Source organism: Panicum virgatum, chromosome 5K (assembly GCF_016808335.1).
Source record: "Panicum virgatum strain AP13 chromosome 5K, P.virgatum_v5, whole genome shotgun sequence".
Classification (NCBI taxonomy): Eukaryota; Viridiplantae; Streptophyta; class Magnoliopsida; order Poales; family Poaceae; genus Panicum; species Panicum virgatum.
The window spans coordinates 41,061,653-41,127,819 of record NC_053140.1 but is presented as its reverse complement, the minus strand read 5'-3'; the positions used below and the strand labels follow the sequence as shown (position 1 = coordinate 41,127,819).

The following is a 66,167-nucleotide window of genomic DNA, read 5'->3' as shown; positions in this document are numbered from 1 at the left end:
AAAAATGCCAAGGGCCTTTCCAGGCCGGTAGATATGGTAAATCGAATCTCCTCAGAAAGCCCGGACTGCGGTTGGTAGATGCCGCAGCCAACTTGGTGATGGAAAATGTTCTCGCGCCCCATCGGCGCCCAGGGCACAAGTACCTGCTCTGCCTAATTCTACGTCTTCTGGGGACAGGGGAGAAAGGCGCCCGCGATCGGGAATCTCATCGGCAGGGAATCCTCGCAAGGGAAAAGGTGCGGCGTGCGTGCGTGCATGTGTGCACTAGGGATCGGAATCCCTCCCTGGAGCTGGCGACCTGAAAGGCACCTGACGTCGGGAGCTACAGCCCTGAGCCTATAATGTTGTGTGAAACGACTCGGGTTTTCGAAAGAAGAACCCGAATCCCTGTATCGTCGTGATAGTTTCTGGATCAGTAGCTATCACATACAGAACTCATTTCAGGCAGTAAATCAGTTCATACTCACTTAAAACAGGGTCAAACATGGATTTAATTATTTCAAGATCCATAGGATCTGCGGTACGAATTTATTACAAGCCCATTGGGCTAAATGGAACAAACAGAAAACGGAAGCGGTAGTTGGTCTTCAGGCCATCATTCATCTCGAACTTCAACTCCACAGACAGCACTTGAGCGTAGCACAGACTTCTAAGTCTTCAATCGTATCATCCGTCGTTGTTGGTGTCGAACTCCTGATCGGATCCTGCATCTTGCCAAACTATCCCCAAGGACGGGATAGGTTCACGTCACCATCCGTATGCAAGTTTTAAGTGGATGCAAAGGTACAAAAAGTAGCCAAGAATAGGCTGAGGTTTCCTATGCAAGCACAAGTATATAAATATCTACACATATCCATAATCATGTCTCTCACCCATTCCAGGTCGGTGCAGGAGCTCCCTCTCCCTGCACCTCAGCTGACTCCATAGGGGGAAGTGGACTAGAGAGAGGTAGAAAGCTGGGTTTACTACTCTAAATTAAGTAACAGAAGAGTAGGAATGTACATGACCAAGTACGCGGCTATACGTATAGTTTTCACCCTGCAGGGATTGTACACATGTACCCACTCACCACGAATCCAGCCAGGAGCGACCTGACTATCTCCGAAGCACCGGCCTACCGAAGTACACCGAAGAGCAAGACTAACCGCTACGGCACCATCCTGTCCCCCCAGATTGGGATACAACCCCTTTGTGGTTGGGGCGCCCTGGAGTTGTGTGGCTCTCCCCTTGCCATCCGAAGTTCCACCAAACGCCCATGCTCCTCCCGCATCGGGCCTCCCCCGCACTACCCTACTCCTGACAGGTCTGGTGACGCGCATAGCTAGCTCGGTCCGGATCCACCATTACAGTGGGTAAGTGGCGTGTACGAAAAGTCCTACAAATCTCAGATACCACATAAGGCGTGGGGGAGAAGAAGAACATAGGAGCGTCCGCGTGCGGCTGACAGGCGGGGCCAAGGCGTCGGCGAGCATGGTGAATTCGATGAGGGCGTGGCGAGCTGGGCTGCTGCGCGAGCGCGTGAAGGCTGGGCCGGGGGCGCGTGCATGGGCCGGCGGAGCGGCTGTGCGGCTAACAGGCCGGGGCAGGGTTAGCAAGCTGAGCGGGGTGAGTGCGGGCGGACCGGGCTAGGCAGGCCGGGTAGGCGTGCGGGCCGTGCAGGCCAAAAGCAGGCCGGGCTAGGTGGGGTTTGGGCTGGTGTGAGAAGGGATGTTAGCAGGCCACGGGCTGAGCGGGTGCGGCAGGCCGGGCTAGGGAGCTAGGTGGGTTTGGGCTGGTTTAAAGGGTTAGGCCTGTTAGTAGTTAGAGGGGTTAGAGATTGGTTAGCCTTAAGAATTAATTTGAATGGTCACTTTCAAATTAATTCCCACACAAGTTCATTCAAGAAGAAAATAAATCCAACTTGATTTCAAATAAACAAGGTAGATCCAATAACTCCAAATAAAATCCAAATGATTCATACTAACAGTATTGTCCTTATATTTATTTGGTTTTAAATTCTAGGAATTTTGAGATAGAGAAGAAGTCATTCTTAGATTATTCTAGCTATTATCACTTCCACACAAATTTTTTAAAAACTCGTATTTTCGGAATATATAACATTCCGTAAAAATTACGGGATGTTACACTGTGATTAGCTCACACGACGTGGCTTTAGCATGCTGTCTTTTGCCAGAATCACACAAGTTGATGTAGTAGAATCTGTTTAAAGCAGATTCTCCTTTCGCCTAATCCAGGGTGATCGTGGTGCCTGGTGGAGACCAGATCTTGAAACGGAGAGAAGTTTTGTGGGCTGCAGGAATTTCAAAGAAAATTATTTCGTAATCTAGAAAAACACCCTATTTCCAAGCTAGAATTTATTTGCAGAATCTGCTTTCTTTTTTTTAAAAAAAAAGAAGAGAAACACGTCATCCTAACCCTCTAGATCAAAGTATCAGGTGACTGAAAAACTGCAACCAGAGGCCCCTTTCCCATCCGGCGACTTGTCAAACAATCCCCGCTCCTAGATTGAGGAAAACCACATGCATGCACGATGATGCAAGTGAAATCCAGAACATATGCCGCCGCCGGCCAGAGGCCACCGTCACTGATCCCTGCCTCTAAATTGTATCCACCATTTTTTCTATAAACAGAACTGGGCAGATTGGCCTTAACGCAGCTAATCATGTCTCCTGGTGATTGTTTGCTCTTCGTTTCACGTGTCGATGTCGGCCATGGGTTTCATGAGCACGCAAAGGCCTGACCGTGCCAGCTACGGTAACTTCGAATGTTTGATCACTAATTAGGAGTATTAAATATGGGTTACCGTCAAAACCCATTCCATAACCCTCGGGTGTAATTTTGAGACGAATCTTTTAAGCCTAATTGGACCATAATTAGATAATATCGTATTAAAATAAATAACCTCTAATAATAGATTAATTAGACTTAATAGATTCGTCTCATGATTTCCCGTCCATCTGTGTAATTAGTTTTATAATTAGATTATATTTAGCCCTTCTAATCTTCAGTTAAAAATTACTACAGTGAATTTCGTCCAAATTTTTACAGGATGTCAGATGTCACCGCTTTCAGATGTCAGATCCTCTCAATCTGTGGGCGAAAACATTAGGTTCAGGTATTACTATCCCTCCGTTGGCAGGGGAGAAAGATGCAAACAAGATTCTTTGTGTGTGTGTTTTTTTTCAAATATAAAGGTTGGTTTTGGGTTCTTTTTTATCTTAAGAAATTAAAGCAAAGGTTGGTTTTGAGTTCAAGATGTAGGCTTGAGATGCAGTGCTGAGTTTTATTTTTTTTAATTATCCCTATGTAATGGTTTGGTTGTTTACTTGAAAAGCATCATTCTTTTAGTTTTCTTTAAAATAAAATATCCAATGATCTAGCCATAATCAAATCTTCTATGGCATGTCACTCTCAAGTGCAAAGGACATGGCTTGAGGACTGATGCACACGTGCACAGAAATATTAAAGTAACAAAATCAACGGATGCACATGTACACTCATCAAATGAATAAAAATGGGCCATTAGTGAGAGATGTAATGTAATTTCTAGTTCTTCTGTCATCTTTTCTCTCTTTGGGCTTAGATCCCGCAACATTTTTTTTTACATATCCATTCTTTTTAATATATAAAAAATAGGTTAGGGACTCCCTACCGATCCCTAAAAAAGAATAGATGGAATTTGAACTGGTGTCCTAATCCTCTATTGATGCGTGATGCACTCATACATCTTGCGCGCGATAGCCCAATGCTGCAGCAGTTAGAATCTTAGTGTCCGTTAAGCAAGGCGGAGAGCCAAGAGGACATCACGGCCATGCGTGCACATGCGGGACAAGAGGGGTCGATTGATCTGCCAAGTCTGCATGCCTAAGGTTGTGTGTTTAGTTCCGTTTTTCAAAAAATTTGGAAACAGAATCTTGGCATTTAGAAATACTAAATGAAGTCTATTTATAAAATTTTTTGCATGGATGGGTTCTAAATCGAGAGACGAATCTAACAAGCCTAATTAATCCATCATTAGAGATTATTTACTGTAGCACGACGTTGTCCAATCATGGCCTAATTAGGCTTAAAAGATTCGTCTCGAAATTACACCCGGGGGTTATGGAATGAGTTTTATCAGTTATCCACACTTAAGACTTCTAATTAGTGATCAAACGTTTGAAATAACTGTAGCGCTGGAAATTTTTTAGAATTTTAAAGGGAACTAAACACGGCCTAAGTACTAGCTCCAGCACCGAATTTTAACCAACTTTGCAATGCTCAGTTGACATAGCTATATGTATATATTATTCTGAAAAACAGCAGCTGCAAGGGAGCTGTTTCACTGACACACGGGACAGTTTGTGACTGGGCCCACGTGTTAGGAACGAGTCCCTGCAGTAATTGCAGAGAAGACTCCTATATTCTTCTGGGTCTAGATGTAAAAATATTGTTTGATATGAAAATAAAGATCCATTTCTCTGAAAAGACGTAAATAGCATGCTATTTCTATTTTTTTTAAAAAAATTGTAATTGAGCTTACTATATCAGATCCCGAAAAGCTGTGCCTTTTGCGTCCTTATATTCTTGAGTAAATAAATTCTGCACCTCCAAATAATGACATTCTATATTATTAAATCAATCTGGTGCATATTCGCAAAAAAAAACAATCTGGTGCAGATTACAGCAGCCTCAACTTGCAGGCTAATGCAAGAATCCGTAGCTGAACTCTTTCCCTGGAGCTACAACACTAGGATTCTACTGCTGCGAGGAGCTTGGCGTTACTTGGAAGAATCTAGGAAAGGAAAAGAACAGTAATACTTTCCGGGAACGCAAGACTGCTAATCTACAGTAGTGCTAACGCTCTGATAAAGAACCAATTCTTCCGCAACCAAGCTACATTAATTATGAGGGCAACTGGCATTCACTTTAAGCATCAGCACTAGTCTTGGAATAACTAGGCACCAAAGAGCAAAACAATAGTAGGCCTGGACATGCAGCGATTAGTGACTGAGAATAGTCTAGAAGTATGAAGTAATGAGATGTGTGTGGAACTGCAAGTTTCGAAAAATACTCGAAAAAAATTAGGTAAAAATTTGAAGATTTTCAGTAGCATCACTATTGGCTGCGTAATTTACCTACCCATTAATATTGAATTTGATTTGAAATAGCGAAAGAACCTGTAATCTGGTTAGAGTCATGGTAGCCCCTTATGTTTTGTTTTGGGTTCGACTCCCCGCGGAAGTAAATACTCTAGAATTTAACAGTATTGTGCTTTTAGTGGTAGGTGAAGTTCCCGTCGAGAACGAGACGACTATTGAGACTTTGTCAATCTCGAGGATTTGTCGGCTCAATCTTCGAAGATGCTTATAGAGATAGAATTTGCATACGTACGTTCACAGTGGTGAGTGTGTGTGTGCGTGTCTGAGTTGAACCGTGTAATCTTAAAAAGCGGGACTGATTTCCAGTGGGCACTAGCAAATTTAACATGATAGACAGTGGGCACTGATTGCCGCATGGAGGCGAATATATATCTTTGTTAAATATCATCAACGATTGCATACAATTTCTTTAGCAAATGTAAAAGGCTAAAAGCAATTCTAATAGTAATCTCCTCTGATATACTTCTTCAGCTGTTTTACTTCCTGGTGCTGTTGGTCCACGATTGCTCTAACAACATCACCAACAGAAATCATGCCAACTACCTTCTCATCGAAAACAGGAACATGTCTGATATGCTTGTCTGTTAACAGGAGGGGGAAACACAACAATTAGATCCTAGGTTTTCCTGTAACGTACAAATTTGATACAATCGACTTTCTTTACGAAATAATTGAATGATTCGTTACCTGTCATTACCTCCATCGCACGTAAGATATTGGTTCTACTGGACACTGTAATTAGTTTGTCCTGGAATATAGTAAAGGAAATGATGAGGACTGGGAGATATGATATGATAGTGTTCAAATAGAATAATTTTCCACTTTTCAAGTCCTTTCACCTCTTCAGTCATGATATCTTCAACTCTTGTTTCTTCTGAAGGTCGCCCTGGCAAGAGGATCTTCCTGGCAAAATCTATAGGAAAATAGTTTTTTAGCATTTATTGGAGAAAATATAAACTTTTATTGCATTATTTGTTCTGAATTTTTTTTATGTATTTATACTGGATATAGTGGCTATGCCAACATTGTGCATTCGTATTTTCTATATGCACATATATGAAAATTCAGTGTTTTTCTTTTGTATCAACATGTTTTTTTTTCGAACAGACTGCTTCAGTTAAGGCTACTTATTGTGGCCATCAATATTTTCGTTGTCTTGATACTGCCATTCTGTAACTCAGTAACTGTGTTATTGTTTTCTTTGCTTTCAGAGAAAGATCAGTTTGATGTTTAGCTCTCATAAATAAACGCAATTCGGCATCACAAGAAAACATAATTTAGCCAGATTATTTGAATTCTAGTTGCCCAGCTCTCAATAGATGCTTTTAATTAGCTTACCCCTCTCGGTTACAATTCCTGCAAGCTGCGTCATGTCCCCTGACTTGAGCACCACTAGAGCACCAACATTATGGGCTGTCATCTACAATTTTACGGACAGTTCTTAATCAGTTTGCCGTAGTCTCACATATGAGAAATAAAGAAACAAATCATCTGTTGTACACTTGTACTCAAGAACATAGATGCTTACGTGCTTCACAGCTTCATGTACCAAATTGCTGGCGTCGCACCAGTAGACTGCTCCAGCTTCAGCCTCCCCTTTTGCCTTGAGGATCTCGCTGACCGTGATGTTCTCGAGCCCAATGTGAGGTATGATCACAGTTGGCGACTCGCTTTGTATGCGCGAGATAAGGGTGGCCCAGGAGAAGATCCCCTTGTTCATGTGTTGCTGGACTGCTTGCCGTAGTTGCCTTCCATGGAGGCGCAGAGCCTTTGTGATTCCTTGCATATTTGATCTGCTGGAGAGACGTGATGGTTGATGGGTGATGATCAGAGTTTGATTGATTATAAACCTGACATCTACGCCAGGTCTGATTTTCCACCGCGAGTACATGGGCAAGAAGAAACAAGCTGGGACTTCACGTACCTTGATGGAGCAAATGATTCAGAGTCCTGCTGTTGTGTTTCTGCCGATCCTAGCTTGATTGGGTGAGTTCTCCGCGGCTGGAGCTTAAGAACCGTGTACAGAGATGGGGCCGCCTTTTATCATCTTATGATGCAAGTTTCTCCCTTTGCCGGTACACAAGAATTGGTGCCTGCCTTTGCCATTTCGAAGGAAGCAAGGAATCTCGGGTGATTACTAATTCAGACGGATAGAATGTCGATTCTTTCGCTCCAGAGGCAAGCCCAACTTTGCGTTAGAGTTGGTTGCTTCCTGTGGTTAATTTCCGTGAACACGAGGAAGCTAGGATTGTAGGAAGATTTATCATCCATTTTTTTTGTCAGCTTTGTCTGTTGGTTCAGTGTGTGATCACTGATTAATTTGTCTTTCAGCTGGTTGTTTTCTCGCCTAAAATTTGAAGAATTGTAAGAAGTTACTTTTAGGTAGTCTTTGTAAGAACTTTAGACAGCTGGTAAAAATTAAAAGACTACAGGAAGGAAAATGACGCGATTATCTACTCGTTAGTAATGACGAAAGGCCATTAGCAGACTTTTGGGCCATTAGCCTAACAGTCTTTGGGCCTACATGAGGAGTTAGAAGAAGCATCCAGTAGGCCCAAAACTCCGAGATCCGAAAATCGGAAACAGACTCTGGGTTCTGCGCTGTCAGAGCATCTCCAACAATTTCCAATTGTTGTTCCCAATATTGCTCGGTTGGCTAGACTGATTAGACTTGACTGGGAGCTCCGCCTTAAAGGCATGTTTCATTATACATGGATTTATTTCGATTCAAAAATAATTGAAACAATAAGAAACTCATGATAGATATAATAAGATATCGGATTATATATCGGGTTGGTGTCGTGGTGCTGCAAACCACGGCCGGGTGGCGGAAGGCACCCGCCCTAGCCCAGAGGGTGTGTACTCAGGGGGTAGCTAGTCTTAGATCGATCTCACTCAAGAACACGAGGAACACAGCAGGATTTAGAGTGGTTCGGGCCGCCGGAGCGTAATACCCTACGTCCACTGTGTGTTGTATTGCCTTCCCACGAGAGTGAGAAGGTGCGAGAGTTTGAGTTCGTCTGGAGATCCTGAGGATCTGTCTCGAGATTGTGTGTTCTAGCGGGCGTGCTCTCCCTTTTATATGTCCAAGGGGAGCACGTACACTGAGCGGGGCCCCGACATGTGGACCCGGCGATGTATTATAAACTACACTTTGGCCTTCAATGCCTCAGATCCGGAGGTCTTGTCGTCGGCTTCCGTGCGTAGCTTCTGACCAGGGATGGTCTTGAGCTGTCCTGTCAGAGTAGAGTCTAGCCTCTGCAGCCGCGCGTCGAGGTCATGATGAAGCGCCGAACTACTGACTCAGTCCACTGTAGCAGTGTGCACTGTTGCTCCAGTCAGTAGCTGGTCATCATGACTCGTCGCGCATGCGCACGGCGCTGAGTCTTTAATGCTTGTCTTGGTAAATGACGAGCCGCGTCGGTAATTGGCGATCCATAGTGTGGACTGACAAAAGCTGCCCCGTGCCCAGAGGCAGCAGAGCCCACCTCAACCACTCGCACTTAATGCGGGTGGGTGAGGGAGCTTCCAGCGGAAGGCTTGCGCCCGCGCCCGCGTGACACGTGGCGACTCCGGACCCCTCCCGAGCAGCTAGCTGAGCCGAGAGCTCACGGGGGTCCGGATAGGCACGTGGAGGTCCAGGACCCACCTGCGGGAGTCCGGATGGCACGTGGAGGTCCCGGATCCACCTGCGGGGGTCCGGATGGCACGTGGAGGTCCAGGACCCACCTGCGGGGGTCCGGGTCCGCGGCCACAGGTACTGAGTATTTCCACCTCTAGGACACGTGGTAACACCGGACCCGTCCCCCGAGCGGGAAGCGGGTCCGGGACCGTTGGTCCGGTGAGATGGAGTCGGACCCCAGGGGTCCGGCTGCTCAGCTCCTTAGGGCGTAGTTACGGATAACTACGCGAGTCTTGGCACAGTAGGAGTGGGTACCCCAGTTGCAGGGTACCGACAGAGGCAACCGGGCCCGCCTCGGGAGAGGCAACGAACCCGCAGGTGTGGCCACTACTGTGAGCAACTTGGCTGCTTCTGGCGCCCAGCGGTGCGCGCCGCAAGGGTCTTGCCCCGCGTCGTCCATCCTTTGGGTCACCTGCTGCATCATCACGTTTGGACCTGCACATGACTCAAGGTAGATGCTTAGTAGCGTGCCCACGGGTCCCAAATCCTGTTGGCTGCAATCCTTTGAGATAGACAGCTAGGTTCAGTGAACGGAGCTCAAGGGGCCGGCCTTTAGGTTAAGAGTAAGTCCGGACCTCCAGGTTCCCAGTCCTAGGTACTACGGCACTCATTCACAGGAGGTGGTGCGTGCAGGCTTAGGGTACGGAACCAGGCTAAGCGGCTACACGGCTCCGGACCTCCCCGGAGAATGAGTGCGCTTCCCTGAACCTACAGGTTCCCAGGAGTCCGAACCCCTCTCTTCCATGAGGGGTCTCGAGCTAAGTCACTAACTAGCCAACTCAATTCGGACCACAATCACCGCACAAGAGTAAGAAGCCACGTGGGGGTTAGCGCAAACAGAATGCGTAGATCGAAATTGGAATGTAACATCCTTAGAGGCAAACTGAGAATAAACTTTTCCTTTATAACTAGATGTACATGAAATGTGCGATGTAAGCCAGAACACGGGTTTATGAGGCCGGAGCTATCCGGACCTACGGGCCCCCAGTCTTAGGTACTACGGTACTCACCCTAGGGAGGTAGAGCATGCAGGCTTAGGGTACGGAACCAGGCTAAGCGGCTACACGGCTCCGGACCTCCCCGGAGGGTGAATACGCTTCCCTGAACCTGGTTCGCAGAGGTCCGGACCCCTCCACGGGGGAGGCTCACCGGACTGGACCACACGGAAGTACTACATAGTTACAAAGGAAAAGGTTTTATTCCCTGCTGGGCCTCTAAGAGTAGGACTTACAGAGATGTAGAGTCGGGGGTACGACCGGAGTCGGCTTTCCGCCGGAGAGAGCCACTAGAGCCGGCTTTCCGCCGGAGCGGGCTTGGTGCGACCGGAGTCGGCTTTCCGCCGGAGCGGCTTGGTGCGACCGGAGTCGGCTTTTCCGCCGGAGCGGGCTTGGTGCGACCGGAGTCGGCTTTCCACCGGAGCGGGCTTCCTCACATGAGTGAGGTATGCTGCGAGCTGGGATTTGTCGCTCCGCCGCTCGCAGCTTGTGAGGGGGCCCTTGACGGGCGCCCTGACTCTTGCCGACGTGCAGCGCGCGCCGCTGCCGACGGTGGCTGCTCCACGGGCACGGTTGCACCTGGCGCAGGAAGGCGAGAGGCGTGTGGTGCGGATGACGCCACACCCTCCGTCATCTCCAAATGTCGTCGTGGTGGGAGTGCTCAACCACCCGAGCCATGGAGATGGGCAAGAGATGAGCTAAAACTAGCTAACACTCCCCCTACCTGGCGCGCCAAATGTCGTGGTGCTGCAAACCACGGCCGGGTGGCGGAAGGCACCCGCCCTAGCCCAGAGGGTGTGTACTCAGGGGGTAGCTAGTCTTAGATCGATCTCACTCAAGAACATGAGGAACACAGTAGGATTTAGAGTGGTTCGGGCCGCCGGAGCGTAATACCCTACGTCCACTGTGTGTTGTATTGCCTTCCCACAAGAGTGAGAAGGTGCGAGAGCTTGAGTTCGTCTGGAGATCCTGAGGATCTGTCTCGAGATTGTGTGTTCTAGCGGGCGTGCTCTCCCTTTTATATGTCCAAGGGGAGCACGTACACTGAGCAGGGCCCCGACATGTGGACCCGGCGATGTATTATAAACTACACTTTGGCCTTCAATGCCTCAGATCCGGAGGTCTTGTCGTCGGCTTCCGTGCGTAGCTTCTGACCAGGGATGGTCTTGAGCTGTCCTGTCAGAGTAGAGTCTAGCCTCTGCAGCCGCGCGTCGAGGTCATGATGAAGCGCCGAACTACTGACTCAGTCCACTGTAGCAGTGTGCACTGTTGCTCCAGTCAGTAGCTGGTCATCATGACTCGTCGCGCATGCGCACGGCGCTGAGTCTTTAATACTTGTCTTGGTAAATGACGAGCCGCGTCGGTAATTGGCGATCCATAGTGTGGACTGACAAAAGCTGCCCCGTGCCCAGAGGCAGCAGAGCCCACCTCAACCACTCGCACTTAATGCGGGTGGGTGAGGGAGCTTCCAGCGGAAGGCTTGCGCCCGCGCCCGCGTGACACGTGGCGACTCCGGACCCCTCCCGAGCAGCTAGCTGAGCCGAGAGCTCACGGGGGTCCGGATAGGCACGTGGAGGTCCAGGACCCACCTGCGGGAGTCCGGATGGCACGTGGAGGTCCCGGACCCACCTGCGGGGGTCCGGATGGCACGTGGAGGTCCCGGACCCACCTGCGGGGGTCCGGGTCCGCGGCCACAGGTACTGAGTATTTCCACCTCTAGGACACGTGGTGACACCGGACCCGTCCCCGAGCGGGAAGCGGGTCCGGGACCGTTGGTCCGGTGAGATGGAGTCGGACCCCAGGGGTCCGGCTGCTCAGCTCCTTAGGGCGTAGTTACGGATAACTACGCGAGTCTTGGCACAGTAGGAGTGGGTACCCCAGTTGCAGGGTACCGACAGTTGGAAATTAATTGAAAAAACAGACTCACAATTATACAACAAGGGTTCGAGATTGATTCCACATCTCTCGACTCATAGATTGATTCCTGGTCTCTTATTATACATATCATGAGTAAATTTTATTGCAATTAGTTTGTAGCCCAGAATAAATCCCAACCTTTTATTATACCTAGCATGAGTCTCCTATTGTTCTTATCATTCTCTAACCAAACAAGAACTTAGCTTTTTATGGCATGCCTGAGCTGCACCTGCACTCCACTGGCACATTCCACAATGCATCTTATAGTAACCTCTAGATACACGAGAAACATTCATATGCTTCGGCCCTAAAACGACATTCTACAGTTCCTAACCAAACTAAGCAACACTGGACACACACCGCAAAAGCATGTCGACCGGAAGAGTCGTCGATGGAAAAAGAGAAAAAAAAACAAATTCAACGAAAATTCGAAGTTACGTGCTTCTGATGGTTAACGCTGCGCTGACCACAACACCACAAAGCAGTGTGTCTGAAGCTTTTCACACGCGGACTAGCCCGACGCCACAAGCCAAGTTCTCTTACGTACTAGTTTAACCGGGCAATCCCTTTGCTCCAAGTAAAGCTACCACAAACACTTTATTGGACGCCGGCCGGCCCGGTTCCCATGCATCGTTTACCTCATTACCTGTACGTTGTATGCAGCATGGCCAATGCAAGCCGGCCAGAAACAACAAATAATGCTGATGCACCGATTGACTTAGGTTTACATATATACATATATGTAGCCAGCGGTTGACTTAGATTTACATATAAATATATACATATATACTCCGTCCTCGCTCTTGCACCGATTGGCGGGAAAGCGACCCCGCATGCCTTCAGCTGGAATCGTCGTCGTCCGGGGCTCGGGAGCGAGAGCACGCTGTTAAATCGCGTCGACTCGCCGGCCGGCAGGGCCCCGGCAACAGCAGCGCTGCTGGCTCTCGTCGTCTGCGGCTTCTGCGCCGAGCGAGACCTCCGGCTCCGAGGACGACGCGGCGGCCGGCCGGGGATATGCCGGGCCCGCGGCGCCGGCAGCTCATTCTCACGGTTGATCAGTCCGGCCGAGGCGACCACCGGAGGGTCCAGGACGCGGTCGATGCTGCACCCGCGAACAGCTCCGCCGGCAGCGTCGTCGTCATCCGGATCAAGCCCGGGCTGTACAGGCAAGTAGTAGTAGTAGTATATAGTGAAGGATGGTCACTCTCTGTGCGCGTGCTCATTTCAGCTAGCTAGCTCCCCATGTTCACCTAAGCAGAGAGAAGGTGGTGCTGGACAAGCCCTGCGTAACTCTCGTCGGCACGAGCGCCAGCTCCACCGTCATCACCTGGAACGAGGCCTGGGTCGCCGCCGACAGCCCGACCGTGTCCGTGCTGGCCCCCGACTTCATCGCGAAGCGCCTAACGTTCCAGGTGCGCGTATGCATGCATGGATTGAACCGATGCTACGTTCCTGAACTTTTAGCAGCGGCCACTAGTATATGTCTGATTTTTGACATTTGTCTCGATTGCTATTGGGCCCTTTAGTCCACGGCTAGCTGGGTAGCCAGAGGGACATTTAGTTCTATAGTTGGAGTCACTAACCGGGACTAATGCATGACGGCTCTGTTTGGAACACCGGGACAACAGGTGTTTTCCAACCGGAACAAATCAAAATTTTTGTACTAGTAATAGTAAGAACATCATCCTAACGTTGTTGCAGAACACATTTGGGACAAGTGGGCCGGCGGTTGCCATGAGGGTCGCCGAGGACAGGGCCGCATTCTACGGTTGCAGGTTTGTGTCATTCCAGGACACGCTTCTAGACGACACGGGGCGTCATTACTATCGAGGCTGCTATATCGAAGGTGGCACTGATTTTATATTCGGAAATGCCAGGGCTTTGTTCGATGTACGTATTTGTTGGGTATTAAATTAAAATTTTCTTTACAAGATATGTCATTGTGTCAGCATCAGCCTGGTAATGAAAATGGGCCCAAAAGTCAGCCACAATAAATTTATGGAAGGGGGCAAATGCGCCCCCCCCCCCCCCCCCCCGTGTGAAATAGAGTTGTAAGTCCAACATGTTTGTTGCCCAAATGCAGAAGTGCCACCTCCACTCCACCTCGCTGGTCGGCGGTGCGTTCACGGCACATAAGCGGTCGGCGGAGTCTGAAGACACGGGATTTAGTTTCGTCGGGTGCAAACTGACGGGCGTCGGGAAGAGCACATCCATCCTCGGGCGGCCATGGGGTCCCTACTCTCGGGTCGTGTTCGCTCTCAGCTACATGTCCAGCACGGTGAGGCCGGAGGGCTGGGATGGCTGGAGTGAAGACCCTGCCAAACAGAGGTGTGCCCGCGCATACGCGGGAGCCGAGACCACTTGTCCATATCCCTATCGCCCTCTATGCACATTGTAATTTTATTTTGCATATATATGCTCGCTGACTGTTTGGTCTAATATTATTCTATACATTCGTGTAGGACAGCGTTCTACGGGCAGTACCAGTGCTACGGAGAAGGGTCCTGGACGGAGGGGAGAGTTGCGTGGTCTCGCGACCTGTCACAGGCTGAAGCTGCACCGTTAATCACCAAAGTTTGGGTTGACGGACAAGAGTGGCTTCAGTAGAAAACACTACTGGACGTAGTCATAATATGCTAAATGCCATTGATTTTGTAGCTTTATATGTTTTGTGGCCGGTTAAATGTGTGGTTCAGTTCTCTTAGGTTACGGCATCTGATGAATTACTAAATCAGTTTACGCTTTGCATGTCACCATCATTGTGATGGAAATTAAACCATGTTCCACGATCCATCTATTTGTACTACTCCATATTTAGTTTTTTTTATTTTTTGCTATCTAGTGTCTATAGATACATAGCAAAAACTAAGTATTTATATTTGCTAAAACAATCTACAATTTGAAATGGAGGAACCTATTCAGTTTGTGCCTTAGTGACTTAGTGGGCGCCGGTGAAGAGACTTGTTTCTTTTGATATCTGTCTCGCTTTTCTCTCTCTCCTTGAAGCCAATCCATTACTGGCAATGGTGAGATCTTGCTATCTTGGGTGTAAGCTACACGTTCACTAGCCGTTATATGGCGATGTGTTTGCCTCGGCACCTCATAATAAACTGTTAAACGGCCTTTTTCAGTTTTCACTGTCCGACGAATCGTCTCCCCGTCTAAGTGACTCAAAGATGCATATCACTCACTTCTCGTCTCACCTCATAAACCAGCATGTTCGCACCTGTGTGTTACCGTTCTTCATAGGAAAGCGCATGTCTTACTTGTTACGCATTCCACGCCCCAAAATGGGGGAGAAAATGTTTGTTAGATTGTCTTTAAATGCACTTGCAACCAAGCAAAACTTCAGTGTAATCGACGCATTGGAATGGTGGTTTCAAGTCAAGTGCAAAAACGTTGCATTTGTCCCTTTCAGATTAAGATTTTGCCACGAGTGAAGAAGATGTGCAGACTAAGATTTTTCAGATCCCAGCAAGCAGTCACCAGGCAGTCATGCATGCATAGTTGATACTTGGTACCAAGAACACGCTTTGCCCCCGGTAAAGGCGAACAAGCACGTCTATGTTTCCTGCTTTAAGCCAAAGGGGACACAGGTATGCAGCCTAAGATCGATCAGTTAGCTAGGGCGCTAGGCCCAAGAACATACCCTGGTTAAAGAAAGATGAGCAGATGTTGTTTCATGGACACAGTTATCTAGACTAAGAACTAGGTGACTATGCCAGATGAGTTTCATGGTGATGAAACTCTCCTCATATCCTATGAAACTTCATCTTTCTCTCTCCTTGTCATGTCAGCAAAATTGATGATATTTAGGGCCTGTTTGGTATGGCTCTGGAGCTGAACTCCAACTCCAAACAAATTTGTTGCCAAACAGCCCAACTCCAAAACTTCATGGAGCTCCAAAACTATAGAGCTGCAGTTTATTTTTTCTTGGAGTTTTGGAGTACCTCTTTTGCAGCTCCAGAAACCTCCATTGTGGACCTAGACATCGAGTTAGGATGAAATTACCCACCTTTACCACTGGTTACACACGTACTGGTTCGATTTGTTTTTCCCCGACACCCTTCCGCCTCCCTGCAGCTTCTTCCGTCCTATCGCCGAGACCTCCGCCGGTGCTCGCTACAGTGCGCGGTGTGCCACCCCACTGCCGGGAGCAGGGCCTCCTCCCCCTCTTCTTCCCCTCCAGCGACGCATCCGGGGCGCCTTAACCCTACACGCCGGACTACAGATCTGACGGCACCCCCCTCCCTGCAGGTCCTCATCGGCCACCTCTCCGATCCCTTGCCGCTGCCGTCGCCTCTCCTGCGCCGTCGCCGCGTACTGCCGTACTGCACCAAAGTCGACCCCTCGCTCCGCTCCGTGCCCTTGCGCGGCCGGAGGCCCGAGCTCCGCCGACTCTCCAAGACCCGCGCGACCGTCCTCCCCCACTGCCAGCACGGCCTCCTTCCGACACGGCCCGCGCAGTCGCCTTCCCCCGCCGCCAGACCTGCCCCAGCTCCCTCACGCCCTCCCTCCCCTGCTAGTGCTGCCCGCCAGCCCTCCCTCCCCTGCTAGTGTCGCCCTGTGTTCCAAGGAGGAAGAAGATGGGGATCGAGAGAGGATGACATGTGGGGTCATGAGTTAGGGGCAAAAGGACAATTCACCCTCAACATCCTCTTTTCTGGAGCTAGGGGCACCTTCCATGCCAAACACCCCATCCAACCAGCTCCAACTCCACCCAGAGCTAGCTCCAGTTGGAGTTTTAGAGTAGAGCTGCTCCAGGTAGATTTGGAGTCATACCAAACAGGCCCTTAATATCATGAAATCCTCCATAAAACCTCATTGAGGCTAGTCTAACAAACTCTGCAACAAAGTTTACACACGTACCGTTTTCTATTCTCAAGAAACTTTTAATATCGCCACGATAGTTATTTAGATAGAGTAGCTAATATCAATATGGCGTGGCTTGGAAAGTGCGAGATTCATGGGCCAAATGGTCCGTCAAAGCCCATCTCAAATGAAGCCCGTATTGGGTACAGGCTTAATGATGACGGGCCCGGAGCAAATCCGTTGATGCTCAGCCCAAGAAAAATTTTGTATCGATACTAATCGGTTACACCAGCGTCATCTTCTGAAGTCTGATTAGAGTAACTCCAGTAGTGCTGCTAAATTTAAGTGAGCAAATGTCTATTTAGAAGCTCACTTTTAAACTTTACTCGCCCAAATATGGGCCTCCACTCCAGCAGGCTGAGTAAATTGGGCTTCCAACAGTTGGCAGCCCAAATAGAAGGCCACCAAATTAGGGGAGTGGGGGGAGAAATTTGGAAGGCCTACCAAAATGACAGCTCATTTACTCTTCCTGCTGGAGATTGATTTTTGATGTCCACCGACTAAATTTTTATATAGCGGCCTATTTGTTATCTCTGCTGGAGTGGCTCTTAGAGCCTGCTGGAAGGCTGGAACAGTGGAACCGGAGCACGAATCATTTTTTTTTCCAAAGAATATCCCATCGAAAAGTTATGCGCGAAGAGTTTGCGCTTTGTTTTGTACGTTGGCCTCACATGCGTGCACTGGCAGGCAGAAGAATCCCTCGTCTCTCTCTCCAGAGTCCACCGGGACTTTTGCCCGGCGGCCAGCAAGTCAGATCGCCGGCGGGAGAACCTTGTAGCCATTTGGAGGGCACTATCTAGCTGTGCTGCGTGACAAGGAGTAGTGGGGTGCGCCTCTTTGGTATCTCGGCTGCCGCTTTCGGTGGATCCAAGTATCCAACCCAAATAAAGCGTCTTTGCACCCAGCCAATGCAAAAGGCAAGCCGAGGATGAAGAAGACCGAAGAAAAGGACAGAGATGGCGGCAGGTTCGGGCCGCTATATTTTTCCCTACAAATGATTGCTCCAGCCCCTCTCGAGGGTTTGGTGGCTCTCTCTGAGTCTTGGATTGTTTTGGCAGACCACGTGCGCGCATAAACACACTCCTTTATTTTGTGGCCTGTGTCTGTGGGTTGGACCTGTACCATACCAGCAGCACGTAATCAGGTTAAACTAACACACTCGTAGCCTGCTATATACGACTTGCTGCTTTGAAGCATGTGCGTCTTGGAAGAACAATCACTCTGTTCACTGCATTCAGCCAACAATATTTTTCTCTCATATCAAACCAGCACCAGCCAGCCAGCAGTACTTTTTTCTCATAACAAATCAACACTAGCCACCAGCCACAGCACAGCGAACAGAGTGAAGGAGTTTTGGGACGCATGCCGTAGGCCGACTGACCAACCGGAAAGAGACAATCATGGCACCGGAAAGAGACAATCATTGCCATGCCATGCCATGCATGATCATCATCGATGCAGCAGCACACGTAACTAATAAAAAGGTAGCAGGTCTACGTATAAATAAACCATCATCCATTCTGCTGGCTGGCTGCGCTGAAGGTTTGAGAGAGATGCTGCCTGTGCATATATAATGATCGAGCTGCTGGCCTGGCTTGGCTGGCTGGTAATTAGACTTGCATTGATTAATAATGGGCAGCCTGGCTACTCAACGGCTCAATAACGTACATGAAACGAAGACGACGAACGTGCACGAGGAGGACCGTAGCCAGCACGACGTCTGGACGCGTGCGAATTGAGGTGCGATCCACGTAGGCGGCATGCACGTACGTACGCCGCGCACCATGCATGTGTGCCGGCCGCGTCGCGCGTGGCGGGGGCTTGTCTTTTGCGAGGACGACGAGAGATGGACGCGCTGCCGGCCCGGAAAGACCATCCAAATCTCACGGGCGCGCGCTCTGCGGAGTACCGACGACGGGCCGGCCGCGTTGTCCGGTCTCTGTGTCTGTGTGCATCCCGATCGATCCGACGAAATTTTCTCGTCCTTGCAACACGTACGCAGTGCGCTGGCATTATTGGGATCCCGCTGCCCGCCGACCACATACAGCTCCGACACCCCGTCGATCGTCCCGGTAGTACTCCGGCACCTGCTCGCCGCGGTCATGCGTATTATTCCCTTTCCCGAGCGCTGCCAGCGCAGGTGCCATTCTGCCAGCTTCGCCCCACAGGTTGCTCTACGGAGCGGTTGATGCCAGAGCCCAGGGGCATGGTTTTAGGGTATTTTTGGTTGGGCTTTTGGCTGTGGCTTTTGCCTCCAAAAGCCAAAAACTCAACCAAAGGATAAAAAGTTACAGATGCTTTTATCCAAAAACAGTTTTCATCCCAGTATAAAATCAAAAGCACTTTACCCCCTACTTTCACTGGCTTTTGAGTCAAAAAATTATCCACATGCCACTGGTTACAACATAACGGTTTGCGTTCTTTTTTTTTCATCGCCGGCTCCTCCCTCTTGCTAACCCCTCCACCTGCACGCTGGCATCGCCGCGAGCTCATCCCACCCCCCGCCGCGAGCTCCCCTCGCCGCCGCCGCTAGCTCGCCCCTCCGCGGGTCTTTTCGCCGCAGCCGCGAGCGCCCCCACCACGAGCTCACCTCGCCCCCGCCGCTAGCTCGCCCCGCCACGGCCCCAAGGTCACACGGCCGCTCACCGCCGTGAGATCATCCACCGCCGCCAGCTCCGGTACGTGAGAGAGAGTGTCGGGTACCACAATTAGGGACACCCTAATTGGGGTACTAAGACCGCTTTTAAAAACACAAACACCTGATAAGACGGTTAAGCCCATGAAGGCCCACGGCCTGTTTCTCATTCAGAGGAAAGGAAAGGACTCAAAGAAGCCCAGCGTACGGCCCATTCACATCCCCCTCGAACCCGCGGAACGATCTCCGCCTCGCTCGAGGGTCCCTCTCAGGCCCGCTGGGCAGTCTCCGCCTCGCTCGAGGGTAGCGGATCTACCCTCGAACAGGTGACCCATCTCCGCCTCGCTCGAGGATAGCGGATCTACCCTCGAGCAGGTGTCCGATCTCCGCCTCGCTTGAGGGTAGCGGATCTACCCTCGAGCAGGTGACTCATCTCCGCCTCGCTCGAGGCCACCCCTCGGCGCAAGGGACAAACAGTCCCGCCGCCCAACCGCTCGCCGTACGAAGGCATTAAAAGCCAGCCACTCCACCACGACTCAAAGGACGGGCGGTGTCAGGCCGCCACTCCCACAGTAGATGTGACCGGGGGCCCATCTGCTGACTCTGGTCACCACTCCGCCATCCCGGACGCTGTAGCAGCGCCTTGGGACCTGCGGCGCGGGACAAGACAGGCTCGGTACTGCTCCCGTCGACCATCCGGACCGGCCTCCCACTAGGGAAGGGGTCCGGCGACATCACGTGTCTGACCGCGGGGCGCTCAGCTCACACGGACAGAGCCCCGGACCTCCCCCATTTAGGAGTCCGGGTCTTCCACATGTCCTCTGGACCTTCTGGTGCGCACACCCGCACTCCGACCAGGGGGTCCGGGGCCGTCGCGCGCCACCACTACTGCGGGCACATGCAGGACCCTAATTCGTAGGGCCCACCGAAGGCCACCACGCCAAGTACCGTGCACCAGCAATGACTACGCCGCCTGCGGGGGGTGGCAGGACGACCACCGCAATCTTCACAGGACCAAGGACGATATCTAGGATGACTGCGACACGCGCCGCCTTCCCACAGTGTCCGACCACTGAACCCCCCGCGATTTAGGGGGAAACAACGACTTCCATACTCTCACTCATGTACGCCGCCCCTCCTTATGACTATAAAAGGAGGAGGTGGGAGCTTCCCTCCCGGGCGCGCAGTTTTCTGGCTGGCTGCGCTCTCTGGCTCTCTGGTTTCTCTCTTCCAAGAGGACGTTCAGGGACTACTGAGTACTCATCTCAACCGACTCCACTTCTAGCAGACTTGGGAGCTTCCCTCCCTCTCTCGCCTCGCTTGTAACCCCTACTACAAGCACTCCGGGTGCAAGATAATACAGTGCCCTCGCACCCCCCCTTCGCTGGACGTACGGCCCCGCGGCCGGAACCAGGATAAACCGTGCGTTACTGTGTTGCCTCTTGCATCATCATCTGGGACGAGGAAACACACAATATTTATTAGTTGGGATCCGGACCCACGGGTCGGGACACCGACAGAGAGGAAGAAGATGACGGGGTGTGAGAGAGGGGGAGAAGAGGAAGAAAGAATTGGTCTCTATGATGTGTGGGGTCCGCTTGTAAGTGAGGGAAGCTTTATCAAAAGCCACAGCTGTTCAACCAAACAAGCTTCCAGACAACATTCCACAACAGCTTTTTCAAAAATCACAGCCCACAACAGCTTTTTCAAAAACCACGGCCCAACCAAACACACCCTTAGTTTACTGTGAGAGCTTCTTTGCTTCACTTTAGACTGACATATTTTTTTCTTATTACCAAACGTAACTTAACTTAATGTCGTAATAACATATGTACCTCTCTACCACAATCCGTTCTACACATATATACTCGCAGCAAGTATAACCCACACAAATGTGATTACTCAAAACTACCAAAATCTGATCACATCTTTCCCTTTCCCTCCCTACTCATCTTTCTCTCCGTCTCTCCCAATGCAACTCCTATGCCTCCGATCCTCTACAGTAGTCTGCAGTCCAGGTCCAGTCGATTCATAGCCGCCACAACTTATCAACGCATGATGATCGGCCGCCAACGGAACATTTTCAATTCGTGACCGGAATTGTTATTTTCGTGATGGTCTCACGAAATTCCACTTTCGGGTAGTGACGCAAGCAGCTACCGCTAATGAGCTAGCAAGGAGGCACGGATCGAGATTTTGCAGCCATTATGGCCAAGCTCCACGTCTCTCATCTTCACCCGCATACACGATCAACCTCTATGACAATACAGTGAAGGCGAGCTCTACGGCTCGTCCCGAGCGCTCCACAAACGACCATATCAGAGCAGCGGCAGAGGTAGCACTACTAAAAAAAAAATTTATCGTGTCTTTTTTTAAACACATCCGAGACAGGCAGAGATTTTAATCGCCTCAGTTATTAGTCGAGACGGTTACGACAACTGTCTCGCAAAATATATTAACCGTGGCGGGCACTATTCAAATGTCCGCCACTGTTAAAATATATTAACCGAGACGATCATTCTAACGTAACCGCCTAAATTAATAGTTAACCGAGGTGGACGTTGTAACTCAACCACCCCGGTAAATTAGATTCAGCCCGCTAGCCCAAAAGACCCATCGCAAGAATGCAAGCACACACATACATATATACAAGACTTTAGAATTTTTCACATTCATTCCTTTCCTCTCTCTCCCTCAGCCCGACAGCCACCACGCCGCCCCTTCCTCTCCTCCGCCAGCGTCTCTCTCTCTCTTCGAGAAGGCGCGTGGCGGCGGGCTCCCTTTCCCTCAGCCCGACAGCCAGCATGCAGCCCCTCCCTCTCATCCGCCAGCACTGCCCCTTCTTCCTCTCTCTCTCTCTCCATCCAAGAGGGTGCGCGTCGGCGAACTCCCTCCAACGACGTTTGCGCGCTATTGCGCGCGGCGGCGGGCTCCCTCCCTCGCCGGATCTGGCGGTTGCTCGCCGCCACAGACAGCGGGCGGCAGGAGGACGCGCCAGGCATGGGGATCTAATTTAGGCAAAATTTACAGTAGTGTGTTTTTTGCAACAAAATTTACAGCAGTGTTAATGAGATGCCCCGATGACTGGAGAATCTATTTGTCGCACACGCGTCGCAGAAGGGCGCTACTATTTGTCTTCCTTGTTGAGTCGACGGCAGCTGGAGTTTGGGGTTTCGGATTGAGGGTTGCCGGGGTCCCATGGCCACCGACGACTTTAGAAGAGGGGTGCGGCTGGTAGGGATGACCGGCGGTGGTGGCGGGTTGCAGGATAGCTGGATGTCGTTGACGTAAGGTGGTGGTTTGATAACCGATAGACCAGGGACAGGATGGAGGAGCTCGGATCGGAGCTGATTATGACGGTGGCGGCGCCGGAGGCGGGCAAGACGGGAAAGCAGAAAAAAAAATTACGTGCGACAAAACTGCCGCAAATTACCGAAGGCGATAAATAGACAACACCCCTGACCGCAAGTCGCCGCCGGGCGACCTACTCTGACCCCGCGCCGACGGCGCGGACAGTGGTGACTGGACGGACGTCCGACCCCACCCCGTCGACCCAAATAAAATTGCCACCTGCACCCGGCTCCACCTACCTCTCGATTCACCAGTCCTTCTCCATTCCCCACTCCACAAACTCTCGACGCAATCAAACCAAACCAATTTGAAATTGAATCACCAAGCCAAGCCGGGGGTGCTGCGCTGCTCTCCCCCCCGCCCCGCTTGCCGTCCCCCTCCCCTCTCTGAAGACGGCGGCCATGGAGGAGCTCGCCACGGCGCCGCCGCCGCGGCGGCCCCACCGGGAGCGGCGCCACCGGCGGAAGGCGTCGGACGCGGCCGCGGCGGCGCTGGCGGCGCAGGCGGCGTCCTCCTACGGCGACGTGTTCGGAGGCCCCCCGCGGTTCGCGCCGCCCCCGGCCTTCGCCGCGGGGGCGGGGGCGGCGCCGGCGGACTATGCGGAGGTGTTCGGCGGCGTCGCGGCCTCGTGCTCCATCCCCTACCTAGACCTGCCCCCGGCCGTTGCCGACGGCGCCGGCGCCGGCGCGGGTGCGTACGGCGAGATCTTCGGCCGCTTCGACTTCGGGGACTTCGCGGCGCCGTACGAGGAGATGCTCCCCGGGGCGGAGTGTTTGGCGGAGGAGATCGCGTCGCCGAGCGGGAGCTCCAGGTACCAATTCTGGCCCATTTCAGGATTTCGTTATCTTCCCATCCTCGTTGTGCCACTGTTGCGCGAGGGTCACTGTTTGGGCTAAGAATAGTGGCCTTCTGCTCCAACTTTGGGGCTCTAGTTTTGCTCGTGCTTTTTGAGGAAAGGGGTTAAGGGGGCTTAGGCTTAAGGTCTGCTGTGGCCTGTGGAGGCATTGCTCATCTTTACCATCCACCATTTTTGGGACGAAATGCACTACCAATTTACACCCTGATTTCCCTCTCCTTTTCCATTTCGGCTAATTTTGTATGAGTAGGATGGTGGAATGTCGTTTCCGAGCCACGTCTGCTGCAAATTTTCTGATCCATAAAAGGTGATTGCGTTAGGTGAAGTGCTAAATTTCGTCACAGGCTCAATGCTCATCATTTTAGGTGAAGTGCTGTGCCATTGGAGAGGCTGGATACGACATATATTTAGACTTTTTGGACAAAGGCAGTTTCTTCAGGTTGAAGTGCTGTCTTTTCTTTCAACTTTAGAACTGATTTAAATTGGAATAATTTTGTGATTTTGAAACTCAGAATTCCACCCAAGGATCTTGCTTTTGAAATGCCGTTGTTCAGCCGATTTGGAGAACTTTCTAATATTAAATTTCCTTGCACATTTCTATTCGTGCCATGATGATGATGGTCAGTTACAGAATACAGATTCTGATTCCTATGTTCCCAAAACTTCTTTAGGCATGCCTAAAACGTGCTCCTGTGCAATGGAGCACTGGCCCAAGCCCTCCACTCCCTAAGTTCAACATCATCCTTCCTTTAGAATCCTTTTGTTCTATTTTTGATTCGTCACTTCTAATTCTGTGTTTGTCTTTTCGGGAAACTCACAGGTGTATAAGCTGAAGCACTCCTTTTCATTAAATTGGCAAAAATTAGTGCGGATGTCATGTTTTATTGTTTCTGACTTATGCCTTGTTATTCCATATCTACATGTTTTATTGTTTCTGACTTATGCCTTGTTATTCCATATCTACAGATCATCAATCAGAAAAGAATCTGGCCAGTTGGATGTTGAGTCTTCTATCATCTATCAACAGTATCCAGATGCTGGTTGCGACCAGCACTTTGATGAGGAGCAAGTTTATCCAGTCCCATTTCCTCCTGATGGTGAGCAAAGGTTCAGCATGTCATATAACAAGGCCACCAGGGGAAGACCAGATGATCTTGTTGAAATGACTACTTGCATAGTGGAACCTTCAATTAGCTATGTGGTTGACTCTTGCAATTTGTTAAATGATTCAGAAATGGACAATGTCCCAGTAATGGACAGTGTTACACATGCTAATGGTGTGAAACAGAAGATGAGTCCACAGAACATTGTAGCCGTCAGCCTGAATAGTGCTAATAGTGCTTCTGTAGATGATCAGCAGCTGCATATCCCAACATGCCCTCCCATCTCTGAAAATATTTGCGAGGAAGAAAGCTTTAACAAGAGGTCTAGCACCCATTCAATGTCAAGCGAGGAAGCACCTTCCCCTAGTGCTGTGGAAGAGAAGATGAGCCCACCGAACGTTGTAGCTGTCAGCCTGAAGAGCGTTGATAGTGCTTCTATAATTGATCAGCAGCTGCATATCCCAACATGCCCCCCTATCTCTAAAAATATGTGTGAGGAAGAAAGTTTTAACAAGAGGTCTGGCACCCATTCAGTGTCAAGTGAGGAAGCACCTTCCCCTGATTATCCATTCTTAAGGGTATCCGACATCAGCTTTCCAGCAGTGCCAATCAAAGTACAGCCACCACCAATGCCATCATTTAAATTGCTTAACAAAAAGGGAAACAAAGAACACGGAGATGCTGATGTCAATCCTAACTCAGCTGCTGCTGCTGCCATGAAGGAAGCAATGGAATTTGCTGAAGCTAGATTAAAAGCTGCAAAAGACTTGACGGAGATAAAAGGCGATAGTTTTAGACTCCGGAAGAGGCCAGCCCATCACAGAAGCGCAAAATCAACTGAAATTAAGGAATGCAAGGCAACTGAAGAAGTGCATCTATTTGAAGAAGATCTGAACATGAGAAGATTGGGAAAAAAGGAAAATCAAAACACTGATATAGCTTCGCTGGATAAGGACAGGGGTGCTGGTGCATTTAAGTCTGGCCACTGTGATCTTGGCGAAAAGGGGGTTATATCACCAGGGAAGCCTCATGAGATGATTCAAAATGGCAGTGAACTAGAACAATTAGGAAAATGGACATCAGATGCTGAATTTTATGAACTAGTTAGCAATGATCAGAGATGCAGACCTATTGAAGAGGCATGCCAAGGAAACAATGATCTGCTGACTGATTCCTTCACCAAGCTCGATCAGTCTGGGAAAGAAAAGGCAGAGGGTTTTGCAGGTGAACCAAAAAGGTCTAGGAAGTTATGGAGCAGTAACAATACAACAGATCTGAGAATGGATCATGTAAAACAGGGAAAAGATGGTGTAGCTTCTATGGAGGCTGAACAAAAGGCTCCTAGGTTGCCAGAAGTTCCTTTTTATGCTGAAAGGGTGGCATATCAAGAGCCAACAAAAGGAGATAATTGTGTATTGACAAATTCTTCTGCAAAGCTCGACCAGTCTGATAAAGAAAAGGCAGGGGGTTTTGTGGGTGAGCCTAAAAGGTCTAGAAAATTGTGGGGAAGTAACAGTACAACAGGTCAGAGGACGGAACCTGTAATTAAGGGAAAAGATGGTATACCTTATGTGGAGGCTGAACAAAAGGCTCCTAGGTTGCCAGAAGTTCCTTTTTGTGATGCGAGGGTGACGTACCAAGAACCATCCAAAGGAGGTAATAGTCTGGTGACAGATTCTTCTGCCAAATTCGATCAGGTTGATAAAGAAAAGGCAGGGGGCTTTGCAGGTGAGCCGAAAAGGTCTAGAAAATTGTGGGGCAGTAACAATACAGCAGGTATGAGGATGGAACCTGTAAATCAGGGAAAATATGGTATAACTTCCGTGGAGGCTGAACAAAAGGCTCCTTGGTCATCTGAAGTTCCTTCTTGTGATGAAAGGGTGACATACCAAGAGCCAACCAATTCCCATTTGAAACAATGTCCAGGGGTTGGGAATTCACAAGTCAGTAATGATGGGCTGTTTGAGATTTCATGCACGAATAGTTTACCTACAGAGGTCCGTGCCGACCCAGAAATTTCCGGTTCCTTTTTGGAGCCTTGTTTACCTGCAGGGCACGCCAATGATGATGAAAATTATTCTGATGGCAGAGCTCAGGAAACTCCATTGGTAGGGAACTCTAACCATGACGACAACAATAAAGAGGGACTTGAGCTTCCATACACTGATGAGTTGCCATGTACTTTATCAAGTACTGATGAAATCAATGAAGGTTCAGTGAAAATATCAAAATTAGAAGAGTCTGCCAAACTGCATGAAATTTTCAAGAAAGAAGACCTATTCGGTTTTGTTGATGAAGCATGCCTATTGAATGAAAATGAAAGAGCAGATGAAGTAGTTTCAGAATCACTCATCCATGAAGAGATGACAAAATATGGTATTGAGGAGAAAGCAGATGTACATGAATATTTTCAGGAGGGAGATGTAGATCAGGTAGCTGAATCTCCTGAAGAGAAAGGTTATGTTACTTCGGGAAGTGGTATTGCTAATGAAAGCGAATATGAAGAAGCAGAAGTCGATGTATTTGTGGGTGACAGCAAATTGATGGAACCCAATGTGAGAACATGTAGTAATTGTGACAAAGATCCATATCAGTTCCAAGAATCAAAAGGGTCATGGGGACCCCTAGATTTGGAGAACAACATGGACAGAGTTGAGGATATCATATCTCATGGTGAGGAAAAAGAGGCACAAAAATCCTCGCCAGAGAATGTTGACAAGATACTGGTGGAAGAATTACTAAACCATGGCAGTAAGGAAGGTCAGAAATCCATGGAAACAGGTGTCTACAAAAGACCGAATGGTGTATCTGCAGAAGTTAATGTAAGGAGTGACAGAGATGATAATCCATTTGATTCTGTGAATGAATTTATCTCTGATGACGGTAGTGATTGTGCCATGGAGATGGGCAAATTGTCAAATAATCTGCAGTCTTCTTTTTCAGAAGCATACTCTAGCATGAAGCACTCGTCTCAAAATACTGAGTCTGTTTCTGCCGAGAAGGCTGATGTTGTCAAAAATCCTGAAGTGAACTGCAGAGAAGCAGATAGAGAGATTCCAACCAAAGTTTTAACAACATTAGAAGAAGGGCAAAATACTGGAAGCGAAATGGAAGAAAGGTATAAGGCTGCAGAAGATACTTCATCAGAAACTGTTCTAAAATCTAGAGAAGAAAAACTTGATGTTCAGAGAACTAAAGCAAGGAATGACGTAAAAGAGACTGAAGGAGAAATTGAGAAAGAGGTCCTTGTAACTCTCGACAAAGAGAAAGAAAAAGAATGTAAACTGGAAAAAGAAAAGGAGCAAGATAAAGAGAGACGGAGAAGAGAGTTAGAAGAAGAGAAGGAACGGGAAGTGGAGCGAGCAAAAGACAGGCTTGCTGTTCAGAGAGCTACTAGAGAAGCACATGAGAGGGCACTTGCAGAGGTTCGTGCTAAGGTTGATAGAATAGCATTAGAAAGGATTACCTCAGCGCGACAACGAGCATCTACAGAAGCTTATGAGAAAGAAGAAAAGACAACTGCTCAGGCAGCTCTTGATAAGGCTTCAAGAGAAGCTAGACTGAAAGCTGAGCGTGCAGCAGTTGAGAGAGCAACTGCTGAAGCTCGGGAGAGGGCAATTGAAAAGGCAAAGGCTGCTGCAGATGCAAAGGAGCGAATGGAGAGGTTCAGGTCTTCTTTCAAAGAAAGTTCTAAGGCACCTAATCAGGTAGCTGATGACATTATATACACTTTAGTTGTTCACACTTACCGAACTAAATACCGTTCTAATCCGCATTCTTGACACAGGATAACCAACACGAGGCACAGTTTCAGAAGACAGCTTCAAATAACCACGGAAAAAGCACAGATATTGAAGGTATTGTTAATTATCCAGTATTTCCTACTGCAAAGAGAGTTCAAGTATTTTTCTATATCATCTAGAATATTCTCTATAGTTATCGTATTATGGTTCATGGGTTGTATTTTTTGCATTTATTTACAGTAGTTGAGGTTGAGTCAGCTCTGAGACATAAAGCAAAATTGGAGAGGCATCAACGCACAGCTGAGCGAGCGGTATACTCCAATGCACTGTTGTCTCCTCTACTTCTGTAGTCTCTAGTAATTCTCATCATTATCAACTTTCAGGCTAAAGCTCTTGCTGAAAAGAACATGCGGGACATGCTGGCTCAGAGGGAGCAGGCAGAGAAACATGTAAGACTGTTGGTCATCAGGAAGTAAAAAAAAACTTTTGTTTCCAAATAACCTTTTCTGCATGGAATGTTTTTTTTTTGGTACAGAGATTGGCTGAATTCCTTGATCCTGAAGTCAAGAGATGGTCAAATGGAAAAGAAGGAAACCTGCGAGCATTGCTGTCCACATTGCAATATGTAGGTTTTATCTGAACCATTGACATCTCAGTTACTGTAGAACTTCCACTGGTTCTTATCGGAACTTTGCTTCGTGGTCATCTTAGATAACCTAAAATGGATGACATTCAAATTCATTTAAGAAAGTTTAGGAAATGACTTAAGCTATTATAAACCAGGTTTTTAAATATGGTTGTGCGTAAGATATGATTCAATTGTACCTGCAAGATTCATTCGTAGTACATTTTCAGGGAAAGTAATTCCATAAGCTCTTACTTGAGTTCTTTTATACTTCAATTCTGAATTGCGTCATTTTGAGCTGTGATGTTCCATTTCAACTCAAGCTACACATCAGTCCAGTCATGCAAATCTTTTTCTTACGGGCAGATACTTGGTTCAGAAAGTGGTTGGCAGCCAGTTCCCCTCACAGACCTTATTACAGCTGCCGGTGTCAAGAAGGCATACAGGAAGGCAACCCTTTGTGTCCATCCAGATAAAGTACAACAAAGAGGTGCTACAATCAGGCAGAAATACATTTGTGAGAAGATCTTTGATCTTCTTAAGGTGCGTTCTTTGTTCATGTTTACAGTTAAAGGTAGCTGCTTATTTACAACTGCTTATGTTCCACATATTTGAGAAGCTTAGGTAGATGCAGTCATCATAATCAAATTAGTTTGAATAACCACATAGGTCAAATGAAAATTCAGTTACCATTGACATCCACTTTATTGTTGACAGCTAGCCTACTCAGGTAGGGTCTTTCATGTCCTGAAATTGGCTTCTTCAAAGAAAATGTAAACAAAAAGAAACACCTGATTAACACCAAATTAATCAGTTGGAAACTGGCACTAGCAACTAACTTGTAATAATACATCTAATTCTGGTTTTCTGGTTATTAGTGAATGAAGCAAGTTTTTGTGTTGGTGAATTGGTAACCATCTTTTACACTATATCAAATTACTGGTTACAATAAACTGAGGCTAACTGCCGTCCCGTGACTATGCAGGAAGCTTGGAATAAGTACAATTCCGAAGAGCGCTAGTGGGGAAGATAGGTATTATTCTTTTATGGGCACAGGAAATTGGTTCAGTATTTATGTAGACATATTAATTTTCTTTTTGCATCATTGTAAATATGCAAATTCTATAGGACAGCAATTCGTCCGGCGATGTTATACGGTGCTGAATGTTGGCCTACAAAAAGGCGACATGTCCAGCAACTGAGTGTAGCAGAGATGCGGATGTTGCGGTGGTATTGCGGGCACACAAGGAGGGATAGAGTCCGGAACGAAGTTATTCGGGATAGGGTCGGGGTGGCACCAATTGAGGAGAAACTTACCCAGCATCGGCTGAGATGGTTTGGACATGTCCAACGAAGGACTCCTGAGGCGCCGGTGCGTAATGGGGTTCTTGAGCGGGTCGATAATGTAAAGAAGGGTAGAGGTAGACCTAAACTGACGTGGGATGAGTCGGTTAAGAGAGACATTAAGGATTGGAATATTTCTAAAGAGATAGCTTTGAATAGGAGCGCTTGAAGAGTAATCAATGTGCCTGAACTTTGAACTTATTTCTTTCGGGTTTCATCTCTAGTCTACCCTAACTTGCTTGGGAAAAAAGTCTATGTTGTTGTTGTTGTTGTAAATATGCAGATGTAGAGGATGTCTTCTGGTAGATCATTGCCCCCCCCCCCCCCCCCAAAAAAGAAAACACAAAAAAAAGGAAAATCAATTTTACAGCATCTGTTGTGTCTCGATCTCTTACGATGAACATAGTATATTAGATCAAAGCTGGTAGAGTACTGCCTTGACCTTGAGGAACTGATGTGAGTTTTTGTGGCGGCAGCAAGTTTATATCAAAACCTATGTAGAGAAAATTCCTCATTTTACACTAAAAAACTTGTCGTTCCTAATTTAGCACCAAAACTTCAAATCTTCCTTATCTGGCCTTGCTTGAAATTGTTGTTCTTGAAATGACACTACCGTCAGTGTAATATTGGGTATAATGTGTGTGATGTATTGCATTGAGCTTCTAGGACGAATATATAGGAGTATATCCATTGGAGGTCAAGGAGCCTCTCCTAGGGTAAGAAAAGTTATCATGGGATTACAATCAATCTTAAACTAACAATATCTGGAGTTGTCTAATATACTCTAACAGTAAGATTTTTGGGCAAATAACCGTGTTAACTCAAACACGAAAGGATGATTTTGCCCCTCCTTCAATTTGCAGTCTGTGGTGCCATTCTCTAGAACTGTTTAGGCGTCATTTTTTTTTTCTCAGCGCAATTTTAGTTTTTTTTGCCATTATTTTAGGTATGTATATATATGTAGATGTATTTCTGGTTTTACTTTTCTATACAAAAACGGAGTATATAATGTCATTAGGGATGAAAACGGCCAGGATCGGTCGGGAAAAGACCCTAACTATTTTTGTTTTCATATTTTAATTCGGAAACAGGAGCGGGAACAAAAACTCTCGGTCGGGAAAACGAAAACGGTTATGCGGGATATCGGAAACGGTTCAATACGATCGGAAGCATGTCGATTACGGGCAGGAACCGGTACTCAAAAGCGGTAATAATGAATCATGTAACCACTTCAAATGTTCGACTCGACACAACGGTAACAACCATACATAATATACAGGCAAATGGTACTATAGTCCAAAGATAATTGAACTGAAATGAACGGACGAAACTAAACAAAAGCATATCTAGTCATGCAAATGAACTGGTTATTTCAACAAGTTAGCGTATTTGATTAATCCGTCATTTTCAATAGTTTGTCAAATATACTCGCACTTTAGAAACCAACAAATATTTTGGGAAAGAAAAAAAGATTGGTAGAATGAACACGCCGAACACATCAGCTCTATCTTTTGTTGGGCCGGCAAATTGCTCGAGTGGCAAGTGGGCCTGCCGAAGTGCCTCCTGTGCTCTCCTGGCTTGGTGGCCCTTGGCATGTCGCACAGCAGCAACAGGCTCTTTGATTAGTCCCACATCGCAATGGTAGGACAGCTCCAAGGCGCAGGCGCTGTATATAATAGGCTCGCTCGTTTCGGCGGCCAGCTATCACGGACGCACTTTGCTTGGACAGAACACAGGTGCCAGCGATGGGAAATTCCCGCCAAAGAAAATCGGGAATATACCGGCTAAATACGGGAACTGAAGATACGGTCGGGAAATTGCCCCGCCCGATCCCGTTCCTGCTTCCGCCGAGTTTTTCTATATTTTTTCTGTTTCTGTTTTTGTCCGAAAATTCGGTATATGATCGGTTAATATGGGATATGGAGCCGGTTGGTATGGGATTTTTAGCTCGGTCACACGCGATGTCGTGCTGCTTTGCACGTGTGTGGCCGCCGGCGTCACGACCTGCGCCATGAACATACCCACCTGCAGCAGCTACTCCATGAGGCAGATACTCACTCGCAGCCTGCAGTGTTTTCTTACATTAAATTAGCATCAGTCATCAGCCGATCAGCAATATTTTTCTCTCACAATAAATCAACACCAGCCACAGCCAGCCGAACAGAGCGACTGGTCATAGCGGAGGAAGAAGGTCAGGGAGGCCTGCGCATGGCAGGACAGCGCAGAGAGCGCGAGCGGTGCGGGAGCTGGCAGAGAGCGCGAGCGGTGCGGGAGCTGGCCGCGAGCACGGACAGCAGGGTGGTGGTGTGGGTGAAGAGTTTTTTTTCTTTTGTGAAAACCTTGCGTTGCTACCGGCAGTATAATATTTTGAGGCCAATTAAGATCAGAAGCATCTACTTTATTCTATATAAATAGAATTTTATATCACGCAATGTAAATATAAAAATTAACATTAACATAAATAATAATGTTAATTGCGGTGCGCATCCGAACACTCTGACAACGAGCACATCGTAGCTACATGCAAGCTAGTATTCCCATGACCCCGCGGGTTTTTAAAGCAAGCTACTGGCTTAACTTATTACTACTTTTCCATTAATTTCTTGTTCCCGTTAGCTTCCAAGTAGCTCTGATATTTATTAATTATAAGCTCACTTCTAGAATAGTTTTTTGTGTTTTTTTTCTTCCCCTTCGGGATAGCGGGTGTGTCCCCCACTCGACGAGCGGCGGCATGGCCACGAACAGCCGGGACGCGGCACTCCGCTCTCGATGAGCGGCCGCGCGTGGGGCGGCACAACCCCGTGCGACTGGGGCGCGCTCGATAGGCGGCGGTGCGGTCAAGCGCTGCTTGGCATGCATAGGCGCCAGTGATGGGTATGGACAGGGTAAATGGTCTTTTCAATTGCCACTTAACACCGTAACTACCTCAAATGGACGGCAATGTCATTTTGAGAGCTCTCGGCGCCAGCGATGACTGAAGATATGGCTAGAGTTTGAGGTAAACTGAATCGCCCACCTGAAAAGAGCGATCAGACCTATGTTTGTCGGCCTGTATCTTCATACGGTGTTGTGCACGTTGCAGGTGCTGCTGCAGAAGGCTGTTCATCAGCTGCTTGTCTTGGACCCAGGTGGAGACGTCGGGCGCTGAGCACTGAGAAGGAGAGAGACCCAAGCTTCGAGGAGTATACCCATACAGCGCCTCAAACGAAGAACACCCGATGGCTGAATGAGCTGATGTGTTGTATCAATATTCTGCAGAGCTCAACCAGTCCATCCACTTAGAAGGGTAGGCATTAACGAAACAGTGGAGAAATGTTTCGAGTTGCGATTAACGCGCTCGGTCTGTTTGTCGGTTTGAGGGTGGTAACTTGTGCTCATTCATAGCAAAACTTTGGCCAACTGGAACAATTCCCGCCAAAAGGAGCTGGTGAAAACCTTGTCTCTGTCGGAGACGATAGAATCCGACAGAGTGGAGTTTGTAGGTGTTGTCGAAGAAAACTTTGGCGACCACAGCTGCTGTGAAAGGATGGGACAAGGCTAAGAAATGACTGTACTTTGTGAATTTATCAACGAGAAACCAGAGTGACCAACAACAGGAGCACCGTGCAGAGCCGACATGATTTGGGACTGTAACTCTTGGTTAGACCCCAACTAGTTTCTTTTCTTATATCGGAGGATGCCTTCTTGTAAAGTGAAGTGAGAAATAGCTGTCGGATCTAAGGACAAGCTTGGACAACATCAGTTGAGCCTCTTCATCATGATCATAGCCCTGGATGATAGCTGAGGTCCAGGATGGGACACAAGAGGAGAGAGCAAACAACATCTGGTCAGGCTGGTGAGGACGCCGGAACAGAGCATCAGCCACGCGATTGTCAGCACCTTGTTTATAGAGGATCTTGTACTGAAATCCTAACAACTTGGTGAAGACGCGCTGCTGCCATGGAGTATTGAGCCGCTGTCGCTTATCTATCAGGTGAACCAAACTGCGTTGGTCAGTGAAGATGGTGAACTCTACGTGCTGGCCTCCAACCGATCCATGTCGCTGGATGTAACAAAGGCCTGGGCGAGCCGTAGGCCCAGACCAGCAGGCGTCCCGGGCGCCCCTGGCGGATCCTTCATCCGCATGCCGCGAGGATGCGCGATGTGGTTCCCTTCCCCCTTCCCACGACGCGTAGATAAGGAGTAGCAGCGGCGGATGGCTGGTGACCAGAGAGTGCGGCGGTTGGTGGTCGGGGCACGGAGGCGCGGCGCGGGCGTAGTCACCGCCGGAGGTCGTGGACCGGCGAAAGACCGAGCACGGCCGAGCAGACGGTGGGAAGCACCCCCAGCCCTCAACGGCGCTGCGGACCGCGCCGACAGTCCGGGCGCGGCGTATAGGCGAGATGGGCCTGTTGGAAATTTATGATCTCAGGATAACGACATAGATCTACGTGGCAATAATTTCCATAAATTAGAGATAACATACCAAATATATTCATGTACCGTGATTGGCAGGTACACCTAATGTTTCCATCTATAAGTCGACCCCGGTCCCACAGTGCTGTCTATAAATATGAGACGGAGGGGTACCCTCTGTAACACTAATCAGTTAATCTCGCGATTAGCAAAACACCAATCAATTAGGGCACTGGAGGGGCTGGAAGCGTGACTTCCTCATCTACTTCGTGGCAGGCACAAGGAGTTGTTGTTCCTCATCTATTTCGTGGCATGCACAAGGAGGAGTTGCTGCTCGTCAAGAACTTCATCAACAGAGAGATCTAAACCTCTCCAATGGTGAAGATCAAGTCTATTTCATCTACATCAGTCATCAGCCCTACTACTACAACTACAGAGGCGTCCATGGATTCAAGAAGCTCTGGTCAGTATTAATCTAATTAATTCCGCATTAAGTAATTAGTGATCATGATTAGACTAAGCTAAGATCATGTTCATGATTAATTAATTCTAACAATCGGTATCAAGAGCCATCTTAGATCTGTCATGATCCTAATCCAGATCCATCAAGTTCGAAGCCTCTGATTAATGTCAGTTTAGATCTGTTTCGTGCTTAATCATAGGTAATTAATGCTGATATGGATCTAATCATTTAAGTGCTATATGCAAATCAGTGCAATGCAATTAGTAGATTGGATCTACTATTCTGTTTGCGTGAAATAAACACATATTGGATCTGTTATGTGCAATTAGTGATGTCCAGCGTGATGTGTATGCTGATTAATGTTCTACTTTGTGCATATACGTGCGACTTAGCTTCCGCATCCGCACTATTATAATGTGCAAAGTAATCGACTTGATTAAACTAAGATTAAGTCCCTGCACGTAAGGTTTTATGGGCGAATTAAATTAAGGTCAATGTTTATGAAGTCATTAGCCTTATCCTATTCAGATTAGATTATGAGTAATGAAAATCTTAATCTGATTAGGCTAAGTACCTCGGATTAGATCTAAACAATTATGTTTACGCTAATTCATGTTTAGGCCGAGGCACTTTCATGTTAATTGATGATTAAGTTAAGTAATTACAGTTAGGGTTTATGATTGCTATTAATCTGTTCCCCAAATTAGCCCCTGTTCATACTTATTCCACAAAAATTAAAGTCAAGTCCATGTAATTAGATCCAAATCCATGAGATTTGTTGCATCCGTAAGCATTGAGAAGAAGGGGAAAGCGAATGAGGAAAACTTACCTCGGTTCGCATCGCGGTGCGCATCAAGCGCGCACCGGTCCAGCCAGTAGCACCGTGAGGAGCCCTCGACGGCCGTGCGCGCAATTAGTACGCACGCACGCGCCGGCGAGGGGCCCTGGACGGTGCATGACCAAGACCGGCGCTCGGGATGGTGGCCATGAGATGGCAACACCACCGCTTGCGGCGCACGCCGCTACCGCGCACGGCGAGGGCCCCGCACATGAGCAGGCTGCGGCACGCGGCCCAGCGCATGGCCGGCCGTGACTTGCGCCCGCGCCTCGGGCGGATCACGGCGCATGAGCGGCGGCCACGGCACCCACCGCACGCGGCGCTACCTGCGGCCCCGCGCGCGCGTAAGGCGGCAGCCGTGGCCAGCCTCTGCGGCAGTAACTCGATACCCGCGCGTGAGCATCAAGCGGCGGAGCAGGCCAGGGCCCCGTGTGCGCAGTGGCGCGAGAGCGCTCGCGGTACGCTGGGGCACGGCACCAGGCCCACGCATGAGGCGCATGGGCATCAGGTGCGCACTGCGCGCCCGCGAGGCGCATCAGGGGCGTTGCCGGCGACCGCCGGATCCCTGGCGGCGGCGCTTGACATTAAGGGCATGAGGAGCGGCGGCTGGGGAAAGAGATGGGAGAGGGAGTGAGGCATTCTTCCGACAGCCTTCATCATTTTAATATGAAGCTGAATGAGCTCTAGATCGTCCGATAGACACGGACGACTTGGATGGAGCCCAATTAGGGTTTCGGCTCCTGGCGGGCCAAACCGATTTGGGCCAAACTAGGCCACGCACGCTGCTGGTTTGCGCGACTGGGGAGTTTTCAGCCTGATTATGAGCTTTAGCCCGGTTTAAGTTTTAAAGTTTTTCTTTTTACTATTTTGATGAGTTAAGCTTTAATTAAGTTATTGTTCACATTTAAAGGCTTTATTTAATTACTGTTGTTTATGTTTAAGGCTTTAATTATTTTCTGTTGCACTTATAATTACCAGCATTATATTTATTTAATGTCCATGAGTATTTATTTCATATTTGAGATATCTATTGTTTATAATTTTGCAAATAAGTTTATTGCTTAATTTATCTATGATAGATATTTCTCAATTATGAATAGTGATATTTTCCATAATTATGATGTTATAAGGTCAATTTAAAAATAATTATGGAAAATCATCATTGATAATGAGTTCAATTTCGGGCTATTGATGAGTCTTGTTTTTCAGCACAATTAATTCATAATGTTAGATGTGCTTGTTAAATGAGAAAGAATCTAAAGATTAATGAGCCTTATCTTTTGTAAGTGCAATAAAGTTTAAATTTTCAGTGCAATTAAGTTTAATAAGGTTTTATGCACTGATTATATAATGCAAAGTTTAAGATTTTATAAGGCTTATATCTATAGTGAAATTTAATCTCTTTATGATTTATGTGTTATTTCACTGCTTAAGTTTGAGTTTAAAATTCCAGAATAAGTGTATTTGCCTTAATGTTTTCATTATGCTTTATTGATGAACATTGCATTAGTTCGCATTGTTTAAGCTGAAAAATTATATTTTTCCACCATGTGCAATTAAGATGCTCTCTAATCAAATGGAACCATGGAGAAGTTTGATTAGAGTACACTTGTAATTAATTCTGACCATCGTTGTTTTAATTATGAGTTAATGATAAGTTTCGTTTGTTTTCCCCATCGGTGATGCAAATTGAAACTTATGGCATGATTTTAATCAGACCATCGTAGGGTTAATTTTGTGCCTTTATGTGCATCTTGTTGTATAAGATTATTGAGACTTCAATTTTATGATTTTTCAGTGGATTATAAGGACTTACTAAGTACCGTTGAGTCCTTTAATGGCACCAACTTTCCTAAGTGGAATAATGAGGTGTCTGCAGTTCTCAGAGTTCTGGACTTTGATTACGCACTTTATGAGTATAAACCTGTTAATCCTTCTATAAGTACTGAGAATCATAATGAGCAATTAAGTTGGAGAAATGGCAAAAATTTAACGAATTTGCAAAATTAGTTATAAAACATTCGATCTCAGATGCCATAAGGGGAGCATTTCCTTATAGGAAGGATGATAGGGAACTAAGTGTTAAGGAGTTTATGAACTCCATTGAGAAATGTTATAAAATTAATTATTTCAACTTCCTCATAAATAAGTTGTCTACCTCACGTTATGATGGGCGCAATGGACTAAGTATACACATTAAGAGCATATACAATATGGCTGCTGAGTTGAAAGCACTTGGCAAGTTCATCTCTGATGATCTGCTGGTGCCATATCTTATGGCTTCTCTACTAGAGAATTATAATAAGCGTGTTCAAAATGTGGATACTCCAGTAAGATATAAGTTATGTGAGTCACTTCATCAAGTGCAAAGGAAGGATAATAAAGTTGTCTCATAAGCTCTTTTAAGTTAAAGTTTCCCCTAAATTTTGGTGGATTAATTGAGATGCATTCCCAGTAGGTCATTAAGTCTGACCCATAAGATCAGGGGAGTTCAAGGGGAGCAAAGTTTAATGATGATGATGATGATGATGATGAAGATATTAAATGCTTCGCATGAGTTTTATATATTTAGCCATATTTGTTTTCAGTAATAAGTTATTCTGAACATTTGCTAAGTTTTGAGATAATAAGTATATCATCATTGTTGATTTTGCTATCTTGTCAAGGAATTATTTTATTTATTTCTTGCATATTGTGTAATGCTTCAATAAGTTGTTGATGAGACCTTGTCGAAATTGTGATATTATTAGTTAAATCACATTCGAAGGGGAGAATTGGAATGTCTCATCAAGTATAAGAGATACTCCAGTTGTAATGTCTCATAAGAATGAGAGATACTCCAGTCATTAGATGTAAGACAATAAAGAGTTATCACCATATTTTATTTGCCCATAAAGATTGATATTCAAAAGGCTGAATTAGAAAATCGGCTCATATAAAGGGTGAATATGATGGAGAACGCTCTAAAAAAACCCATTGTGACAAGAGAATTACTCCATAAAGCCAATTGTCTCAAATAAAGTTAAGTGTGACTTGATTCATTATTCTGGCCATCGCTGATTAATGAATCAATGTTCAAAAATTTTGTTGCTCTAGTTCATTTCTAGCCATCGCTGTTTGACTAGTTCAATGAAGCTTGAGACTTTTGAAGTATGGCTTATATTTATCATTTCTGGCCATCACTGTTTGGTAAATATTTGACCATAAGCTTTGCTGCTCTTGTTCATTTCTAACCATCGCTGGTGTGAGCTTGATTAGTAAAGGAAATTGATCAATGGTATACTAAAGATAAAGAACTTATGTCATGATGAGCTACTATTTATGGATATCCTAATAAGTCTGAGGGGTACCATTTCTACCACTATAATTGTCTCAACTATTGTTTTTCTAAAGGAATGCAAAGATCAGTTGTTTCAACTGTTGTGTTCTTAAAAGAATGCAGAGATTAGTGGGAGTCAGTGGGAGCTCACAAAGGAGGAAGAAATGATTTGGAGAGATGTGGGCTTAGTTACCCCGCATCGATGATTCAAGTAGCAGAATCTCATAATATTTAACTCATGCCATTAGTTAAGTAAATCTCCATCTTAAGCTACCATATATTTTGTTGAGGATTCTCATAAGTTAATTAATCCCAACATGAATATGTGATATATAATAACTGTTGATGTTGGCATAAAAGAATGACCTCATTCGTTTTGAAGGTCAATATAAAGGAGGCCATAAATTGAGTCTATGAGCTTTAGTATAAATTTGTGATGGAATCAAATTAGTATCTTGCCATGATCATGATTCCGAAAGAAAATTAAAATACTGAGCTTATAGCTTACCATGATTCTAAATGTTCATGGATAAAGGTATGTACTGAGATTAAGGTGGAAAATTTACTATCCTAATACTTAAGTGGATGATGCTCTACTAAGTAAAGTGGCGATTAGAATATGCCACTAAGGTTGAGAGCATTTCTATCCTTCAATTAGATTTAAATTAATCTTGGTGAAAGCCTCTTATGCTTTGGGCACTAATGTACACTAAGATTGGACCAAAAAAGTATTAGGATTACCACTAGAGATGTAAGCTGTCCAAAGTGGTAAATGTGAATAATGTTAAGATACACTGTTCTATTTTGCATAGTAAAGCAAATTATGTCTAATACCCTAAGAATAAAGTTGAGATAAAGTTAAGGAAGACGTTCCTTATGCTTCAATCTTTTGAAGCTTATGCATGAGTCTCTAAGTGATTGACTTTGCATTTGTAAGCCGGAAATCCTTATGTGTTTAATATTATCCAAAAGAGGTCAATTGGATAATGTACAAGATACCATAGCATGCTTGTTTATTATAAATTATTTAGCTAAGAGTTCTGTAAGAGTGTGAGGATGTAAAAGTGCACATTAGATTATGTCCTTCACTTTCGCAGAAAAGAGCAATTTTATTGAGAGCTCTAAGCAAACTTGGCATAATGAAAGCTGAGATTGCATAAGGCATGTTTTAACTTATCAAGCTTTAGAATTATATTCCGGTGTTAAGTTTATGGACAACAAATTGATACTGCTATGATTGCAGTATTCATTCGAGTAACAACATAATTATTGATGATGTCTAGACTACTGATGATTAAGTATTATGTTGTGAAAGAAAGGTCCCAAGATCAAGTTATTAAAGTTAAAGAAATAAGTTTGAGTTTATGCTAGCAAGTTATTCAAGACTTGTCACTCATCTCATTTAAATTTTCGCAAAATTAAGTATGAGATTTGTGAACGGTCTTGGACCTGATTCCGGATACATGATCATTCCCAAATAAGTAATAAACGTTCTATCGAGGTATTGTAGTGAACTGTGGGTAATGGAGTCCCGGTAGTGAATTAAATACTACTGACGACGCATTGGTCCAGTTTTACTGTTGTACTGAGTGTGAACATAAGTTTAAAGCGAACCTAAGTTGTTAACCGTTCGATCAAGTGGGAGAATGTTGGAAATTTATGATCTCAGGATAACGACCTAGATCTACATGGCAATAATTTCCACAAATTAGAGATAACATACCAAATATATTCATGTACCGTGATTGGCAGGTACACCTAATGTTTCCATCTATAAGTCGGCTCCGGTCCCACAGTGCTGTCTATAAATATGAGACGGAGGGGTACCCTCTGTAACACTAATCAGTTAATCTCGCGATTAGCAAAACACCAATCAATTAGGGCACTGGAGGGGCTGGAAGCGCGACTTCCTCATCTACTTCGTGGCAGGCACAAGGAGTTGTTGTTCCTCATCTATTTCGTGGCATGCACAAGGAGGAGTTGCTGCTCGTCAAGAACTTCATCAACAGAGAGATCTAAATCTCTCCAATGGTGAAGATCAAGTCTATTTCATCTACATCAGTCATCAGCCCTACTACTACAACTACAGAGGCGTCCATGGATTCAAGAAGCTCTGGTCAGTATTAATCTAATTAATTCTGCATTAAGTAATTAGTGATCATGATTAGACTAAGCTAAGATCCTGTTCATGATTAATTAATTCTAACAGGGCCGGGCGGCGCGGCGACAGGAGAGGGTCGCCCGTGTCGATGGCAGTTTGGTTTGAAGCTCCGGGCGCGACGTAGGGTCGGTGCAACGGCAAACAGGGGCACCTCGCGGCTGCGGGGTGGGGATTGCTGGATGACGCGATGGTCGCATCGCGGATCAGCTCGCGGACTGCGGCGTCGCGAGGGTAGGGCGATGGCGGCAGACCAGCTCGTGGGCTGCGGCGGGAGGCATGCGGGGTGGGAGGAGAGAGTTTCGGGAGGATAGGCTGAGTGCCAACCGAGGAGGCGATGCACGATCTAGTGGAATTCACGAGGATCACACGGCTCAAAAATTCCCGGGGGGGGGGGGGGGAGGGGGGGCGTACGTTCTTCGTTTCATAGTTGCACAGATGGGAAGGCACGTTTTTCTTACAGAGCACGCGTGCGCCAGAGGCTGCAGCGAACGGTGGCCCCCTTCTTATTATTACTAGTGATAGAGACACATATTTATTGCTTAAAGGAATCACAATAATTTATTGATGTGGATCGGTGAGGCCGACGCGCGGTTCCTATCAGATTTCTTATAGAGCGCGCGCTACAAGTGATTGCAGTGAACGGCAGCCACGTGTTTCTACTGCTTAGAGATGGAGACGGTGGCTGGCTCCACAGTTTCTACCGTTTCAAATTCCACTGTCATTTTTGAAAATTTCAGACCCGTTTTGTTTTATTCCCCTTCCTTTAGCCTTGAGGTGCAGGCGAAGGAGATCTAATCGCCAGATTTGAGGGACACAAAGCGGCGAATTGATGGAGACCCGCGTTGATCTTGACGTCACGCGCCGCGCCTGCCGTGTGATTCATCCGCGCCGAGACGGAGTATGCACGAGAAGTAAGCGGAAGCTGCACCGAGCTCGCCGCGCCTCCGTTTCGCCTGCTGCGTGGGGCAGTACACCGGAGACGAGGAGGCAGCCGCGCTGAGCTCCGCCGCGCTTCGGTCCCCTGAGGGGTACATCAGAGTCGAGGAGGCAGCCGCGCCGAGCTCCGTCGCACTTCGGTCCCCTACATCATGGGGGGTACGCCGCACTTTTAAATTTTTCATATACATGATCTGAAAGTTCTCAGTAGTTGTGTTCAAAGTTTTCAAGTAGTCAGTTTCGAGTTTTAGAATGAAACTTTATAAGTTTGGACATGTGATGTTTATATGCTCCATAGTTTTTTTTCACAAATATGAATATGTATTATGTTTTCAAATATGTGCTTCCGAAGCTAGGTATTCTATAAAAGTTTTCCATATAAGAGTCAAAAGCTTTCAAGATTCTACTATCAAGCGCCATTTGTAGAGCTTTAAAAGTCAAACGTAAATTTTTGCCACGTGGAGTGCATATTTTACAATCTGGCAGTACATAGTTACATATATTCATAGTGCAAAGTTTGGAGTTACAAAGTTTTTTTTATCCAGAAGTACAATATTTTGAAATGTGCAAGCAGTAATCCCCTTAATATAAAATGTAAAGGTTAGAATAAAAGGTTTATATGTAATAGTACAATGTTTGAATTGTGCTAGTACAAAGGTCCAATATGCACAGAGTTTGGTGATTAGAAGGCCGTGAATGTAGAAAGTTGTCAATGTAATTCTATTTTTTGTTATTTTTTCAAGATTGTGGATGCATAAAGTTTTTTTAGTGTATAAGTTTTTAAGAATTTTGTATTCGTTGTGCAATGTTCCCTTCATATCATTTGAAACCTAGAGGTGTACAAACTTTACAAGAAAATATTAGACATTTGAGAACAAAGTATTGGATATGTGACTATAAAGTTCTAGATCTAAGAGTAAGAATTTCTAAACATGGTGGTACAAAGATTGTGTCGGGGCTAAAATTCTTTACTTTATACCCATAATTTGAATGCTAGATCAAAGTTCTATATTTACAATTTATAAGTTTGCAACATTCCAGTACAAAGGTTTTGAAGTGCAATATGAGAGTTGAGATATAGAAAATATTCTATATATAGGTTAAAATTTTTATATGTAAAATTTAAAAGTTTATAATAGGCTAGTTCAAAGTTTCTTACTTCAGAATGCAAAGTTAATAATTAAAAAGTTCATGATTTTGAAGCACAAAGTTCTGAATCTAGGAGTAATTTTTTTGATGATGTGACAACACAAAGTTTATGAATACTTTTTGTTTTTGAAGGTACTAACTTGCTGTGCCTAGCACTCTCCACTAGAAAATAAACTAATATTTTTAAGTTCTGGTATTTTTGCAATTTTGCCAAGACATTTGCATAGTAGTTTTTTTACTAAACCATGGTGAATTCATTTTTGTGACTTTTGTGATCATGATGTGTCCACATTAACAAGAAGCTTACTAAACTCCTATTTTGCACAGGTCAGGCCAAGGTTCATTGATAGCTCTGAAACAAGACTTTGGACCACAACACTTCATAAGCATTCAGGTGAGATCAAGGCAGATTGATTACTGTGAAAACAATTCTATACATATGTGTTTTAAAATACAATGGTATGAAGTCCTTAAATTTAGATGCTAATTTTATTGTAATTACAAAGTTTTAGAGTTCGGAGTACAAAATTAGTAATGTTATATTTCTAAAGTTCATATATTCTAATGTTCAAGGCTGTAACTTTTTTCAGATAAGATTTTAGAACAGAGAGATACAAAGTTTATGATAGGCTAGGATAAAGTTCCCAATATGGAAATGCAAAGTTTTTTAATTATGAGTATTATATGTAAAAGTACAAAAATATTTTATCACAAAGTTCCAATTTTTTTGAAGAGTAAAGTTGTATTCACGAGAGTACAAAGTTTATAACATGCTAGTAGAAAGTTTTCTATTTTGGGCTGCAAAGTTTAGAGTTTATTTTACTAAATTTTATTTGAAAAGTCCAAAGTTATTGAACTTAGTGTTAATTTTTATTTTAGTAGAAAGTTTTTATGTAAAAAGTTCTATATCTAGTTGTAAATAGTTTTAAATATTCATGCATAAAGTTTTATATCTAGTAATATAGATTTTTAAATTTAATTGTAGAAAGTTCTGAAATTTTGTGTACAGAGTTTTGGATTTACAAAGTTGTGGATTACGGTGTAGAAAGTTTGAAAATATATTAGTAGAAAGTTTGAAAATATATTTATGGTTAAAAAAGATAATGATATTGGATGAACAATATGGACGTGCAATCAGTTCTTTTTTATTCTACGCTCTAGAATGATAGCCAATCTATTTTTTTATTTATCCTCCTGTACTGTGACACTAAAGAATTATTTCACATATTCTTTTTTTATTAAATCTTGTTGTCTTTTTATTTTTATTTCTCAGTCTTACTAGTTCTACGTGCATATAGATGTGAAACCCCCTGCCCATTCACTCACCCACACAACCATTGTCTCGAAAGAGAAAAAAGAATAAAGTAGAAGGCAGAGTAGAAGCCTGAGCACGGAACTAGAGATAAATTAATTAATTAGCAATGCCAGAGTGTTGTTTCCACCAAGGCAAGTCAAATACGTATTCGCTACTACAACTACTAGTGCACAAGCACTGCTTCCTAGCTGCGACGCTCCTTCGCCGCAATACTGCTGCGGCGCACGTTCGCCAAATAATGGCCCCGGGGAAGACACGGATATTTTCAGCTTTTTACATGTGGCCCACATGACAGTTCATAATAGAAGATGCCCAAAGTGATGGAAGTGTTAGTTTGGGAACAAAAATTTTACACGAGGCTATACAAGGAAGATTTGAACTTTGAGTGCTAAATTGGGAACAAGCTTTTTTAGTGTCCTATAAGGAATTTTCTCCTTTTGTTAATCTGCCTGAGAATATTTAGAAGTGGCTATATTCGAGAATGGAGGGAGTAGTAGTTAAGGTGGGGCACCATAAGCCACATGATAGTAATGAACTCGCCACCATGACTAAGCTGCCTGGCATGACAATCTCGGCTGCAGTGCTCCGCGACATGCATTATCATTTCCACCCACAGCTGGAAGATTATTTCCAACCATGTAGCTTTATCACGGGGGCTGGTCCGAAGGCTTTCATAGATCCATATCGCGTTATAAACATCCTTTGCATGCTCAGGTGCTTCTTCTACATGGCCCTGAAACAAAGAAAATATTTGCCATGATCCTTGCAATATACCAGATCAATATAGCATGAGTTTAGTACCAAAACTTGGTGTCTGAAGACCTAATCCGACCAAGGACAGTAAACAGGCTCAACCAAGGAGTCCAGCAGATATGAAAACAGTTTGATCCTGATCTAATGCCTACTGTTTTGTTTAAGCTTCATTCAATGTTTTAATAATATTCCTTCCTATAAAGAAAAAATGCTCAGGCAAAGAAATTAAATGTTCTTCATTCAATGTTGAAAAAGTCTACATAACCCCCCCCCACCCACACACACTATTCAAGGTCTACTTCAAACCCCCCCCCCCCCACCCCCAAACTATAAAACTGGATATTCTACCCACTGAACTTTCTAAAACCGGTCAAATAAACCCCTAAGTGGTTTTTGTTAAAGTGGCACGGTTTTTTCTTTTTCTTTTTTTATTTATTTCCACTGATTTTTTTTGAAAAACCATAGTAAATCACAAAAAAATTATAAAATAGAAAATCCAATTTTATTGGACTCCACGTGAGTAGATCTAAACAGTGAAGATATAATATAGTATGCTTTAGTATAAAGTTTTTGTTGTAGCTTTAGATCTATACTTTTCTATAATTAATTGAAACAATCCATAGGTATAGCTTCTATGGTCCAATTGTGGTGAAATTTTTATGGTTGGCAAATTATTGTATGCTTGAACTGTAGTAAAAATTCCATACTCATTGGATTATTGATCTATAACTAAGTTATACGTGATCCAATGAGTATTTAATTTTTACTATAATTCAAGCATACAACAATATTCCAACCATAAAAATTTCACTACAATTAGACCACAGAAGTTGCAGCTATGAATTGTTTCAATTAATTATAGAAAAAGCATAGATTTAAAGCTACGACAAAAACTTTATACTAAAAAATATTATATTATATGTTAACTGTGTAGATCTACTCACGTGGAGTCCAACAAAATTAGATTTTTTATTTTATAATTTTTCTGCGATTTACTATTATTTTTTTAAAAATTCAAGGGAAATAAATAATAAAAAAAGACAAAACTGTGCTACTGTAGCAAACCAAAACCACCTGGGGGTTATTTGACCGATTTTGGAAAGTTCAGGGGTAGAATATTCGGTTTTATAGTTTCGGAGGTGAAATAGTCCACCATGAATAGTTGGGGGAGGAGGGTGGCTAAGTAGACTTTTTCCAATGTTTTAATAATATTCCTTTGTATAAAGAAAAAATGCTCAGACAAAGAAATTAAATGTTCCTTTTGGAAGAAATAAAATAATGTTTTCATAATAGATGAACTTCATTTGTTATTTGACCTTTTTGTCATAAGAGCAAAGATAAATAGATGGATATGTGCAGTTGGATGTTCAATCCAACAAATGCATTAATGATTCGGACAACAGTATAAATATCACCGAAGCAGTCCCTAGTGCAAATTTAACTCTTGAGTATACTGTTAATTAACTTACTCTAATTTTAGTATATGTAACGAGTAACAATGCATGCACTAGAATGAGAGATATTAAATTCAATTCGTCTGCATGGTGTAGTATCATAGCGCTGAGTCTCACTATTTCACCAATTCGTCAATGACTTTCATCGGCATTGTCATGGGATGTATAGAGATGAAAATTGAACTAAAACATTTAATATAGATAGAAATTCTAATTAAATGACAATCATCAAGCATATCCACCCCTACCTCAATATCAATTTTCTCGGATCGGTCATCCTTTTGCAGGTTGTGATACAAATCCCCTAATAACCAATCGGCAAGCGTATCTGCCTGTCGCCATGACTCAGCTTCCTCCCACGGACTCCATGCCTTTGAGCAGTCACTCCAATGGCAGTTCAATTCGTTGCAAGCACTGAGGTATAAATTGCGGCGCGAACGGCCAGGCAGCATGTCTGGTTTTACCACCAGAAGGAACATCATATAATTAGACAGCAGCTTGGTAACCTCGGCAAGCCTTTTGTTGACCTTTTCTTCACCCCTGGGGAGCCGTATGACCAAATCAGTTACAATGTGCCACACAAGGATGCTCCTGTCCAAGTCCATGTCATTGACACTCCAGTTATATCTGGCACAGTTGTTCCTTTGCAGTGCAGCGCTACCCCTTGAGTTCACTCCTGTATCCCTTGTCACCATTTCCCTCCACACCAACACCTTGAGGTCCTCCACTGAGCAAAACTCGTTGCCCGAGAAAGTACCCGAAAAACGCAGCTCGTGCCACCAGTGCTGGAGCCCCAGCTTCTTTGCCAGCCAGCACATTATCCCTTTCCTGTCACTGACTGACATATCTAACAAGTTATACTGCCCAATGGAACCTGACCAGAGTCTCCTCCTTGCCGGCCAGCGCACACGCCATCGAAGGTAAGTGATGGCATCAGCCAGCCTCTTCGATCCAATCCTGTACAAGAAAGAGCATGTCCAGGTGGATAGGATGGCCTTGCACAGTGACATGGCCTCCAGGACCAAAGCTCCAGCCAGCAAAACATAGCTGATAACCACATCTACCCTGCTGTACCCATCTCCGCTGCTGCCGATGCTGAGTTGAAACAGCAGGAACGCGGCAACTGTACCAAGCAGAGAAATGCAGTGGATGCAGATGCCATACCATGTGTGGATCACAGCTGCCTTGGTGTACAGGATGTCATACATCAGAGACAGCTCCATCTCCACCAACTTGTATAGGTCAGCGATCATAGATTCTGAAGGAACTGTATTAGATCCTGTGGAATCATGTACTTTCATTGTGGCATCTGTGAAGGCACCCTTGCAGATATCAAAATGTGTATGAGCTCCAAGCAGGATTTTCTCTTTACCAATTTCCCCTCCATCCCTCGGGAGATGGTTCAATGGCTCCGGAACCCTAACCTTGCCATCTGACTTGTCGAAGCTGCTGGTGATGCTGCTGATGTTGCCACACTTGAGTGCCCATACCCTCTCGCCATACTTGGCAAGACCGGCAGCAAACATGGAGATGGAAGCAGCAAGAAGGAGCAAGGTGCCGTCATGGCTGCGGCTACTAAAGATGAACTTGTAGATGACATAAGCGGCTCCCAGCACCTGCACAGCGAGGGTCTGCAGGTGGCGCAGCCATAGCCTGTTGTCCTCCAGCGCATAGGCGGTGATGTTGTCCGGGCCGCCGAGGTGCAGCAGCAGGAATGGCGCCCAGAATGCCACCAGTAGGTGCTCCCGAGAGCTGCTGGCGACCGATAAGTGTCCCAGTGTGTATATCGCCGTCGAGTCTGCTGACAGGTACGCCAGCCAGAGGATAATCCTCAGCATGGTAGAGGAGCTATGCCGCCGGGTTCCTCCACAGGCAAGGAGCAACACTTGCAGCACAAAGCTTGCAACGACCATGATTTGTATCCCCCAGTTGCTCCACAGGTGCAACAGCCCTCCATCTGCCATTGCTCTGCTCTTGAAAATGTGTTCTGCAGCATCAACGTCCTAAAGAACACAACAGCATTAGTAACAAGCTAAGATCTGTATGCATGCATATGTTGTCCGCAAGCACAATAAGCAGGGGACAGCATGTGTATCAAGATGAGATGGCTTACATAAGTGATATAAGAAGTAATGCAGGATCGATTCACCGCCCCAACCCCCCCCCCCCCCCCCCCCCCCAAAAAAAAAAACCCCACCACACACAAAAGAAACAAAGTCGGACCCTGTAACTCGGCGCATTTGATTAAATGGCACTTTAAAACTACTATGCAATAGTTGGTACTCTTTCAAAAGAAATGAACTCCCAAGGTTGGAAGATTAGCTTCATTGTCATAAATAGACGGCCTGCATTTGGCATAAAAAACCCTGCGGCAAACATATATAGGATATAAAGGGGCCATCTCATTCAAATATGATTCCTAAATTTCATTTCAGAAGCGAGGCAATTAGACTACCACAATCATTCTAAATACAGAGTACTAATGCTAGCTTTGCCTTCGCCACCATTTACTGAAAAAAAAAATGCAATTGAGAACAGGTCGGGTATTGGCTCTACCAGATGTGAAGGTCGTCATGATTCGTGAAATAGACCCACCAATTATTTATTATCCATGTGCATCTCGCGTAACTACACCATTCACGTAACTCTAGCTGACGAGTCCATATAATTTCTTATTACTCTGAACACTGCATAAATTATATGTCTTGGTAATCCAACTTGCAAAGATGGGCAGGTACGGTGGGTTTGAATCCACATATGAGCATGTTGCATTTCTCAATAATTGAGATTAGTAGATGTGGACAGGCCCTGGATGTGGATACTTGATAAATAATAGGACTTGATCTTGAGTTGCAAGTTTGCAACTTACCATTTAATATAGTCTGCATATCTTAATCCATCTTCATGTGCCTAACGCTAGAAGAAAACTAACACGCATGCTGCGTTTCTCAAGAATTGTGACTAATAGATGTGGATGCTCCGATTCTTGATAAACAATAGGGTTTGACCTTGAATTGCAACTTACCATTTAATATAGTCTACATATCTTAATCCGTCTTCATGTGCCTAATACTAGAACAAAACTAGCACCCATAAGAAGTACATGTTGTAGGTTCTTTGTGCATTTAGACACTAGTCCATTTTCTAGATGTTGGCCTGTTTGATACAAAGAGCTAATTGTTAGCTAGCTAAAAATTATTAGCCTACAAAAATCAACCAAGGAGCTAAAAGTGGGACTAATTTTTAGCTAGCATCCCATCAAACAACTAGTCCCACAGGTTGGTAAAACTTAGGGAAGCTAATTTGGACTAAAAGCATCATGGATAGAAAAGACACAAATGTCCCCGCCGACAGCCAATATCTTATCACTTTCCCCACCCGACCCGGCCTCCTGCGCTGGACCTACCGCGAGAGCGGCGACCGGCGTGGCTCGGCCGTCGAGCATGCGGCGGAGGGCCGGTGTCCTTTTCGTCGGGCCCGCCGGGGAAGCCGAAGCCGCCGCCGCGGGGGAGCAGCACGCAGACGAGAATGCCGTGGAGGGTCGCGTCCTGGGCTTGCGCAGGAGGAGAGGGCCTCGTCCTCTTCGACGCCGGTGGCGTGCCGCGTGCGGAGGGGCCCGGGGATGGGGGCGTTGAGAGGAGAGACCGAGTGGGTGGTGCACTGGTGCGCCGGTGCAGCCTTGCAGGAGAGAGGGGAGGGGGTGGGGACTGGACAATGAGAGGGATTAGAGGGGAAAAAACAAAGGGGTTGTACAGTCTACTTTTTAAGTTTTTATCTAGTCTATCCAGCTAAACTGTTATTGTGTGTCCTCCTGAATAAGGGTCTATTTGGATACAAGGTCTAATCACTAGCTAGATAAAAATTAACCTAAATTAGAAAGGGCTAATCGGTGGGCAATTTTTTAATTTTTTAGACAAGCCTTCAACTAGTTGTTAGCCGAATAGCTAGCCAATATTTGGCTAATTTGAGCTAGTTTTTAGCTCAATTAGTAACTAGCTCCAGCTTATCCAAACAGACCCTAAATGGATTCCTAGCAATTTGTATGGAAAAATATAAGGCCATGTACTCTTATTTATGGAAAAAGATCGTAAAGTTTTGTGAGAGAGAGAGAGAGAGAGAGAGAGTAGTTTTAGCTTTTTAGGCAATTGTGTAAACTCAGAACAATTTGGTGATTTTGGATATTCAAATGGCTCGGGAAGGACTACATTAGATTGCACAAAGACATTTGCAAGTGATGCTGCCAAGACAATTAGCATGAACAAATATTTCATTTAGCGCTTAAACTATAATGTGATATTCAATCTAAACCAGGATACACTGCAGTATTTAAAACAAACAAAAACATTGTCCTCACAAACTAAAAAACTTATGAACAAGCAAGATTGCGCACTAAGCAACACTACCTCCATTCACTTTTTTTTATACCGTTGACTTTTGACATGATGTTTGACCATTCGTCTTATTCAAAAATTTATATAATTATTATTTATTTTTTCATCATTTGTTTTAGCATTATTAAAGATACTTGAAGCATAGTTCATGCTCTTTTACATTCGCACAAGTTTTCTTGAATTAGACAAATGCTCAAACGTTGAGTCAAAAGTCAACGGTGCCAAATAGTTGTTTGAGCAGTGATGTCTTCTTGTTCTGGCACTAGTGTTTGAGCAGTAACCGATCCATGCTTAGTGCGGGCAAGAGCCGTTCGCGGGCAGCGCCACCTCGGCGCCTATGGGTTACTTCATGTCGACTTTTGGATCTTCATTTTATTTTTTAAAATAATATTTGCTCTAGCCTTTGAAATTCGCTCTAGAGAGTACAGTAGATGGCATTCTGTGTCTGTTGACGCAAAAATCCCGCCGGATGGATCTTCACGCTCCACGTATGCTAGGGTCGGGGAGATCTGCTTCACTCCGAGTACCGAACCCGATCGGCGTGTGTGTGGTGCGCTTGGCGTGCCAATTAATTTGACCTACAATTGACAAGGAGAATAAACATTAAATTCCATGGGTTATCGGCTAGCCAGCCGATGCGGATGACGTCAGCGATCGGCTATAGGACAGCCGATCTGAGGAAGCGAGATAGTCTAGAATGATGTAGCTCTGAGGACGATACCTAAATTTGGATCCAATCGGCTATGGTGATACAATCACGTATAAAGCCGATAGCGAGCAAATCTAGATTGGATAAATTGTGGTAAAAGCTTAAAGCAAACTAGATTAAACGGATTAACCTAGCAAGATCTCAACAGTTACCGATAACTTGTGGTAAGAACTTAAAACAAATCAGATTAAACGGATAAACCTAGTAAGATCTAAGTAATTACCGATAACTTATGATAAAAATAACAAAAAGCTAGACTAAGCGGATTAGTCTAACAGATGGATAACTTTTATCGATAAATTGGTGAACAAGTTAAATCTCGCCGGATGGATTTAACATGCTCGATAACTTTGAGCACTATAGACAGTGGAAGAAGCGATGCGCCGTCAACCTGGGCCTATGTACGCAATTCAACTTGGAACTTACCAGCAAACGACGAACGCGCCTACTGAGAAGAACTCGTTAAGAGAAAATCTACTGCAACTAAGGTGAAGTCGCCGACTTGAAAAGTAGATGTGATGAAAGGTAAATTTTTATTTGGATGTGGTTGATCAAAGTTTACAGACGACGAAGATCTGCTATTTATAGCCTAAACCTAGACCCCGATGCCGATACAGCGATATTACAACTTGTCTATCATGAAACAAACTTGCCTAATTTAAACGACACAAAATCTAAAAGATAACTTGCCAACGCGATCTCGTTGGCTCCTTCTTTAGCTCCACCGGTTGCGGCGCCCATTCCAGCCTAGAGACCCAATATGCTCTTCCTTACTTCTCCTTTCCGGCGCCGGCTCACTTTCATCGGCTGCTTGCCCAACAAATTGATACGTGCCAAAAAAAAATAGTGTCAATAGTGTAGAAAAACCACGCTCGATTCAGGCTCCAAACGGATAAGATTTCTACATTTAGGGTGGAGGACCACACCTTTGGTATTCTAGGGTGTGTATTCCATCGCAACGGAGCTGAAACCTATTGGTCAATTCCCAATAGTCAATATATGGTCACCTACACCATGTCTTCTTGTTCTAGCACTAGCACTAGTGTTTGAGGAGTGACCGATCCATGCTAGTGTGGGAAAGAGCTGTCCGCGGGCAGCACCACTTCGGGGCCCATGGGTTACGTCCCGTCGATTTTTAGGTATTCATTTTATTTTTTTAAATAATAGTTGCTCTAGCCTTTGAAATTCGCTATGGAGTGGATAATAGATGGCATTCTGCGTCAAAACCGCGCTCGATTCGGGCTCCAAACGGATAAGTTTTGTACGTTTAAGGTGAAGGACCACACCTTTGGTGTTCTAGGGCATGTCCCATTGCAATGAAGAGAGCTTGATCCTATATGTCAATTTTTAGAGGTGGGTGATGACATGGTCCGCTCCTACAAATAGTCTCATAAAAAAAATTCATAATTTTTTAAAATAATCTCGGATGAAGTCGACCTTTATTACAAAATTGTAGAGAATGACGAGATATAAAATTTTGTAGTGGATAACTTTTTTATTTAAGATTATTTAATGGTCCAAAAAATTATTATAAGCTCTCTAATAGCTATAACTGTACAGTATCTCATATAACTCAAGTCATACTTTAAGGTTTCCACAATATTAACTTTTATATATACTGAAATATACTTAGCATATTTTTTATTTTTATAGCTCACAATAACCATAGTGTAGAAATTTTACTTTTTTTATTTGTTTTACTATATGTAAAGATTTAAATGAGTTTTCAGATAAAATAGAAAAATATTTTTAGAGGCGGGTGGTGGCTTCACCCATCCCTAGAAACGGATTTGCAGGGGCGGCTGATAGCGTCACCCGCCCTACAAAATAATTTCAGAGTTAATATAAAACAATAGCATACCTCATATAGTCATAAGTGATTGCATAGTGTGGTGGTAAGGAAGGTACGCGCGAGGCTTGAGGTAGGCAGTTCGAATCCCAAACACAATATGGCTCGTGGTGGCTGGTTGGTTGAAATATTTTTTCTTTTCTTATTTTGCTTATTTTATTGTTTTACTTTTTTTGGATTTTTTATTTTTTTGACATGGATTTATAGGGGTGGGTCACGCGCCGGCCCGTGAAAATGATTTTTAGGGGCCGAACATGGTGTGACCCGCTCCTAAAAATCACTGTTTATCTACACGGCCGTTTAGCCTGTACATGTCGTGTAAACGCTACACAGTGGCTAGCCATGTCCGTTTAATCAGCCAATTACCCCGTTTAATTACCGTTTAATCTATTTAAATGGCCATTTAGTTCGAATAAATAGCTACACAGCAGGCGACCGACTATTTATCGTTTACCGTTTAGGCTAACACTGCTAAAAATAGTATTTTTAACTGCGAGAACTAGGAGCGGGTTACGCACCCGCTCTAAAAAAATATATTTTTACCCACCTCTTAAAACTTTTTTCCTGTAGTAGTGATGCAAGCGCGGCTCCGGCAGCGTCCGAGCGGCCCCAAGCGCGCGAAGGCGGTGGCACGAGGCGCGTGGACGACGGCGCGTGGGGCCGTGAGTAGCGGCAGCCATTCAGGCGTAGTAGCAACAGGTAACAGGCGCCGACTGAGTAAGTGTGCATATTTCGTCAAAAAATTGTAGTTTGACACTACGGGACTCGGTTCCTCAGTGGTGTTTCAGCGCGGCGGCTGCGTCCGTTGGAGTACGGCGGCGCCGCGGATCGGATTTGTGGTGAGAGGGTAAAATCATCATTATAATAAAATATAAGCAAAACGATTCTAACGGTGATGATTCTAGCAGAATGTAACGGCAGTTGCACAGGAGGGAATAAAATTATAAACCAATGGTATATAAGGGAAGAGAAGAATGTTAATGGTATTGAAGGGATTCATCTAATTTCCAGTGGCATCAACGCGTGAACGAGCCTGCCGGCCGACTGGCTAGTAGGGCTCAAGTAGCGCCCCCTGCCTGACGGATTTTTCGGCAGGCAATGTAGGGGTAAAAAAATCTCTCTTGCTATGCTCGCCGCAAGGCATGACCCTTGTGAGCATGGGTCAGGGTTCGGGGGGTTTTTTCGCGGTCGGAAAAGCCGTAATCACTTCCTCTTAATAAAATACGGTGGGGGCTGTTTCACCCCCTGGCCTTTTTTCAGTGGCATCAACGCGCCTGTTCGGCTGGCGGGAAAATTAGCCGGCTGGGCTAGGTCTGGTTAGGGTATGTGTTGATACTGTTTTTTGGCATGTGTCAATATGATGAGCAGGCAGCCGATGAAGAATGGGTCAGCCCTCTGGAAAGAGAGAAGGAAGGAGGAACATATTGAGCTTTTGGGCCAGAGTGGGCGTCGCAGCCGATAGAGCTAAGAAAGGAACCAATGAGATCATATTGGCAAGTTATCTTTTAGATTTTGTGTTGTTTAAATTAGTCAGGTTTGTTTCTTGATTCACAAGTTGTAATCTCACCGTATCGGCATCGGGGTCTAGGTTTAGGCTATAAATAGCAGACCTCTGGCATCTATAAACTTTGATCAACCACATCCAAACACAAACTTTACATTCACATGCATCTACCTTTCAGTACGGCCACTTCGCCATAGTTGCAGTAGTTTTTCTCTTTACGAGTTCTTCTCAGCACGTATATTCCATCGCTTGTTGAAAAGTTCCGAGTAGAGTTGCGTAGATGGATTCAGGTTGACGGCTCATCGCTTCTTCCTCCGTTATGGCGCTCAAAGTTATCGAGCATGTTGGATCCGCCCGGCGGGGTCTGATTGTTCACCAGTTATCGAGCTCTCTAGATCCATCCAGCGGGGTTTAGTTTGCTCACCAAGTTATTGGTAGAAGTTATCAGCTTGTTGGGTTAATTGATCCGTTAATCTAGCTTGTTGTTGCTCTTACCACCAAGTTATCGATATTTGCTTAGTTCTTTCTAGGTTAATCTGTTTAATCTGCTTTGTTCTAAGTTTATATCACAATTTATCGGTCATTGTTTAGATCTTGCTAGATTGACTTGTTAATCTAGTTCGTTTTAAGCTTTTACCACAATTTATCTAGCTTGGTTCTGTTCGCTATCGGCTGCTCACGTGATTCCATCGGTATAGCCGATAGGGTTCGGGTTCAGGTGTTGTTTCTCCAAAGCCGCATCGTTTTAGATCGGCTCATCACGCTAGATCGGCTGTACTGTAGCCGATCGATGATCTAATCAGCAGTCGGTTGGCTAGCCGATTGCACCCGAGAATTTAATGTTTATCTTTCTTGTCAATTGCAGGTCAAATTGACTAGCACGCCGAGCGCACCACATGCGCGCCAACTGGGTTCAGTACTCGGAGCGAAGCAGATCTCCCCGGCCCTAGCGTACGTGGAGCGTGAGAATCCATCCAGTGGGATTTTCGCGTCAACACGCTTCTTGGCACGTCCGGTGGGACCCATCATCAACATCCACGTGACATCATGTACATCTACATCAACATGGTCGACTTCAAATCGGCCGCAGATGGTGAAGAAGATGGTGATGCCCATGCTGAGATCAGCATCGAGAACACCATCAAGATAACTGAAGATCAGCTCAGCGAGGAGTAGAAGCAAGCGATGACTCAGGCCGTCGATGCTATCAAGATAACTGAAGATCAGCTCAGCGAGGAGTAGAAGCAAGCGATGACTCAAGCCGTCGATGCTTTCAAGGAGGCTTGTCTTGACACGTATAGTATGGTCGGCAAGGGGGGCAAGATCATCCAGAAGACCAACTTTCCCACGCCGCGCCATATCACCATCACAGAAGACCCTGAGAAGCTCCTGAAGATGTTTGATTAGGCCATGCATCATGCTTTGATCAATCAGTCCAAGGTCATGACGAACTCAGTCCAGAATGCCATATACGAGATGATGAAGAGTAACTGGACTTCTGGATATATAGGGCCGGGTTATTTCCAATCGGAATCATCGGCCGCCACAGCCAGCAGGGCAGTGGTTTCAGCTGCATCAAGCGTCGGCTCTTAGCCGATACCATCTAGTGCAGCACCGGCGTGATCACAATCTATTACTACTCCACCGCCATTCTTCCAGCCGCCAGCGTTCCCGACCGTTGGGGCCCTAATGCCGTCGGCTCCGACGTACACCACATCATCGCCGATGACTTCGTCGGCGTCAAATAATCTGTTCAGCACTCCACCTGGCTACGTCCCTACATCATTGGGGATGCCGCCGCACATGATGAACAGCTCATGGCCGCAGCAGCAGGATGCCGCGAGCCTAGCGGGATTCACTCAGAATGCTCCGCCTTCATCCCAGAAGACTGTGCCATTGGTGGCCCATCCACAACCTTCTTATCAGCAAGTGGGCAGTCCCCAGACATCGCCATCGGCTCCGCAGTCGGTGACCACACCTCCACAGTATGATCCGTCAGTTGTCTGGGCGATGATGAACACCATGGCGCAGATGATGAACATGCTGGCCTAGGGGGGCAGCACAGCAACAACCGTACACCCCTGAGCAGCAGCAGCAAGTAACGGCGCCACCACAGGAGCCACAACAATCAGTTCAGCCTCTTGCATCTCCAGCTCCGCAATACATGCAGGCTCAGATGCAACAGCCACCTCTACAGCAAGTTGTTGACTGGTCAGAATAAATAGCTGATGTGATGAAGAATCAATTCAGTTTGAAGCCAAAGCAGCCGACATTCATGTATCGCAAGCCTTACCCTGAGGCTTACGATCAGATTGCTCTACCTCATCGCTACAGAGTGCCGGATTTCACCAAGTTCTCTGGGCAGAACACGGCATAACGACAGTCGAGCACATTAGCCGTTTTCTGATCCAGTGTGGGGATGCATCTGCAGTGGATGCTCTAAGGATTCATCTGTTCCCACTATCGCTATCCAGTTCGGCCTTTGCGTGGTTCTCCTCCTTGCCACCGAACTCCATCATTACATGGACCGATCGGGAGAAGCAATTCCATAAGTACTTCTTCGCAGGAGTGCATGAGATGAAGCTCACAGATCTTACTGCTGTCAGGCAGAGGAATGAAGAACCTGTCACCGATTGCATTCAGAGGTTCAGAGACATCAGGAGCAGATGCTTCAATTTTTCTCTCAATGATGGCCAATTAGCTGACTTGGCCTTTCAAGGAATGCTGCCTCACATCAAAGAGAAGTTTGCCTCTCAAGAATTTTAGAGTTTATATCACAGTTATCGGTAATTGTTTAGATCTTACTAGGTTGACTTGTTAATCTAGTTTGTTTTAAACTTTTACCACAATTTATCCAGCTTAGTTCTGTTCGCTATCGGCTGCTCACATAATTCCATCAATATAGCCGATAGGGTTCAGGTTCAGGTGTTGTTTCTCCAAAGCCGTATTATTTTAGATCGGCTCATCATGCTAGATCGACTGTACAGTAGCCGATCGATGACGTCATCAGCAGTCGGTTGGCTAGCCGATTGCATCCGAGAATTTAATATTTATATTCCTTGTCAATTGCAGTTCAAATTGACTGGCATGCCGAGCGCACCACACGCGCGCCGACTGGGTTCGGTACTCTGAGCGAAGCAGATCTCTCCAGCCCTAGCGTACGTGGAGCGTGCGAATCCATTTGGTGGAATTTTTGTGTCAACAGATGATGTCACGAAAATTTGTTTAGAGACTCATAGCGAACAATATTTAATTACAAGTCAAATGGAAACCATATAAGAGTGAAAAAATATGACAGCAAGTATTAAAGGCAAATGAGCTATATACCATTCGAGAAAGTACATTTACCTAATGAAGAAAAAATTTAAGGTAATACAATTATAAATGGAACTCAATATCCATTAGTAGATTCATAGCTTTTGTACTACATCCCACTGCACTGTGGTGGCTTGGCAAGCATACCGACAGAGCGGCTGGCAGTGCGCGAGTCGGCAGAGTTGCATGTCGGAAGGCATGCATATGAGTATGGACAGCCCTGTTTGGTAACCATTCTAGAAATTTTAGAATGGATTTTGAGCAATGCTTAAGGGTATCAAACAAAGGCAGGTTACAGAACCAACTCTAGAACCCCTGCGTTAGGAACCCTGATGAATCTAATGAGACTTTTGATCGCATAATTAGATAACAGTAGCATTACTGTAGCCAATTATCGATTAATCACCATCATTAAATTCGTCGCGAAAAGTTACACCCATTCTGAAAAAATTTTGCAAATAACTTTTATTTAATATTTTATGCATACAAGTTTTTTTTTCCCAGTTTGCGTGTTCTAGAATTCTAGAACGTTACCAAACGAGGCCATGGTAACTGACGGAAAGCCACGCGCTTACCACCAAGGCACCCACGCAGGCATGTCGTCGTTGTCTTCTTCTTTCTCTTCTTTTTAGAGCAGAGTGAAGACTGGTCCATTGACTTTCACTTGAGGCTAGCATCTTTCGGCCCGCTTGCTCTTCCTTTGCGCCTGATGTCCTCCAGAAATCGCTCGGACGGCGCTTGTAGCCGCGAGCAGCCCGACAGGTCTAGGTACCGCAGCCTGTCTATCCGGTAAATAGGTGCCATATCCGTTAGCCCCGAGCAGCCCGACAGGTCCAGGTGCACCAACTTGTCCGGCCATCTGTCGGGAAACCGTGTTATCCCCGACAGCTCCGACAGGTCCAGGTGACGCAGCTCGCTGAACCGACCCAGCGAGCTGGGCAGGAGCTCTAGACCCGAGCAGCGCGACAGGTCGAGGTACCGCAGCACTCCGGCGAGCTTCTCGAACGAGCCGGGCAGCGCTTTGAGCCCCGAGCAGCCGGCCAGGTCCAGATGCCTCAGGCTCCGGAGCCAGCCGAAGGAGTCCTCGGGCAGGGACTCCAGGCCGGAGCACGCCGACAGGTCCAGGAGCTCCAGCCTCCAGAGCCTCCCGAACGAAGCGGGCAGCGCCTTGAGCCCCGAGCAGCCGGAGAGGTACAGGTGGAGCAGGTTGCTGAGCCTCTGGAATGCGTCGGTTAGGTCTGCGAGTTGGCAAGACCCCTGCAGGTTGAGGTATCTTAGTTTGTGGAGCCCCGTGATGATAGGCTTGGGGAACACTTGGTCCTGTATCCCTGGAGCTTTCAGGTACCTCAGCTGCTTCAGGTGACGAATGGAGTATGGCAGCTTCTTGGTCTTCGCGGAGCATCCGCTTAGGTCCAGCAGGCGAAGGCAGGCGTACTTGGCAGATGCGAACTCGCCGTCGCTGAGCTCCGTTTGTCCGCAGTCCTCAAACCGGAGCGCTAGTATCCCAGCGGGTAGTGTGCTTGATATATCTAGTGACTTGGCATCCAGATTTCTGACCAATGCCAAGTAGGCGCTGCAGCTGCTCTTATTTACAGAAGACGATGGTGGCGCCGTGGCGCCATTTCGTCTACCACCATCCACAACAATCAGCCGGTCGCCTAAGAGATAGCTTGCGAAATCGTGCATGAGGTCTTCCATTCTCAACAACGTTGCTGCCAGAGTCTGCAACAGAGTTTAGGCATAGGCTGCGTTATGTATAGATTAGAGCACCAAAATATAATCATCATCAATCAGTGAAACATCCACAAATGGGGGATGAATTGATTTTGGTTTATATATTCCCTCTATTCCAAATTATAAGTTGTTCTGCCTTTTCTTTAGGTACATTTTCTTTTTACTACCTTAAAAACTATATATGTAGCAAACAACGACTTACAATTTGGAACAGATAAAGTATTATTTAGGTTGCATATACATGTGTATTAACTGGGTGGTGCCAGGAAAAAATATAAACATGGGTCCAATAAAACTATTAGCAAGGAGTTGCATTAATTGGATGATCAAATAAAGTTTCATATATTTTTCTTTTATATGTTGCATATACGACAACACACAATGGTATACATGGAGGGATTATGGTATAGCCACATCCAACTTTGTATATATCAGAAAAAATATCATCCATCGATTTGGTACATTAATCATCATCATCAACAATAGTCATTTGATATGTTCCTTTATTTTTAATTTACCCACCATCATAATAAGTAACATGAAACAACATCCTTAATATGCATATAAATTACTCACCTATACTATTACCAAAGATGATTTAAAGTAACTCCATAAATCTACATCTAAATTACTAATCCGTGTCATCATGAAAGATAACTAAAACAAAACCCTTATTTGCATTTTCACCTTTTTCCTTTCTTATTGAGCACACATAATCAGACTTACATGCCATAGGATGACTTCTTTTATGTAAGAGGAGTGTGGGAATAGGTTATTCCTTCTGTGTGGATAATTTACATGCAGATTAAAGGGCAACCTTATTTCTCTAAATTCAAAAGAGTGGTTGAAAAATAGTCAATGGATCGAATAATGGAGATAATTAGAGATAAGTTTTGATTTCAGGGATCCTTGACAGCTGTCTAGCATAAAAATAAATGATAAACTTTTATCATCAAATATGTTAGAAGGATAATCCACAGGCAAATAGTGAAGAGTTTATTTCTTTTCTTGCGAAAGCTACTTGTAGGGAAAAAACAACAGCATCTTGAAGAGTTTATTTCTTTGCTGACCAATGCCATGTAGGCCCGGCTGCTGCTGATGCTCTTATTTGCAGAAGGTGACTGTGGTGTGGCACCATTTTGTATACGATCCACAACAACCCATACGTTGCCAAAGTGATAGCTTGCGAAATCGTGCATGAGACTTTCCCATGTCAACAATGTTGCAGCCACAGTCTGCATCAGAATTTAGAGCAGCATTATATATAGATTAGGGCACCAAAAAATAATCACATCAATCAATGAAACATCAAAAAATAGGGGACGAATTTTAGTTTATACTCCTTCTGTTTCAAATTGTAATTCGTCCTAGCTTTTCTAGTTATCCATTATTATATTGAGAACGTCTTATAATATACATGTATTGATTGGGTGGTGCCAGGAAAAATATAAACATGGGTTCAATAAAATTATCAGCAGGGAGTTCCTTTAGATGGTCAAATAAAGTTTCTTATATTTTTCTTTTATGTTGCATATATAACAAAACACAGTATACATGGAGGGATTATGGTATAGCCACATCCAACTTTGTCTATATCAGAAAAACATCCACCATCCAAATTTGTACACTAATCATCGTCATCAACAATAGTCAGTAGATATATTCCATTTTTTAAAATTTACCCACCATGATAAATAATTACCATCAAATAACCTCCTTCATATGCATCTAAATTACTCACATATGCTATTATAAAAGACGATCTAAGGAATTCCATAAATCTACATCTAAATTACTCATCTGTGTCATTATGAAAGATAGCTAAAATACCCCCCCCCCCCTATTTGCATATGCCTTTTTATTTCTTATTGATCACACATAATTCGACTTACATGCTATACGATGACTACTTTTATGTAAGAGGAATGTGGGAATAGGTTATTCCTTCTGTTTGGGTAACCTACATGCAAATTAAGGGCAACCTTATTTTCTCTAAATTATAAAGAATGGTTGATACATAGTCAATGGAATAATGGTGATAATTAGAGATAAGTTCTGATTTTGGGGATCCTTGATAGATGTCTAGAATAAAAATAATGATAAAATTTTATCATCAAATGTTAGAAGGATAGTCCACGGGCAAAAAGTGAAGAGTTTATTTCATTGCTTGTGAAAGCTACTTGTAGGGAAAGAACAACACCATCCAGAAAGAAATTGTTTCTTTGCTTGTGAAAGCTATTTCTAGGGAAAGAACACCACCATCCAGAAGAGTTTATTTCTTTGCTTGTGAAAGCTACTTGTAGGGAAAGAACAACACCATAAATGTAAGTCTATCTCTGGTTTTCTGTACCCTTAGTGTTTTTGTGGTTGGTACTGTTCTATGTGGGAATAGGGAAAGATCTTTTTGCATTAACGGAATTAGGCTCAGAGCAACTCTAGCATTCCCTAATACCTAAACTCCAATAGACAGGTGTTGCAGTACCCGACTCCTAGTTTGTGATCAAAGAGTTCATGCAGTAGTACCACAGTACATATCCCCTAATATCCCACTTATGTCATTTAACATATGGGCTTCACATGTCAATGACCTCTCCCTTTTCTCCCCTATTTCTCTCTCTTTTGTCCTGCATCTATCTTCCAAACCCATGCCATCCACTCCACCAGGGCTGCCTCCCAGACATCGGCTGAAGCTCCCCATCCTGTCGACAACAACATAGCTGGGCAGGATGAGCTTGAAGCACACGCCCGATGGCTTGGATGGTGCTCCTTCTCCATCCTTTAGCTTGTGGTGGCCCCTTATTCTCGTGGTGGAGCCCATGACGGCCATGAAGTTTGATTGCAGGGTGATATTGATCATGTGACCCGGCCATGAAGTTTGATTGCAGGGTGATATTGATCATGTGCCCCCGGTTAGGGCGCTTGTAAAGACTAAGGGTCTGCTTGGATGTGCTATAAAGTTGAGTGCTAAACTTTAGCATCTTTTATAACACTTATAATTTTGCTAAAGTTTTTAAGTCTTGGTTAAATTTAGCCCACCCTATTAGCAATCCCATCTGGATAGGGTAGTGCTAAAAGTTAGCACTTGGATCCAAACACCCCCTAAGTTGGCCTGGTCCCAGGACACCCCGAGTATAAGACAGGGTACTCCCACCTCACGAGGGATGTGTGTTGAAATTTAGATGTAACCAAAACCTAAGACCTACTACCGATCAAGGTTTCTCAGGTGTGACTCTGAAGACTAGAGACCAACCATAGTCCCTCTCCTAGTGACCGCATCATCCACCTCTACCGACAACGCCATGCCTGCTTCTTCACCAAGCAGGCACGGGACGTCAGCGACCCTATGGGCATCTCCGATCTAAGGTCAGTGATTAATTAAGCATTAATTAAGTGCAAAGTATGATTAGGTGTTCATCTGGTTAGGCTAATTAAGATCCTGTTAACTTTAAGTTCTTAGCACTCACCTATTGCAAATTGGGTGTGTGCCCAATGGTGGCACACGGTACGGAGAAGCCTGAGCTTGGGAAGCGGGTGCTTGCGGCTCAGAATGAGGGAAGATGAAGGCGATGCCGATGGCCATTGGAGTATGAGGTGAGGCAACGGCCCCCTACTACTACTACTACCTACTCTATATTTGGATTCGGGGGCTTTGCACTCCCCACCTCAAATCGAGGAGTCAACCAATATCAACTTTGGTCAATTATATACAGAAGATACTAATATTCATTATATTAAATATGTATTATTAAATTAATCACATCATATATTTTTTATAATAAACTTATTTGGATATAAAAATGTTGAAACTATTTGATCTAAAATCTAAACAAACTTTTGACTCCTCGAAACATGAGATGATCATCACTTATTTTGGGATGGAGAGAGTATGGGTATTAAGTTAAGTTATAGAAGAATTTCTAATATTTGCATATGCCTTACAAGATGCTAATTAATATCCCTAGAGTGTAATATAAGAGCACGGTTTAATTAATGTATATGGACTAAACAATGAATGAAATGGAGGGAACATGCATGCAGCCGTAGTATCTCACCAGAGATGGTTTGTCACGGAGAAGAAGCGAACGGTCCAAAAGCTCCGAGACACATGACGTGCCACGCTGACGTGTAGTGATACCGAGAGAACACCAGTGGTTAAGCAGGTCACGCGCGACCAAGCTGTGGCCCTTGCCCTTTGGTAAGACGAAGGCACAAAAAGCAAAGGACAGCCACGATTCAGCTCCCAGACGGCTGCTGCAGGATTGCCTCAAGCGGGTGAACACGACGAGACTGTGAAGGGGTAGCTGTGAAGCAGCCGGAGGAAACCCTCCTCCTCCTCCTCTTCCAATAATGTTCCAGATATCCGGGTTCTCTCCTTCCCCTGGCCATTCCGCAGGTTTCAGTTTCACGGACGACGACTGCAGGTAGTAGCGCCCAAGAGCTTTTGCTGCTAATGGTAGACCCGAACACTTGCTCGCAATCTCAGGCCCCATCATCTCTGATGATACTGCTGCTTCTCCTTGATCACCAGCAGTAGTTCTTGTTTGTTGTAGACCACATGCTGTTCCCTTGATTATCTCCCAGCACATGCCATCAGTCATCGGGTGCAACCGGTATGGCTTGAGTGTTTTCGACATGTACTCTGCAATGGCTTCGCTCGGTGTAACCACTATCGCAATGACCCTACTGTCAACATCATACAGGAACCTGCGCAGATGTTCCAGCACGTCGTCGTCCTGCTCCTGCTCTTTGCTGCACCCCATCAAGTCGTCCAATACAAGGAGCAGCCTCTTGTTGCGCATGTCAAGCTCGTCTCTTACTAGATTAGTCACATACTTAGTACTACAGAGACCACCAGAGCGTACAGGTATCGCCGTTTCTCTGAAAATTTCCTGGACAATAAACTCCCACCCCTTGGGCATACTGATCATGACCTTGAGGTAATCTCTGAATCTCTCATCACCGAAGACCGATCTAACCAGCGCTGTCTTGCCGACGCATGGGGGGCCAAATATGGGCAATATGGTCGCCGGAGAATAATCATCGTCTGTGTTAACTATTTGATCAGCGGTAGTGATGTCGATTATCCTCTGCTTGTCGTCACCCCTCACCAGCACGTCAGCTGTAACAATGGTGGTGATCTCTTCTTGACCACCAACGCATGGCGATGGCGGCGTCCCCGTGCAGGTGGCAAGAGGTAGCCCGGTGGTATATCCGAACCTCTCATATTGGTTCTTTAGCTCCTCCAGCTTCTCGGCAACAACGTCAATGGTGGTAGGAACAGTTCTGGTAGTTTTGGTAGCTCTGGGGAGGCAGGGGAGCCACCTTGCACGCTGCACCGGTGTTACGGTATTAGGAAGCATTCTAAATATAATATTGGTACATTCTTTTATAGAACTATAAGTCAAATCAAACCTAAAAAGTTTGAGCTAGGACAAAACAAAACAAAAAACAGAAAACCAAAATTTAGAATAGATAGCTAGATAGATAGATAGATAGGTAGATAATAAAGTACCTGCTTATTGTCAACCCTGCACTCCTCTAGCAATAATTCCTTCCGGGCCACGGCCCTCATCTCACAGGCGACCTCCCTGAGCCTCACCAACCAGTCTTTGATCTGG

At 45.4% G+C, this 66,167-nt stretch overlaps 5 protein-coding genes across 5 annotated transcripts in view; 2 read left to right on the top strand and 3 right to left on the bottom strand.

The window, feature by feature from the left end:
* Nucleotides 1-5,496: 5,496 nt before the first annotated feature.
* LOC120710690 (CBS domain-containing protein CBSX3, mitochondrial-like) lies at nt 5,497-7,167 on the bottom strand. The gene is made up of 6 exons (XM_039996289.1): nt 7,066-7,167; nt 6,670-6,937; nt 6,480-6,561; nt 5,981-6,054; nt 5,829-5,889; nt 5,497-5,722 (listed from the first exon to the last, which is right to left on the bottom strand). The coding sequence occupies exons 2-6, from the start codon at nt 6,925-6,927 to the stop codon at nt 5,580-5,582; spliced, it is 618 nt and encodes a 205-aa protein (XP_039852223.1). The 5' UTR covers nt 6,928-6,937; nt 7,066-7,167; the 3' UTR covers nt 5,497-5,579.
* A 5,582-nt stretch (nt 7,168-12,749) lies between these two features.
* Nucleotides 12,750-14,342, top strand: LOC120709938 (putative pectinesterase 11). Its single transcript, XM_039995556.1, has 5 exons — nt 12,750-12,905; nt 12,998-13,147; nt 13,437-13,625; nt 13,819-14,063; nt 14,198-14,342. The coding sequence occupies exons 1-5, from the start codon at nt 12,750-12,752 to the stop codon at nt 14,340-14,342; spliced, it is 885 nt and encodes a 294-aa protein (XP_039851490.1).
* An 8,528-nt stretch (nt 14,343-22,870) lies between these two features.
* LOC120707538 lies at nt 22,871-30,465 on the top strand. The gene is made up of 9 exons (XM_039992455.1): nt 22,871-23,404; nt 24,416-28,259; nt 28,340-28,409; nt 28,536-28,606; nt 28,679-28,744; nt 28,831-28,920; nt 29,287-29,463; nt 29,906-29,953; nt 30,049-30,465. Exons 1-8 carry the CDS (start codon nt 22,995-22,997, stop codon nt 29,939-29,941), a joined length of 4,764 nt encoding a protein of 1,587 aa, XP_039848389.1. The 5' UTR covers nt 22,871-22,994; the 3' UTR covers nt 29,942-29,953; nt 30,049-30,465.
* A 14,637-nt stretch (nt 30,466-45,102) lies between these two features.
* On the bottom strand, nt 45,103-50,774 carry LOC120707537. Its single transcript, XM_039992454.1, has 3 exons — nt 50,454-50,774; nt 47,296-49,050; nt 45,103-45,573 (listed from the first exon to the last, which is right to left on the bottom strand). The coding sequence occupies exons 1-3, from the start codon at nt 50,490-50,492 to the stop codon at nt 45,310-45,312; spliced, it is 2,058 nt and encodes a 685-aa protein (XP_039848388.1). The 5' UTR covers nt 50,493-50,774; the 3' UTR covers nt 45,103-45,309.
* Nucleotides 50,775-59,257: 8,483 nt separating this feature from the next.
* Nucleotides 59,258-66,167, bottom strand: part of LOC120707536 (putative disease resistance protein At3g14460) — a 7,182-nt gene continuing 272 nt past the window's right edge. The window contains exons 1-4 of the mRNA XM_039992453.1: nt 66,062-66,167; nt 64,602-65,879; nt 61,620-61,784; nt 59,258-60,537 (exon numbers count right to left, since the gene is read on the bottom strand). The exon at nt 66,062-66,167 is cut by the window's right edge and continues 272 nt beyond it. Of these exons, the coding sequence (XP_039848387.1) occupies nt 59,476-60,537; nt 61,620-61,784; nt 64,602-65,879; nt 66,062-66,167 (2,611 nt within the window). The 3' untranslated portion in view covers nt 59,258-59,475. The remainder of the gene's footprint in view (nt 60,538-61,619; nt 61,785-64,601; nt 65,880-66,061) is intronic.

What these genes read in the sequence shown, in the direction of transcription:
- LOC120710690 (XM_039996289.1), bottom strand. Translation starts at nt 6,927, where the DNA reads ATGCAAGGAATCACAAAGGCTCTGCGCCTCCATGGAAGGCAACTACGG. An exon ending in AGGAATTGTAACCGAGAGGG is followed by an intron (nt 6,055 to 6,479) that starts GTAAGCTAATTA and finishes ATTTTCCTATAG; the next exon opens with ATTTTGCCAGGAAGATCCTC. An exon ending in TGCGATGGAGGTAATGACAG is followed by an intron (nt 5,723 to 5,828) that starts GTAACGAATCAT and finishes TCCTGTTAACAG; the next exon opens with ACAAGCATATCAGACATGTT.
- LOC120709938 (XM_039995556.1), top strand. Translation starts at nt 12,750, where the DNA reads ATGCCGGGCCCGCGGCGCCGGCAGCTCATTCTCACGGTTGATCAGTCC. An exon ending in CGAAGCGCCTAACGTTCCAG is followed by an intron (nt 13,148 to 13,436) that starts GTGCGCGTATGC and finishes ACGTTGTTGCAG; the next exon opens with AACACATTTGGGACAAGTGG. An exon ending in GAAGACCCTGCCAAACAGAG is followed by an intron (nt 14,064 to 14,197) that starts GTGTGCCCGCGC and finishes ACATTCGTGTAG; the next exon opens with GACAGCGTTCTACGGGCAGT.
- LOC120707538 (XM_039992455.1), top strand. Translation starts at nt 22,995, where the DNA reads ATGGAGGAGCTCGCCACGGCGCCGCCGCCGCGGCGGCCCCACCGGGAG. An exon ending in GTTCTAAGGCACCTAATCAG is followed by an intron (nt 28,260 to 28,339) that starts GTAGCTGATGAC and finishes TTCTTGACACAG; the next exon opens with GATAACCAACACGAGGCACA. An exon ending in AACGCACAGCTGAGCGAGCG is followed by an intron (nt 28,607 to 28,678) that starts GTATACTCCAAT and finishes ATCAACTTTCAG; the next exon opens with GCTAAAGCTCTTGCTGAAAA.
- LOC120707537 (XM_039992454.1), bottom strand. Translation starts at nt 50,492, where the DNA reads ATGCTCGACGGCCGAGCCACGCCGGTCGCCGCTCTCGCG. An exon ending in CGCCGGTCGCCGCTCTCGCG is followed by an intron (nt 49,051 to 50,453) that starts GTAGGTCCAGCG and finishes TGTGTTCTTTAG; the next exon opens with GACGTTGATGCTGCAGAACA. An exon ending in CCGAGAAAATTGATATTGAG is followed by an intron (nt 45,574 to 47,295) that starts GTAGGGGTGGAT and finishes TCTTTGTTTCAG; the next exon opens with GGCCATGTAGAAGAAGCACC.